The sequence below is a fragment of the Chironomus tepperi genome, unplaced genomic scaffold, assembly GCF_022539635.2.
Source record: "Chironomus tepperi strain 1889 unplaced genomic scaffold, CSIRO-AGI_Ctep_v1 contig_85, whole genome shotgun sequence".
Lineage (NCBI taxonomy): Eukaryota > Metazoa > Arthropoda > Insecta > Diptera > Chironomidae > Chironomus > Chironomus tepperi.
This window is the reverse complement of record NW_027226207.1, coordinates 8,680,189-8,741,136: the sequence shown is the minus strand read 5'-3', so window position 1 is coordinate 8,741,136 and position 60,948 is coordinate 8,680,189. Positions and strand designations below refer to the sequence as shown.

The window sequence follows — 60,948 nt, the reverse complement described above, 5'->3', positions numbered from 1 at the left end:
TCAAAAAATCCTTATTTGCAGCCAATTTCTTCATCCACATCTCGGGCACTTTTTCATATCCACCCTTTTATAATGCGATACAATGTTTATTTGTGTGTGTTTTCTTGTGTTTTTTCCATCTTTAATAGATTGCAATAAGTTTTTTATTTAAAAAGAGAGATGGACCTTAATGATTATCGATGGTTTTTCAATGCGAATAAATTGTGAAATATTTTTATGTTTATTATCATTGTTTTTTTATTTTTTGATGTAGTAAGAGGAACGAGATAGTTAAGATAGCAAAAATATGTGTTGAGTGAGTTTTGCCGGAATTTATATTAAAAAATATTTTAAAGGAGGTCGAAAAAATGAAAAATAAAAAAATTAAGGAATAAGTATTTATATATATATAAAAAAATCACTATGCAATGAAATGTTCACATTTTCTCCAACATTTTTTTTTTATTATTATTATTTATGCAGTCTAAGACCTTTATTTTGATAATAAAAATTATCTCCTAACATTTTTTTTTTTCTTTATTATTTATTTGCTTACTGTTTTTGCATTTTTCTTCACTTACATGGGACATCATCATTAATTTACTTTTTTTTTCATTATTTTTATTTATTATTATTTTTTTTTTCTCATTTCTCAGGAATAGAGTCCATTAATTAATTAGTTAATTAATCACCATTATTAACAGAAAAACGTAACTATTCATTTTTTTTTCTCATCCATTCTTCTTCTTTTAATTATTTATTTATATTTATAATATTTTTTTTTTTCTTTTTTTCTTTTAATTTATGATCGTAGGCTGATTGTAAGAACTTGTTTTTTTTTTTTTATTATTTTATTTCGTGACTGACAATTGAGTGATTGGAAAAATTTATGAGGAATTTGAGCCTTATTTGGGCAATAATTTATACAATTTTTTTATAGTAATTTTCATGAAGCTTCTGTCAAGCAGAGATGCAAAGCAGGCTCTTGTCACAGACAAAAACCGTACGATATCTTAATAATTTGTATGGTTTCTCTTTCAAAACCATACAAATTACCAACATATTACACAATTTTTGCCTATGACTGGTGCCTGTTTACAACTCTGCTTCTGTCAAGGATGTGGAACTGACCAATAACATTTTTCATCAATTGAATCAGTTGCACATCCTTGACTTCAGATCAGAGCTCGAAGTCGACTCCAATTTTAAATGGACTCCATTTCGATTCCCACACAAAATCCGAGTCGACGTCGTCCACTGCTTCAGATCTTACACTTCATATAGCTTCTTATTCGTTATAATTTTATGTTGTTGTAAAGCTGCAGGTCATAGATTTTGTTTCTACTGGATATTTTAATTAATTAGACACTCATTACACATTCTGGACATATGAATTTCCATATTTTGGCAGGTCTTATAAGTTGGTTTCTTACAAAATTTTCTTAAATAAATATAAAACATCCTTAATAATTTGAACTTATTTTGGGTCGTCTTCTTGTTGCTATCTTGTTAGTTTACTGTATTTCAGATCTAGTCCAATCAAGTGGGCAAATATACGTTATAACTAGTTGATGACAAGTTAATGTCCAGTCTAATGTATTTTTGTCTACTCCTATAGGAGTCGACTAGACTTTTGTATGCAGTCGAATCGACCTTTTGATACAAAACTCGAATCGACTTCAAGCTCTCATTCAAACTAAGTTAGCAACAAGAAGACCATCCTCAAAGTTAATAAGATGTACACATTGAGAAACTCAACCAGATTTATAGGATTAAAGCATGATGATCATTTTAATATTTATCGAACTTCACGGAAATCGATAAAAATTAATTTGTTTTTATTCTATTAAGTCTTGATTAATGCTTAGTACTCAGACATTCAGGGTGGTGTGTGTCCATAGACCCTAACTGGCAATGATACCGCATTTAATGGTATATCTGTAATATGAATGCATACTCTTTGCCTGTTAAGGAGAGGTTCTCAGTCAGGGTAGTTTTGGGGATTGAAGCTTCTATGTCAGAACTTGAAGTTGAGCAAGGAACCAACTTCGAGCTTAGATCTGATTCTATCTCACAAAATATATAATAATAAGCTTTTGAACTTTAATGAATGAAAAATCAATATTAATTCAGAATTTGATGAGAATTAAAACAGAAAAAGCTTGAATACATACCAGAACTTATTATTTTTATGGTACATTTACTAAACACACTTGATAAACTAATTATTAGGATAATTTTTTTTGGACTGATTCACTCTTAAAATTGCCATTTGAACTCGTTTTTTTTGCAAATCTTGATATTCGAGTTAATTGTATTTTCTAGGATAAATTTCACAAAAATATTGAATTTTCTTGAAAAATCTTCGACCATCTAGATTACTATTTCTTTCTGCTTATGAGGCATGACAATCTTGAATAATTTTCTACAGCACAATAAGTCATTAATCTTGACAAAAACAAATATTTCTTCATCTTCAGATCATCCCTAGTCTCAATCTCTGTAAAACAAAACAAAAAAAAAAAAAAAAAATAGGAAGTAAAATGAAGCATGAACAAAAAACAAAGACCCAACAATATATCCTCAGAAATTTTCAACACTCAATTATCAATCAATTATTTAGCGTTATAGTTTCTTTGTTGTTGTTGTAAGTGTGTATTTTTTTTTTCATAAATTTTATCTTTTATGTGGACAAAAAAAAGGATTTTTTTGATGATAATGAACGTAAAAAATTAAGAATTAATCGATTAATCTTTGTAGTTTGCTGTTTTGAAATGGCCAAAGGATATTTTTTTTAACATTTTTTTTTTTTGTATTAAGGATTTGAAGATTTGTGTGAGATTGTTGGACATTTTGTGTTAATTTGTTGGATATTCCTAGCAGGCAAATGGACTAAAAATAAAATAAATTAATTCATTCTCTTCTAAAACAGCTCTTTAATTCATGATCTATGGACTTCCTTAGACTTATTTCGATTCAAAAAACATAACAATTCAATTCATACTTTAAAAATGAAATCTCAGGTTGATGATTTCGTATTTCAGTCAGTTTTAATAATTCTAAATTCGGTAGGTAGCATCGAGGATCGAAATAAGTCATGCTTGGCTATTTCTATTTGATGTTTAAGCCAGACCAAATTGTTTATAATCTAACTAGGATAAATAACGATCATAAAATATTTGAAAATAAATCTCAAAATCAAACAAAGTGGTTTGAAAACCATACAAAGTGTTTTAAAAGTCCACAAATTAGTCTTAAAACCATACAATTCCTAAAAACAGATCAAGAGTATTCGAAAAGGAATTGTATGGTTTTGAAGCACAAATTTGGACAAATTCTCAAAAATATTGAAATTTGCATGGTTTTTATGTTCTTAAGTAATAAAATTGCCGAATTTGTGATGATTTAGTATAAAAATAAAGAATTTGTAAGGTTTTTAATGAAATAATTCAAAACAAATATCAACAAATTTTATATTTAGAGCAATTTTTGGAGGATTTATGATGTGAAAATTACTAGACGTGAACAAATGTTCCCCTCAATCTCACACACACACCTTCCATCCCATAAATTTGATAATATTAAAAACTAGAATTATTATTTTTTTTTTTCGATTTTACTCGTCTGTTGTTTAATTCATTTTTTTGGGAGTTTCTCTATTCATTTTTTTTATTAATGTTAATATATATTCTCTTTAATATTTTTACATTAAAATGAAAATCATACTTCTTTGAATTAGTTTTTAATCTTATTTTTTTCCAATTTCATTATAATAGTTTTTTTTCTCATTTACTCATCTTGTTTATTATGCAGTTGCAATTACAAATTTGAAATAAGCAATATTTTTCTCATTTTTTTTTTAATCATTTTTTGTTTATACAACTTTGAAATTATATATTTTATAAAAAAAAATTTCATTTCATCGTCTACTTGCAAAAAAAAAGGAGAAGAAAAATTCGTTTTTAAAAAAACAAAAATAAAAAGTATTCTAAACATTTTTTTTCTATTGCGTAAAAGTGGCTGCTTTTAGATTTAAGGGAGAATAATTAAAAAGTCATTTTTAAAAATTAAAGGTGAAAAAAAAAAATTATCATCACAAAGAAGTCGTAAATAAAAATTAAGAAGAGAAAAAAAAGCCATTTTTTCCGTGTATAAGCTTTTAAAGGATTTCTAATGATAAACATCATGTACAAAATATATGTAACAAAAAAAGAGAAGTAGTATTTTTTAAGTTTTCTTATATTTTTTTTTTTCTTTTGTTATCTCTTAAAAATTGTCCCAAAGAAAAAGAATGAAATATTCTATGGTAGTTGAAAGAAAAACTTTTTTTAACCGTCATGCTGGTATGCTTTTTTTTGTGTATTTTTTTTTGTATGCAATTATTATTTTTTTTTTAAAAGAATCAACAACATTCAATTTTGTTAGTTTTACTCTTACCATTAGAATTATTACATCACTTGGACATGGAACCACCAGCAGCACTTATTGACAATGAATTCATTTGCGTACTTATAGCTGAAGCTGAATGGCTTGCTGATGATGCAGCTGGGTTGTTCTGATTATTTGTTGCAGTGCTGTTCAATTGATTGCTACCAACATCACCTGATGTTGTTGACGATGGTATTGTTGGTAATGTACCTATCGTTCCATGTTTATCACCTTTTTGAATCTCATCAGCTAATTCATGAAGACGTTTCCATAATTCTTCACGTTCTCGTTCGCGCTTTTTCTCTCTATAATTACATCATAAAAAAAATGAAGAAATTTTCATATTAATTTCCTGCTTTTTCAAACAAATAATAATGTAGAGCGGATGATTATAGTGCAGTTTCTGCTGTAAACAATTGCTCAATTGAAAAAACCGACAATAAATTGATTATTGATTAAAATTTTTCAAAAAATTTAAATTAACGGTTTTTTAGCATTGCCAACACTCGCGAGAGTCATTCAATCATAAATTGAACATTCAATTTATCATTGTTTTCACAAAAATTGCACTTGTAACTGCACCAACTCTTATCATACAAAAAAAAATCCCCAATACACATACTTTTGTCTTTCAGCTTTATAACTTGCTGTCAATTCGTCAAATAATTTCGAATTCATTTCCATAAATGTTTTCAGAACGTTGTAAACTAGTGCAACAATTGTCTGATTCCAGTGCTCCTTGCTAATACGATACAAAGCTGGAAACATTATCGGCATTATAACAGCATTGTTATCCTCAATTAATGACATTGCATATTCATTATTCCAAAAATACAATGCACGTTCAGCCACCTAAAGGGAAAATAATGAAAAGAATATAAATAGAATTAAAAAAAAGATATGTATTAATAATTAAATTCAATTATAAAGTTGAAATATGACGATGAGAATGAAATTAGTATGAAAACTTTTTTTTTAACAATCCAATGCCTTGCTTCCTTTACATCAATGAGGGTGCCGGAGTTTACATTTGTTGTTAAAAAATTCATTTCCATTTTAAATTAAGAAAAAAAAAATACAAATGTGAGCGATTATGATGAATGAATGAACTTAACAGTGTTACATCATGTTTTCTTCTTTGATAACGTCTATAAATAGCATAAGCAAATAGCTTCTATTGCTATAAACAAAAAAAATCAAAGCAAGATAACGTACACGAATATGCGTAAAATCGACTATCAATCGCGATAAATAGTATAAATTAGTGTTGAACGCATGGCAAGGACGAACATTACCATAAAATTAGATAAATAGCTCAATTCTAGCTTTTACATTAGTTGTTTGGGGTCGATAGTAAAACAAATCAACCCCTTTACACTACCGAATCGTAAAAAAAACATTCCGATAGCCACTGGAGGACACGAAAGAAAAGTACAAAACAAAACGAGGACATTTTATATTAAATTGAGTCGTACGCTGTGCACCACTTTATGTAATTTCTCACATAAAGAAATGTAATTGCTTCGTGTAATACAATGTAACTTGTCATAAATTAAGAAAGCACCGCATCACGTACAAAAGACTCCAATTAAATTGAGCAAGAACGTCAGCACGTAGATGGAGGTCTTTGAATGAAATTTAACAGGAATCGTATGAAGCATACCAATGTCTTTATTATTTTTATACACGTCTATTTATGTCTAAGATTCTAGGCAATCAAAAAAATTGTGTCTGATTTCTTATAGGCATTTCCTGTGAGGTTTTAAGCATGTCTGCTTTTGATTAATCGACTAAAAAATTTAATAATTCAAGTAGAAGATTTTTGCTAATTAAAATTCATGTGTAGACTATGTTGAGGATTAAAAGGATTCGTGTGAAACTAATTAAGATGCTATTTTAGGCATTGAGGAGAGAAACTTTTTTTGTTTTGTGAATTGATGTCTCAAGAAGAAATGAAATATATAGGAACAGCCTCAATTCAATCCTTTTTCGAAGATTAATCCAATCCTATTATTGAATATTTAAAGAAGATAATCCAATAATCGTCAATTTATCATTGTCAACATCATGAATACCTTAGAATGTCATTTTGTACTTCTATAATTCCATTTAATCCAATTTAAATGGAGAGTTTGGGTTTTTAAATCTTAGGATTTATTTTTAATCCATGGATTAATTTTAGTTTGAATTATTTTAATTCTAAAATTAAGCCCTGATGTAATCAGAAGAACTAATCACATAGCTATTTCAGCCTATCCAGGCAGGGATTGAAACTCTATCGACATACTTGAGCAAAGTATCAATCCCTATTTGACTACATGACTTAGACAGCTAATACTCATAGAATATACTGCAATAAATCTATAAGCAGACTAGAATCGATCTTTGGCTGTTGAGTCTTTTCTCGAATGCCTTGTAAGCTTCACAGCCCCTGTGATTAGCTGAATGATCTCAATAAATCACACATTACAAGCTCGATGATTTCATTACAAAATGTATGAAATATTAATTTGAAAAATCTCATCGATAATTGATCAACACGAGCCTCCATATCGGAAAGACCCAAAAACAAAAACAGTTGTTGACCTTTTAATTTAGTCAATTTAAACATAGTCAGACATAATTTATTTGAGAAATAAATGTAATAAGAATGCGTATGCTATTAATAATAAATAAAATTGAGAGAAATGAAAATATAATAAAAACATAGGCAAATGGCCAAAGTGGAAGCGCATTATGTAAAGGAAAATAAAATAAAATCAAAGAATGTGTGATGCAGCAGTCATTTAAAAGTTTAAATTAATTGATGACATACCTGAAAATGAGGGCTTGAAACACACTTGGCAATTTGCTTAAAAAGGGGCTCCATAATTTTCACGAATTGAGGTGGTTCAATCACATCCAATATTTCTTCAATTTCGCCCAAGAACATCGCCTCTTTTTGGGAACATGTTTTTGGCCAGTATTTAAGTAATCCTCTAACGACCGGCTCCGTGAGAGATGCATCCTTCTCAAGAAATTGGACAACGCAATATGCCAACTGAGCATGATACAGCGATAAACATTTCACCTTATGCAATGGCAATAAAACTTTTACTAAAAATTGTTTATGTTCAGCTTTAAGTGGCAATGCAAAACCGTTGATAATGCTGCAAAAAAAAAGTAAAATATATAATAATAAAGTTATGAAAATAAATATATATATATGAGAAATAAGAAGTCGAGTGAGGCATTTATCCCCTATAAAATTGTATAAATCATATGTAGCATAAACGATAATCCTCCATGTCATTATAAAACGTTCAAATATGCACGTACCTTCCCAATATTTCCAGCAATTCTCCTACTCCATTAAAATGCTCTGTTTCGTATATGAAACGTAAGAAAATATTATTAATTTGTTTCCGTATAAAGGCGCGAAGGCCCAAAAATTTTCCATATATACGATGAAGCACTGTTTTTAAGAAATCGCGCTCTCTTGGATCCTCTGAGTCAAATAGTTCAAGCAACTAAAAAATGTAAAAGAATTTTTTTTTTCCAAAATCAATAAAAATGTCATTTCTTCTTATTCACTTTTAGTCTTTGTTGTTTCAAGTAATGGACTAAAGGTAATTGTTGGGACGTTCCTTAGTGACGTTTACTCTTCATCCTTAACTTCTCAAACGATAAAAATGTCTTCATAAATAGGAATTTCTCCATCATTTGTGTTTTACAATTTAACGGCTTTTTGAAAATCAAATGTTTTACCGAGGAAGTAGACGTCACTAGCAAACAATCCCCCGAAGAAAATATCGCATGCACAAACCTGCAGAACAAATTTTTGGTCAATAACTTTCTTTCCAATTGTAGCCTGAAAGTCCGACGATTCAAGGAAGCGTAAAAATACTTCATATACTAATTGTAGATGCGGCCATGATGCTTCCAACGTTGGATCATCTTCTTCAGGATCGAAATCTGGATTTTCGCTTGGTGGCAATGTGCGAAACAGATTTACAGAAATCTAAAAGTATAATTTTAGGCAATTAGAGAGCTGTTAATGGACATTTTGTCTGCCAAAACTATCAATGCCAATAAGATTTTTGGCAGGTAAATTGGCATTGACCGTTCTAAAACGGAGACTTTAAAATCAACAGGACACATACCATTCTTATAATCTCTGGATATACTGCTTCGGTAAGGACACCACGTCCATGCGTTATATAAGCAGATAGATCGTTAAGTGCAGCACGTTTTATTTCTTTCCCCTTCAAATCCGAAACTGGATCCATAAAATCAAATGAAACGCAACATTGTCTCAATTTTCGTATGAATAGTTCTTCTTGTTCCATACTCGATAGGTCAACTAAAAAAAAAAAAATAAAAACAGTAAAGTAAAGTGGGAAAAAATATTATAATGTAGACCGTAAAATTTATTCAGCAATAATATCAGTCAGGCACAACACAAAAAAAGAAGGCACCGATTGATAAGATTATGCTTATTAATGAATTTTGGTTCCTTACCCTTAAGCGGCGGTAATTGTTGTAGTTCTACATCTTGAGAATTTCGATATCTTGATGAGCCCTGAGACTTGCGACTTTTCTTTTTTAAAGAACGCTTCGCAAACGGATCTATTCTATCCACAAATGTACCCGACGACATGTTTATTTTTCCTTTATTTTTGTTTTATTAGTATTTATATTGTATTTTTTTTTTTTATTTTTTAGTATTTTTTTCCTATATGCACTGAATTATACTGGACGTAATTGAATAATAATTATGAGTGATGTAGCTGCTATTCTCCTATATATATGTATGCTTCAATTCCACCAAAAACGATAAATCTGCAATGAAAAATAGAGGATAAATTGTTATTTTGTGATTAATAGGGAAAAAAAAGTTCAACAAACATGAAAAGTTGAAGATTATTGATTGAATTTAGCGCATTTATGGCAATAAAGGATTGCTTGTTATTGCTCACTGGATCTTTATTGATCCAGTCAAATGATATTATGTAAAACTGTCTAAGAAAATTTACTATTTTGTGATGCAATTTTGTGTTTCATGGAGTTTTTCTGGACTGTCGTGTCTATAGTATTGTGGAATCGAGCCATGTGTAGGTGTAAAATGATCTGTCATTTTTAAGTATAAATTAAATTAATTAGAAGCTAAATTAAGCTAATTAATTTAAATATTTGATAGATATAAATAACGATCTTTTCGAAATTGAATTTTAACGGTCATTTAAAATTTGAAATATCAAGAAACCTTACAAATGAAATAATGAAAACCGTACAAAGGCAGAAATTGTAAGATTTCAGAAAGGAGAAGCTAAGCTAGGGAGAATCCTGTAAAGACAAGAAACATGCACACCTTAAGTATACTAGATTTGCATGTTCGTGAGCGTAGCTCTTAGCATACTCTGCTCTTGAGAGCACGGTCTGTGGCTGCTAAAAACTAGTTTGCGTCAAGTTCAGAAGACGAGTCATCTCAAGCCAAATTTTCCATACAAAATTTGAATCTCCTTCGAGCTCAAATTCGAGTCAACTTCAGAAGAGTGTCCTCATTTTGATAACAATTCACACAATATCCAGCACACAGCACTGACCTTGCACAGGTATCTTTTGTATTTAACTAGTCACGTCCGTCATTCTCATACAACCCCAATATTTATTTATTTATTTATTTATTATGACGAGATCCTCATAGCAAAAAATAGATTAGAATAAATCCACACTGTCAAGTGCACAAAACAATCATCAAAACAAAACAAAAAAATCCTAAAGCCAAAAGAAATAGTAAACAACTCTAACACAAAAAAGTAACAATCTAGCCAGTCAGAAATGACAAGTTTCTACACCTGGGACGAAAATAATTTTTTTTGTCAAGTGACAAAAATAGAAATTCTTGATCGTCTTTGTCTTAACAAAAAAAAAAAAAAAAAGTGACAGAAAATTCTATACAAATGATGACGCTAATGAATAAGTCTTGGATACATTTTCGAGAATATTACTTAAATGTTCATGTCTATTAACTGCTTTAAATGAAGATCATTTATGAAAATGAGTTCAACGGGATCAGAAAATGATTAATTTTTGCAGAGCTGCTGTATACAAATAATTGGCATGTGGACGTATTGTCATGTACTTAAATTAGTTATAAATTAGTAAAATGAGCTTAGAAGTGCTAAATCCTTTAATACAATAGAATGAATCAATTCCCAGCATCAATAATGGACACAATTAGTTCATTCATCTACTGACCCACTGTGAATCATATGGAGTTAGTGCAAAGTGATGGAACAAATTTTTAATACTCTATTCCAGACTATTACAGTCACTTGTATTAACCTCCTTTTATCGTTCAGTCTCAAAGCATAAATTCAATTAAATTTGTGTTTAATACTGTTTTGTTCGACTCAATCAAGGCTTTTCGCTTATGGTAGCTCGCAAATTACTGAAGGGAGCATAAGGCTCAGAAGTTTGGAGCTAAGAGTCTACCTCGAATATCGCACTGCGTTCACTATGGCACCATTAGATAGAATAAAGATTAGCTGTCAAAAAACGGCAATGAGCCCTAATGCGCTCCAGCCAAGGAAGTAAGTAAGGAAATAAAGATTAGACCGTCAAAGACGAAAAGGCACTACATTGAAAAGTCGCCGGATCAATTTAGTATCACATTTGGAATTGTTAATTGACAAGAGGTAGGCAGCGATAGATCCAGCTTCAGGCGCTAACAGAGGGAAGACAGGAGTCACAGTTGATCTGTACGGCCAGCGGATTCAGTCAGGAAACGCGAACTTGCATTTCGTACAATTTAGTTGCTCATTCCTGCATCTTTCCTTATATTTCGTCCAAAGCTGGTTTCTCTAGAAGACTTAATGGTCAACCTTGACTTTAACAAAAGAATCCAGAATAAACCTAAAATTATATCAAGTTCAGGTAAGAAACTTTCAAGCTCAAATCTAAATTTTTGTGGATAGTCAACAATTGCATATAAATCAGCTCATCTTAGAGCTACGTGCTAGCATTAAGTTCCTAGTAAAATGTCATTCCCAGCTTTCAGAACATAAGAAGAACTTTCACAATCATTCTTTCCTAAATTCCCGATTCAGATTTCCCTTCATGACATCAAAGTCACTCATTTAATTTTCATGACAGCAATCCTCAGTGTCTTATTCACTATTTTTATTTCATTTTCTTTGAATCATAAAAAGTGATAAAGATTTATAATGATTTTTCGAGGTCAAAATTGTTTTAAGCGACTGAAGATGATGTTCGTGTTAAAAGCTGTTGACCATGAGATGGACATTACCTAATAAATTTTTTTGGGAGAGCCTTGAGCATTTTGTAAAGTTTGTTGACTTCACACTGATAAAAATTGAGAGGAGAATCAAACTGGATCATTTTGTTGTTTGGTGCTGATTGAGGAAGTCTTGAGGAAATTGATTGATTTTCCAAGGAGATTTTTTTGAATCAAAGGGTTGAGAATTAGGTAATGTAAGAAGATTCTCTTTAAGGAATTTCATCATGTGAGTTGCGTCAGTTTGGAGATTTTATAAGGAAAATTGATGAGAATGCAGGTAGTGGTCTGGAATAGTCAATGTGAATTTGTGTTATTCATGTTCAACTAAGTTACATCAAGGTTGTACGCAATGCCTTGAAGAATTGAGCCAAAAGGTTCAGAAATAGCAATTCTTAGTGAATTTCCAGTCTGGTCATAATGAATTCAGCCCAGAACACAGTTTGGGAACAAGAAAATCAGATTTTTGAGTGAAATTTGTCGAGTTGCACAATTCGTGTCTTACTGTTAATACGTCAATTTAGAGGTTCCCTAACGAACAAGGTGTTGTGTTCGAATTTACAGAAATAAAGATAGATCAAGGTACATTTAACCAGGAACAGAAACTTTTTCAACCGCTTTATTAACTAACGATTCACAGTGGATCAATAGGAACTAATCATCGAGGAGCAATACAAAACGCTATGTCGACTCGATTTCGAGAATCACAGTCAATGTATAAATATGACTATTTGATTTTATTGAATTTTATGAGGTTCTAAGTGCTGTCTAACTTCCTTTTAAGCCAATACACTGCAAAAGAGCAGTGCTTCAGCTCGTTTAAACTATCATCATCATCATCATCATTTTTATTGTCATTCCATTCACTATTCTACATATCTCATATCAATAATAGTCAGACTATAACTTTCTATACTATCTATTTTCACTAATGTATGCAGATAAATGCGCTAATAAAAAGGTTCACAAAACGGTAAAAAAAATATGAAAATTTTCCGGTAAATCCGGCACTAGATATATAGATTTATGATTTACATCGAACTGATAATCTAATGATAAAGGTGAGCACAATGTGATAAATAGTGTTGTTAACATTAGTGTTTTATGTCACTACAAATTGATAATTTTTTTTTTCTTTTTTTTGAGTGAGAAAAACAAGAAGAATGAAAAAAAAATTTAGGAGGAGATGAAATCAGAGAGAAATTTTACCCATTGATTGTTTTTGTCATGTTTCACTCACTCACTCACTTTCAGATACTTATTTTATGTCGGAAAATTTTTTATTTCTTTTTCTTTTGAATTAAACACTGAGGAAAATTTTCGTAGATTTTTTTTTTATTTTAAATTTATCACTTGGATTGTTATTGTAGATATTATGAAATAAAAAACTATCAGACCCCCGCTTTTTTCCCTATTCATCCTCATATTGATTTTCTTCTGCGATTTTTCTTCTTTCAAAAAAAAAATTTTTTTTTATTCCTTCACTCTCTCAAAAGTGCGCTTTTCTTCTTCTTATCACACACGAAAATAATATACAATAATATTATATATGTATACACATGATTTCAGTTTTCTTTTCATTAACAAAGACCTTCCACTGAGAGATTTCAGAGAGAATAAAAAAATAAAAAAATTAAATATCTTTTTTTTGTTGAGATATCAGAAATGCTCCACAAAAACACGACTATACCCAATAACTCGATAATTGATTTTTTTTTTTCTTCTGCATATTGAATTTTAAAAATAAAGCAAAAAAAGACTACGAAAGATTCACCAGCCGCGATAATAGCGAATTATATCCAGCCACACTAAAATATACATAGTTGTAAATTGTTTAAATAGAGAGTAGATATAGATATATATTTTATTTAGTATTAAAAAAAAAATCCATCGCCGTCTTCTTCTTGCTTTCATTCATACGACAAAACTTCATACAACATGTTCTCAACAAGAGAAGAGAATCAAAATGGCTGGCTCAAAAAAAAATATATATATATATATATAATATATACGTACGGGGAGGAAATACGATGAAAAAAAAAAAATAGGCAAAATTTCTCCATAAATAAAAAAAAAATTCCATCACATTGAATGATTATTGAATTTAAATATTACATTCACTAATTGCTTAATTCAATTCATCATGTACTTTTGTAGTCGTACTCAAATGACCAAGCTTAATTGTCGAATTATCTCTCACTTTTTTTTTTCGATTTGTTTATTTTTAATAAACTATTTTTCTTCCTCTTTTGAACTTTTCTTTCATTTCATTTTTCTTTTTTCGCGAACTTATTTTTAGAATCCCATGTATGACCATCAAGTAAAAGTAGTGACAAGACAGTCAAGTCAGCGATGAAAAAAAAAAAAAAACAAAAATTAGATAATGATTGCCAATGTCACTAGACTTATTAATTTCTTTATCTTGCGTAAGATTTGTCAGTTTTTCCGAGTTCCTGGCTCGAGTCACTTCCAATACCTGACATACATACAAAAAAAAATTTAATTAAAACTGGAATTGACGTAAATAAAATTATTATTATTTTTTTTTATATAAATAAGTCAGAGACTAAGTTAATGAGAGTAAATATATGCGGCATTTCTAGAGAGTGAAGCTACTCACTCGTGGACCAAACAAGTGACATTAGACATTGCTTAATCAATTGAATGAATGTACGAAAAGAATTTTTTTGTGTTGGGAAATATGAACAAAAAAAAAAATTGCACTGTATCTTGTACAATTGGGAAAGGAAAAATTCATTTTTCATTTGTACTGAGAAAGAAAAGGCTGAGGCTATATTGCGCATCGCGACAGTAACGACGACATGAGCGCAACATGCATACAACATTTTTTATGAAATATCCAACGCAAAAAACTCACCGAAAATTTAGTGATAATCCTTATTATGGGCTCACAAATGTCACTTAACTTAGATATTGGTGGGATTTATAAGAAAATTATTTATTCCAAACTGTTGTTAATGATGGAATTTTTAGTCTAAATCCACGAACTACAATTTTTTCATGTCACACGATTACTCTTTCAGTCCCACATATTTTTTGACACTTATACTTTATATGCTTGATACTCTAAATTTGGCTCTTTTTTATACTTTTATATACTTTACTTCACACTTATTCAACTTCACTCTTGTCATTTACCATTTCTATACAGTTATTTATTATAATTACAAAATTTTTTAATAAAAATGCCTTAATAAAGTTGAAAATTTTCTTATATCGTTCTGAATACACTCTAGATTTTTTATTTCAACTAAACGCACTCCAATTATTCAATCCCTATATTGACCGTTACTTCTTGCACACTTTTCTGTATTTATAGATTGCTCTAATTCACTCAATTTTAATTAATTAAACTTTTTAATTTGCTTTCATGCTCGTCTATTGTGTTGCTTGAAAAGCGCGGTAAAATTCAAATTCATAAAATACGTTAAATTTTATATCATTTTAGTCAACAGTTCAAGACTGTATTCGAGGCTGTTTAAGCACTCATTTATCTCATTTACTTTTCTTTTGTTAATTAACTATTGACACTTTTTGTTCTACATGATAATATATTGCTCTCTGTTAAAAAAAATTATATTCTCATACCTTACAATGTATTGCTCGTTGCTAACAACTTGATAGATGATGTTATTAACAGATTTATAACTTGAAGTTCTTGGACATGATTCATGAGGGTTTTGAGATGTTTGATTTTATTGATTAAATGTCTTTGGTTTGCTGATTTTTAGAGATTTTCTTTATTTTTTTCAGGTTTTGAAGTCAATCCAGAAAAGTTGGTTTAATTGGTTTTTCCCAAGTTTTTCCAATACTGTTAATTGATTGAATATTTTCAAAAAATTTCAATGATAATACGATTATTTTTAATGATTTCAGTAATTGTGAAATATTGTTTCACATCAGGGAATTTGACTTACATACATGCTTATGGATCATCTACTAGAGTGAATGGTGGAGCATTGGAATACATTGTGCAAGATATATTTATTTAATCCCAAATTCCTGTAGCTGTGATTATATTTTATCTTATCCATCCATAGGATTATAATTTCCTGTATCATTACGTGCTTAAAAGTGACATTCCTCAACTTTCATTCCCAACAAGCTCTCAACCGCTTCAATACAGCTAGAATTCCTTAAATACTGTCTATCTGCATTGAGTGGACTTAGTGAAAATTCAAAATATATTCAAATTGTCCGTTAAACTCACAACTCTCTCTCAATATCCAATAAAATCAACAGAAAAGAGAACAAAGAAAATACAGCACAGGAGAAATAGATTTATAATTAACTCAATGTTTATTTTGTACTCACAAAAAAAGAACTAAGGAATAGCACAAAAAAAATGTTATGTTAATTAAATTAGTTTAATAAAAATCACAATATTTTCCTTTTTTTACAATTTTTTATGCTTTTAATTTAAGTTATTTCAAAATGAAGCCTTTCAGCTCCATCGCGCACATGCCAATTGATTCATCATTTACTTTCTGCTTAGCTTCTAATAATGTCACAGTTGAACGATAAATTTCTCTCGAATCCTCATTCTCATCAAGTCCCAAAAGTCTTTTAAGATTTAATTGATTTCCGCTAATTGATGAATCGACACAATTATCAAAATTTGTTCGGTGTATAACTAAGCCTATTGAATTTGTTCGTATATGAGGTAAAGATCTCAATGTGACTATCTCATATCCTTCATGGTCCTCGTGATCTGTTCCGAAACTGTGTTTTAATCCATTCCAATCATTTTCGGTAAATATGAGCTTTTCGAATGGATGCAGAAGCTTCTTTTGTTCCATATAAGCATTTGGTGTCAAATATCCAGCTGGATATCTTTCGTCCATTTTTTTGCATGATTCGCGGGTTTCTAAGACTAATTTGAAGATGTTAAGTGTTGGTCGGTTGTCTAGAACTCCTTGGCCGAGACCTGAAATCAAATAGAATTATTAATTTGTTCAAAATGTTTGAAAGCCATATAATTTTTAATTTTAAAACCTTACAAATGCTTTTAAATTTGCAAAAACCATACAAATTCAAACATTATTTGAAAATAATTTGGCCGTTATTTTTTGAAATTTATTTGACAGTTAAAAACTCACCTCGTTCATCATCCTGATTTAATCGCCTATCTTGCATAATTTCAATTTCTCCAGGACTCAAAGAAGATCCACCGAGTGGTGTAGACGTGAACAATGATAAACGAAGTGAATCATCTTCAATAAAAATGCCACCAGAAATCGGATAATAATTGCCTTGAAGTGGCAACTTCTTGAATATTTCCCTCTTGACATACTGCATACCATTCAAGTCAGAGTAAAATACATTTCCATTCTTAATATTCGTACTCAATCGCATGACAATTTCCGTATTACTCATGTCACCAATGTCAACCATATTTCTTATCTCCAAAGCATCGTTGCCGCCTCTTAAAATGCTCTCATGGATTACGAATGGTAAGCCTACAGCCACAGATGATTCTAATGGTCCATTTAAATAAACGACAATTGGAGGCTCATATGGCATTTTTTGTGCAGTTCCTTCAGGTAAGAAGAGATAAGCACCACTTCGTTGTCCATGTGACATTCGCGTACCATACTTCATAAATTCTAAATGAACTGGAACGACCGGTGATTTACTGTCTAATGATAATGATTTTAATATTCCAAGTTTATTGAACGATGCACCGGCTGAATTTTCATTAATTCTCATTGATATTTCTCTTGGTTCCTCAAACTTGACATTGTCAGGATATTCAGGTAAATTAACATCGAAATGAGAATCACTGAATATTGTAATTTTTGTAAATGATGTTGATGGACAGTCTTGTTTATTATTCTTAGCATTTAATTTATATACTGATAATCCAAGTGCTGGAATGCTTGCTGTAAACATTAATCGATATTTGGTCGTTGAGAATTGTGGTTGTTGTGGACCGTAAATTCCTTTGTGCCAGCTAAATGATGGTGCAATTTGAGCATCAACTGAATTACCATCAGAATCAGTTACACAAACGTATGGCTTAGCTACATAAAATTCTACAATTTCATTACGTGCGTATGTTTGCGAATTATGTATGACGACGTATTTAAATGGTATCTCATCTCCAATTATAATGACTGACCTTGATGAGTCATCGCTCGTAGCTGGTCTTGAATCGTCAACATTAAAGTATGTAAATGAATAATCAGGATGATAAATGTTGGGTTCCGTTAAAAGCTTATAAACAGCTTGCTGAATAACAAATTTACTGTTCTTAATACCCTCAACCATCATTTTATCATAATCACGCATCACGTAATCCTTTGCAGTTCCAGACACGCCGTCATGATGTTGGAAAATTGACAACGATCGTCTTGCACTCTCTAAGCGCTTTTCAAAACCTGTATTTGACTCCCACGATGTCCATGCATGTAACATTTCAGCTGTTCGCAAATAGTTCATTAATATGCGATCCATTCGCTTATAATATGGACGAGATGTGAAATAGCCAGACCTGTAATTATTATTCATTATATTAATTTCTATATATAGAATAAATTGCATTATTATCGCACCAAAAGTGATCGTCTCTATCAGCATACGTGAAGAAATCACCACTAAGACTTGGAAATTTCGACACACCCTTTTCATTATGCACTGAATCGAAGTACTCTTGTAATGTAGCAAACTTTGCCTCAATGTTAAAACTCGGCTCATTATTAATGTATTCGAAAAGTTTTTCAAAATTTACACGCTGTGCTTCCCATTCCATTGACTGTGTATATCGAAAATCGTCTCCTAAAGGAATCAATACTGAACGAGTTTTGTACAGAACTGATTTCTTTCTCCATTGATCGACTATCATTTCTGCTCGTTTTGCTACATTTTCGTCGTTTATTGCTACCGGTGGAACCTAAAATTGATTATATGACATTAATCGGAGCGTAATTAATTATTAAACGCTGAATATGACTACAGAGAATTGACATTTTCAGACTTAATAATATAACGGTCAAAGGAAATTTAAATTTAGACAACAATTTCTTGTAAAAAACTCAAATTTGATTTAACCGTTAAAAATCTACTGAATCTAAGTAGGCAGCAGGCCAGCAGAGCATTACATACCTTCCATGGACAACTCAATCCATATCCAGGCAATCTCTTAAAATCAAATTGACAGCAAACTTTCGGATCAGGTCCACAAGTATGAGGAACATCATACGAATAGAACGGCATCATATGCGTGAATAACTCAGTTGATCCTTTTGTGTCCCAGGTTTGTCTCCACTTGAATTCAAGTTGTTGTTTTTGTGCCAAGTATTTCTTCACAGAATAATGAGTCCTTTGAATCAACAAATTTTCAAAGCCAGCTTCCTTGAGTATGTAAGGAAATACAGATGAGTGTCCAAATGGATCTATCGCCCATGATGACTTTATATTGCTTATATTGAAATTTTTCTTCAGCCATAACTGACCCTCAGTCAATGACATCAAAACCGAGTACCAATGTGATGTAGCTTCGTCAGGCATGACCTAAAATTACAGCATTGTAAGTGCTTCTTGTGAAAATTGTTGTTGAATAGCTTACCCATCCTCCCGTGACGAACTCAAGTTGCTTTCGCTTTATTAATCTGCAAAGAAATGATGGAAAGGAATTTAGAATATCTGTAGTCGATGTAGATCCAGTGTTGATGTTCTGGATTATATTGTTTACAATTTTTAAGATCCAGTAAGCATTTATGAGTGAAATTCAGCAATGTTTTCATTCATAAAGATCCAGTTACTCACCTTTGAACAGTTTTCTTTGATTCCGGCGATGATAAGCTGTCGTACCATTTAGAAAAGTATACAATCTCCGCCCAGATGAACTTCATATTCTCATTTTCGTCCAAATGTCTCAACATATTTGAAAATATATGCTTAGTTTGCCTCTCGTAGTACTCATCAAAGGTATTAATCCATCCTGGATCATTGTGACTATGTGGAACAACAAATACTTTGAGTTTATGATTTCTATTCCACTGATGGATGTCATATTCGATATTAAACCCTGCAATGAGTAATAGAAAAGTAAATAATCTGTTTTATCAAAATAATATAGTATGTGGCACAAGCAGTGACAATTTTAGTCATTTTTTCAATAATTACAATGGCGGAACGAAGCTATCTTCCGGTAAAACAGATTGAACTGTCCAAAAAATGGTGAAAATTACCTTGTTTCCATGCACCGCCGTCAACATTGTCGAATGGTATCTCACGATAAGCTTCCAGCATCTGGATGTCGGGTTTAGGAATCTCATCGGTTCCTATATTGCACGACAATTCAACATCATTGCTATTTTCAGGTAGAATTTGATCATTAATCAAATCTTTCTTCTCTAAATCTCGGTCATTTGAGTCTTGTGGTATTATGTTCTCATTAATATCAATTATATTCTCAACCTGCTTGTTCTGATCACTATCAAATATTTGATGACGCGGTGTCTTTATTCGATTTTCATTCTTTTTCGATTGTCCAAAATAAAAGAGATCCTTTTTGTCAGTAGGAACATTTGAATTAAGGTAAAAATAGATGACGACAAAGAATACACCAGTAAATGTGAATAGTAAGAACTTTTTCTTAATTCTCATCATATTTTTTTAATTGCAACACTTAATCTCCTTGCCGATTAATTAATACACTGACGTGTGTATTATCAATTCATAATAATAAAATACTTTCTCAGTTTTGTTTCAATGTAAACATAAAAATTGGTGACTGATTATTGATGGAATGATTTGTTATGGAATTTGAACTATTAATCCCTCGATGATCCACGTGGTTGAGCTTTCATGAACATGCTGTCAAAATTTAACGGATTATTTAAAATTCAAAAATATTTTTTCAAAATTTAAATTTTTGTGGCAATTTTTGATTAAAAAGTCTATTTATCTTACTATTTTGAGCTTCTTTTCACTTAGGTCATATTTATCGCACGTTCTACAATAGTTTCACATATCCTGCAGCTTAAAATGATAGGGATTGATAAGAAAAATTCCAATGAAATAAATTCCAAATAAATTTGAACCGCCCAATGTTTACACTCGAAAACTGCGGGAAGTAAAAAAATCTGTTTATCTCAAATATCACAGAAATCATTGCATTTCTAAGGAGCTATTAAATTCTATTCAGTCCATAATTTATTTTTGCACTACAATCAGTATGAAAGACAACTTTAAAGGTGTGTTTTAATTCATAATTCATGAAAAATCGAAAAAAATCATTAATTGACCAAGCGAATTTCAAAATTTCAAAAATCTCAATGATGTGTAAAGTCATTCAAATTTTGCAAAACAGTTGAAAAATATCAATCAATTCATCTCAATAATTCACTCAAATCACGATGACAACTCATTATTTCCAGCAGAATCATCTTAAATTAATTTTTTTAACAATTTTTAATGTAACTTATAAGCTTACTTTAACAAAAGTTGTCAAATCATAACGTACAAAAATAAGTTACACATCAACGATATGTAAAAGTTAGATCATAAATATATTTTCCGTCATGTGAAGGATTGTCTGTCGATTTTAAGTCTGCAAAATTATAATTAAAGATACCTTTTAACAAGAGTTCTAGGACAATTTTAAACATGATCCATTACAAACAATAACTCAAGTAATATTTAATTTGATCCTTTTGACCAAACCTGATGGTCCTGGATATTACTGGATCTTTCTTTTATTGTTTACAATGGTTCTGCATGTTAATGGATCTTATTCGAAATATCTAGAATGATTCTACGTATTACTTTTTAATAAACTTGATGATCCTGGATGTTACTGGATTTAGTATCATGCTTAACGGGGAACTATACTAGTATAAATAATAAAAAGAGAAATATTTTATTTAAAAATTTAAAATTTCCTCAACATGTCACGAATGAGCGAGGAGGAGATTGCAAAAGCAATTAGTTTAGAAGAAGCAGCATTAGATGAGTTTAAATTACGTAAAGGATCGCTCCCAAATCAACCAAATTATAGTAAAACATCGATAAATGGTAAAACAAAATTTTCAAATTAATGATTAATCAACAAGTTATGAGAAACTTATCATTCCAGACAATAAACTGCGAAATTCTCTTCATTCTTCGTCTTCTTCGTCGAGTTTATCAAATATTGAGCGTAAAATTGATGAGCTGGATTTGATATCATTCGCAAATGATGACCAGACGAAAGTCGTTAAAAAGAAGGAAGATGATCCATATAATAAATTAATAGGGCCCATTCTTGAGCTAAATTCAAATAGAAATCAAATTGTTCCATACACTATTGCAAATCAACAGGCATCGTCGCAATCATTTCCAAGCTTATACAGCCTTAGTAATACAGCAAACAATCAATATTATAGTCAACAAATGTATTTCAATCCATCAAGCTATCAACAAAGACTAGGATTTGAGAGATTTTCACCACAGCCACATTATTCACCCTATAATAATACAGCTTATTCAGGAATCAATCAACAGCAATCTTATGGACTTTATGCACATTCACCGAATCAATATGGATGGGTAAGACCACAAATTAATGCGCCAGTACCTTCAACAAGCACTGCTTTACCACCACCCACAACTATTCAACAATCATTTCATACTGTAAAGAGTGAGAATTCATTAATAAGAGTGTCAGATCCAGCAAAAACATCTACGACGCAAAACCTTGGTACTCAAAGTATTGCTGGAAGTAGTCAGTCATTAAATAGTTCACAAATTAGTCAAAATGTAGCATTAAAAAGGACATCAAAGAATGAAAATTTAATTAATTTAGACGACGCAGATGATTCCATGTTCAATATCCTCGATGCATTTGATCCATTATCATCAAAAAACGAGGAAGCAAGCAATGCATATTACACAGATCAAGATCCATTCGATTATATCTACAATGGCGGCACACAATATTCAGATCCATTGTATGAAGCAGTCGTAAGAAGTGATCGGTCAGTAACGTCACCAAAAAATCAATCAACACAAGACATTTCATCAGAATATTACAGTACTGGATCAATTAAGGAAGACAAATATACACAAGACGAACCGCCGCCACTTCCGCCAAGGAACTCCTCTCATTCCAATAATCAACATGAAACGATAAATAGTCAACAATTTTATACAAATAATCAATACTCTAAAAAGCTATATGAGAATATTGTAGAGCGCAGGAAGTATGACAAAGACTCGATGGCATTTTATAAGATGGTTAAGGATTTAAGGTCAAAATATAATTATAATGATAGTGCATCTAATGTTGGTCATGTTGTTGCTGCAGCACTCGACAGTAAATATCTAAATGTATCAATTATTAAAATTTTAGTATATCCATCATTCGAATGCTTTAATTTACCAAATAATTATCTGCAAAATTATAAAATCAAGTCAAATACAGAAAATTATCAAAAGCTTGATACTTATTTAGATCCAGTGGCATTTACATGTGATATAGACTCGACAATTTCACATGTTATCATGCAAGTGTTGACAAATCTTGAAAATGAATTGAGCGGAAGTGCTGAAAGTTATGCTCTCAAAACAATTGGATCACAGGAATGGCTATCGCCGTTTTCATGCTTGTCACAATTGGAATACATTCACAATAGTATTAAGTTAGAAAAGGATGTCCAACTTGGACTATTTCCTAAAAAGGATGAATATATGAAGGTCATTGCGAGGACACATCAAGATGATTGTCGAGATGCGCAGCTTAAAATTGAAAATATTCTACCAAAAGATCCAGTCACGTCAATAAGTTATGAGTCATTAATTATATTACTTGAGACATTAGAAATGGAAATTGATAAACTGGAATCAGCAAGCACGTCGCAAATATATTCATCGTTTAATGCTTCGGGAGTTATTCAAGCTGTTAAGGCAATTTGTGCATTGCTTGGCGCTATTGATACTTTTGAGCTGTATTCAGCCATTAATAAGTTGAAAAACACGTGCGATGAGCAATTAAGAAACATGCATGTAAGTTTATTGCATTTATCATATATCACTGACTAAGCTTTTTCATTTATACCATTTAGCAACAACCATCATTTACTCGCACAACATTTCAAGTTGATTCTGAGAAAGGAAATTATTCGCATGTGACATTGAAGCCTCGAAGCATTAGTGAAGAGATTAAGCGACTTTGTGATGATATTAGAGATTCTGTACAGCATTTATTAGAAGTTTATTCGCAAGCATTCCAAGTTAATTTTTCAGTCAATCGACCACAGTGGGAGTCACGTAAGTCATTTACTGCTGCTTATGATTTCTAACGGAATTTCTAAATTTGAATTTCTAACGGATAAATTATTTTTGAAAATTCGTTCAGTAATCCAAAGTTCATTTCATATCAGTTCATTTTGAATTTATGAAAATCGTTAAAATTTCAAACATCTTTAATTAATTTTAATATCTTTTATCTTATTTTAGCCATAAAAAGCATTGCAAATGTATCCCAAAATGTCATGCTTAATGTAATGGCACTTCATCGACCTCCAACACATTGGAAATATGATGAATATAAGCTAGCAAGTCAAATATATCATGGAACAAGGGGTGTCAGCGAGCCGCGAATTACGCCTTGTTCCAATAGTCTTTGTGGATTCTTCCCTCGCCTTACATTTGATAGTTGGTTGATATTTGATGATGTTCCAGTTTGTTCCTTACCGCGTGAATCAAGAATTGTCTTTGTGCTTTATGGATGTTTAAAACAACCTGTTGATGGACAAGCCACGAATGATACAAGTCAGAATAACCATCAGGAAGGTGAAATGTTGCAGGAAGAACTGGGATGGACATCAATACAATTTTTTGATTATGAGAAGCAAATGATTCAAGGAACTTACTTCCTCTCATTTTGGCCACCAACAAATGAAAAATATTTATGTCCATCGCCACAACGTGGAACACATCCACAAGGAGATTATTGTCCAATTTTAAGCATTGAAATTCCAATTTTTGACGGATGTTTAGTCTTTCCCGATATTGTGATTAATGCTAATTTACCAAAACTCGATTACGAGTGCTTGGATAGGAACTTACAAGATGAATTAGTTGATACAGTCAATCAAGGAGTTCTCTTCAATCAAATTGATAAACGAGAAGTTTTATGGGAAAAGAGGCATTATCTACACAAATTTCCAAAAGCACTGCCAAAAATATTAAATACAGCACATAGTTGGGATTATGCATCATTGTCAGATTTACATGCACTAGTTAAGGAATGGAGTCCATTAACGCCATTGGAAGCAATTGAATTACTTTTACCGAAATTCCCTGATTTATTTGTGAGGGAACAAGCTGTCAAGTGGATATCCAAAATGGATGAAGATGAACTTGTTGACTTTTTGCCGCAATTATTACAAGCATTGAAATTTGATTGCTATGAATCATCACCGCTAGCTTGTTTCTTACTTGGAAGATCATTGGATTCACCACGAGTTGCTCACTTCCTCTATTGGCTTTTGATTCAAAATTTGCCTGGCGATTGTCCACAAAATACAATGGAAACGACTCAAATTTATGAGGATAATTATGTCCTATTGCAGTGTAGATTTCACAGACGTAATCAAATGATGTTAAGAGCACTGCTAGCTATTTGTGGTGAGAATCTTTGTAGTCGATTCCTATCACAGAATATTCTATGTAAGTCACTTGATGATGTAGCAAAAAGTGTCAAAACAGCAAAGGAATCACTAAGACTGCCAATTTTACGTCAAACAATTGAGAATGTTCATCAAATTTTAAGCGAGAATCCAACAAGTTTGCCACTATCGCCAGGACTAGAAGTAAAAGGAGTCGTCGCTAAGACATGCTCGTATTTTAATTCGAATACTTTGCCTTTAAAAATTAATTTTATGGGACCAGATGAGCTTATTATTCCTGCAATCTTTAAATGCGGTGATGATTTACAGCAAGACATGTTGACATTACAAATTGTCAGAATTATAGACAAGATGTGGCTTAAAGAAGGATTAGATCTTAAAATGGTTTCATTCCAATGTGTACCAACTGGATTTAAGAAAGGAATGATTGAGATGATTACAAATGCTGAGACATTACGTGAAATTCAAGTCAAATGTGGATTAACTGGATCTTTTAAGGATAAGCCGATTGCTGAATGGCTACAAAAGCAAAATCCCAATCAATTAGAGTATCAACGTGCTGTTGACAATTTTACATCATCATGTGCTGGATATAGTATTATTACATACATTCTTGGTATTTGTGATCGTCATAATGATAATATTATGCTTAAAACAAGTGGACACATCTTTCATATTGATTTTGGGAAGTTTCTTGGTGATGCACAAATGTTTGGAAACTTTAAACGTGATCGAACACCTTTTGTGCTTACTTCCGATATGGCCTATGTTATAAACGGCGGCGATAAACCATCATCTAAATTTCATAATTTTGTTGATCTATGCTGTAAAGCTTTTAATATTGTTAGAAAGCATGGAGATTTATTGTTACATATTTTTGCATTTATGGCATCGTCTGGAATTCCTGGTGTAACTAGTGATGCTGTTAATTATGTTAGAAATGCACTTATGCCTGGCGCGTCAAATCCCGAAGCTGCTTCAAATTTCGCTAAAATGATACATGTGTCGTTGAAGAGCTGGTTTACTCAATTTAACTTCTTCCTTCATAATTTGGCTCAGATGAGATTCACAAATCAGGGGGAAGGAAGTGAAGTTTTGAGCTTTGTGCCTAAGACATATAAGTGAGTATCTTTAGGGTTTTTCTTTTTTTTTTTGATGTTTAATTTATTTTATTGATTGATAAATTTTTATAGAGGTTCAAGGAAACCGCCATTCTGCAAAATAGCATGACAATTTTCACAAGATGTATTGAAATATGAAATTTAACGTCTTTTTAAAATTCAAATTTTAAACGTTTTTCAAAAATTTAAATTTTGCAAGAATCAAAGTTCAAAAATTTAACGAATTTCAAAAATTCAAATTTTAACGAGAATCAAAGTTCAAAGTTTTAACGAACATCAAAATTCACTTTTCAAATTACAATTTAACGGATTTCAAAGAAGTCCTAAAAAGCAAATAATTGAGTTTGTTTAAGGATCAAAACAGTTAAAATCATCCTCTCAATCCCATTCTCACGAGTCAATGAATATCACTACTGCTAATTACAAGAATAACTTACTCATCTGCAAAGAAAACATCTCATTAATTACCAAATTAGGATTTCACAGTCAATGAATTTAAAGGAACCTTTCCAATTTCAAGCGAAACCTCAAAATCTCTTTGATATTTAACTTTTAAACTTTATCAACATCACTAAGCACCCAAAATAATATTCAAATTCAATTCCAACATTAATGAATAAATTTTTATTTCCAGTGTCTCACAAGAAGGATCAATCGGCAATATAATTGTTCATGGATATCAGAAGCGATACAATTTGGAAAAATATTATACGTACATATTAATAGTCTCTCGTGAAAGTAATCCAGATCCTGTTTACTTGTTTCGTACCTACAAGGAGTTTTGTGAATTACATCAAAAATTGTGTTTGCTGTTTCCACTTGCGCGACTTCACAGGTATGAATTAAAATGTCAATTTTATCACGTTTCATATTTTAATCCAATTTTCTTTTTCTTCTTTGCAGCCTTCAGAGTGGAATTTCCGTTGGACGATCTAATATTAAAACAGTCGCTGAGCGACGTTTGCCTGAAGTCAAAAAGTTCATCTATTCTCTTCTACATTCATCAACTGAGATCTTAAATTCTGATTTAGTCATTACATTTTTCCATCCATTATTGCGGGATCAACAAGAAGCTGATATTCATGCCTTGAAAATGCGCGAAGATAAGAAATCACCGGAAAATAATATTTGTGGAGAAATTAAGTTCTCTATTCATTATCATCGCGATACGTTTATTGTTATGGTAGGTCATGGAGATGTTGAATGTGTGCGATAAGTCGGAACTGCAAAATTAATCACTTTTGAAATTAATCCGCCGGATTTAAAATTTAATCCATCGGATTAAAAATTAATTTTAATTTTATTGCTTTAATTTCATATTTCCCATCCACAGATTCATCACGCACGCAGCTTACCCATCACGACAAGTGGACAGGAACCAAACACATATGTCAAAAGCTATTTAATACCTGATAAATCAAAAATAACAAAACGAAAGACTCGTGTAGTAAAGAAGACATGCTATCCAAGTTTTATGGAAACATTAGAGTACCGAATGCCTATACAGATCATCAAGTTGAAGACATTACAAATTACAGTTTGGGGACATGATACATTACAAGAAAATGAATTTTTGGGTGGCGTGCAAATTCCATTAGTTGGACTGAATTTAAAGGAAGAGATTGTTGGATGGCATCAACTTGTTTATTTGCCTAGAACATAATTTATTAACAATTCTGCTAGTTATTTATACAGCCAAAAAAAAGCTTATTTTTTTTAATATATTTAAAAAGTATATATATTTCATGTGCTGTACATGAAAAAAACTTATTCCATTTATGTTTATTATTATTATTATTTTTTTTTTTTTCATAATAAGCTATACATTGACAACCAATAACAGCAATAAATTGAATATTCTGAGTATTATTATTACATGTAAATGCAATTTTGTTTTGTTTATAAAATACTAAGCTAGTGTTTCAATTCGTCATGTGTTTGTGGTGAGAGAAGCAGTACTGAATAATAAATATACTCAATTCCCTTTGTGCTCTTATGACTTCTATTATTAGTTCTCATTTGCCGGTGAAATAGTGCAGAAGGATTTTTAATATAATTCAGCGAAATTTTGTTTGGTAATTCTCAGATTATAATTAAGTGTGATAAAAATAGCCGATAAGTCTGGATGTGATTATGGAAATTTTATGTTTAATTGAATGAATTTCATAACTTTATGACTCATGGTTATGACTTGTGCTGTACTTTTTTTTGCTGATTAAGTGAGTTTGATCATTTATTGTACACAGATTTTTGATTAAATTTTGAAGTGCTAAGTGCAATTGAGTAGTAAAGTAAATGCAAATTTTTGTGATTCATTTCTGATAAGTCCAATATTGCGAAATTGTTAAGAAATGCGATACAATTGCGATTGCGGTTCAAAAATAAGGCAATTTTCTAGATTTTTCAATTTGAAATTAAATCTAGTACTTCAGATTTGGATAAATTTGAAGCCTTATGGACTCCAAACGAATTCGGCACCCAATTTGGTGTTAATAAGAGAGGTTAAAATTAATTTGTGTTTCTCGAGGATCATTTTCCAAATCTAGATTTAATGGTTACGTACTAGAATATCTCAAAAATTAATTACAAGCTGGTGTTTAATTTGCTAATTGATGATTCGCAGAGGCTTAATTTTATGGGTTTGGCTGAAACTCCTCAGTTTCAAACAAATTTCTTCGTTTTATCTGTATTTTGAAACACTAATTTGCATTATTTCGTTACTTTCGGTTCTTAGATTATTAAATCTAGTACATTTTCAATCAAATTTTACTAAAAATCTGTTACAAATCATTTAAAAAATCTAGTCAAATTATTTTTGAACTAAAATCTTTGAATCTTTTTTGACCGTTTTTAAGAAACTATTTTAATTTGAATCTAGAAATCTTTCGTTGCAAATCTGAGCTTCCATTATTGCACGCATGTTGAGAATATCATTGAATCCAGATAATCTATTATTTTTTGTACATATTTATTCAAAATCTAGTACTTAATTTTAGTGAAAAAAAATCGTTTCGTTTAAATTTTAAATTTCCGTTAAAAAAATCTATATCATTTTTCATCAAATTGTCTTCAATCTTTGAGACAAACGTCATAATACGATACGGTACTACATAAGCAAGGGTACCCGAAAACTTATGCATGCTCTTTGTATATTCGGGAATACACTCAATTCCAATTCTTCATCTTTTAATAATCCACAATAAATATTTCTTATTCAAAACTTTTTTTGCGCACCGGCAAAACAAAATCAGCTGACCTTGATAAACAAAACTAAAATTCTGGAAATCACTCAACATTCATTACTCACTAATTTTTTCAACTGCCCATTTCCAAGAAAATAAGCAACAGATAAGATAATGATTTCAAGTTTATCAGCAGGTTTTTTGTGAAGAAGAAAGTATCCCAAGTATTTCCTGCCACACGGATACAGAAATTTGACGACGTGAACTTCAATATTAAGTCGCCATTAATGAAATCTTAAACCAGAATTAAGAATAAGATCTTTTTATGCGCAGCATAACAGCAACTTTGTTTATTTTATTTTCGAGGAAGTTAAAGTGCTACAATGTAATTAAAAGACAGTTTTTGGATCAACAAATGCGATTGAAAGCTAAACAATGATTGTTTATTGATAATCTAGCTCAGATACAGCATAAAATTACAATGTAGTCAATTGTCATATTCAGACAGATTCAATTCATGGAGCGACTTGTTGATCGGATGATATTTATTGAGAGAGATGAGCAAAAAGTTCAAATTGGTTTTCAGGATCTCCTCACTGGGTTAAAATAAATCGTGAGATTAAAAATTGGGTTTAAAATAAATCCTAGGATTTAACTTAATATCGTAAATTTTACTACCAAATTTTGATAATTTCACATCTATTGTTGTTATTATTGTCATTGTTAATGTTATAAGAGCTCTGATAAGAAAACCAGTCATCAATGACGATCATTATGAACCCCAAAACCTCCATATGATGTCACAAATTCATTTTCAGCAACTTATTATTATTAGCTGTATTTGATGCAGTTTGAGGCTCTAGAATTTCTTATACGATTTACATCACTTGCCATTGACTTCCAATAAGAACATTCACTTCGAATATCCAGTTTAACTAACACCGATTCCTGAAGATCATCCAAAACTGGATCTTTCATTTAATCTCTCAATTTAATCAGTTTTACGATCCATATCTATCAGCTCACTCTCTTAAGATAACCGAAATTTGTCTAATAAGTGCTGCATTAGCTTATAAGAACGATAATTATTCCAATCACATCATAACTTGCCAAAAAATCACATTTTACTACTAATGAGTTTTGTATTGCTTTTAAAAATAATTTTTATTGCAAATACAGCCAAAAAACATTGTTATCTTATATGTATATTTAGTAATGCAGAGAGCGAAAAATTCATTCAGTTTATTTTTGACTGCTGCACGAATAGGTTTGAGGTGATAGAAGTAAATACAGAAAAAAAAGAATTGGTAAGAAAAAGAAGATTCTTGTATTTGAGTCATACGTAAAAGATATCGGGGAATCCGAGAATAACAAATAATGTTATAGGTGTTATTTCGTGAATAATGAAATAAATTGAGTGCTGAGTGACTAATTTGGGGATTTATGCATTGGCAAATTTATTTTACCGGCTTTCAAATTTCTTAACGACTTCCGGTAATTTAAAATTTTAACGGTCATTTAAAATTTAAATTTCAATCACGTGGCTTTTTTTTTGTTGTTTATTGTTTGATTAATTTCATTCAAAATTATTAAAAATCAAGGTAATAATAGTTAGTTATAGCATAGAACAATCTTTAGTTGAATGCTTAAAGCACATAAAACTTATATAATAACATCCAGTATAAAATTTCTGTTTAATTTGTAGAAAAAGACGTCAAAATTGAATTTTCGTAAGAATATTAATTAAAGTCCAATGGAGAAGAAGCCAAAACCAAAATATGTTGTAGATTTCAACAAAAGTAAGTGATATCCACTAATTCAAGCCAGAGATATAGATGTTCTTATTAATTTCCAGAGTTAAAATTATTTTACGTAAAAACCATACATTTTGTGGACGAACAGGAAGTGGATATTGACGATCCAAAATACTTTATACCGGTCACTAGCTATTTCAACTACAATAAGGATCGCATAGAGTTTATGTTAAAAATACACTATGCAAAAATTAAGCATTTAAAAATTGGAAAGAAGTCTGTTGTCTACAAGCTAGGGAATCTGCAGCCAGTCAACATTCCTATAATATTGAGCGAAAAGATAAATGATAGTGGAAATGAAATGTGCACTATTAATATTCATGGAAACTTCAAGGATCGCTTATTGCATTTATTCCAATTTTATCAAAAGGAATTTACACTGACAATATTTTACACAACAGAAGACAATAAGAAGTATGCATCATCATTCTCTGTGTCGTTGCCGAAAATTGATGATCAGCATGATTGGGATCCAAAGAAGAAATTCATTCCAGTCTTTAATCCTGAAGACATTGGTGGATTTGAACTAAAAAAGGCATTTGATAAGCAATTTAATCCATATTATCTTAAGACACAAGAGGAACTGGAAGTAGTGAATGCTTTATTAAACTACAAGGAAGCTCATTTCGATGATCGATTTGAGAATTATGATTTTCTTTCAATGTTTCAATATATGGTCGCAATTGAGGATTTAGACAGTTCTAAACAAATGAAGGAATACAGTTTGGACTTTGCAAGTGTCTATAAGTACAATTTATGTCCAGTGCTGCTGCAAAATAGTGTAAAACAGCATTTAAGGCATTTGATGTGTGATGAAAAGCTGAGGGATTATGTTCGGAATATTTATATCATTCAGGCTAGAAAGAAGCTTCCTGTTGATGTCATGGAGTTTGAATTTGTCTATGTGAGTATTTAATCGTTATTTTTTCAAATTTCGAAAAATTGAACTCTTTTGATCTTTGTACTTCAATTATTTTTTGACCGTTATTCTAATTATTTTTTTATTTTCTAATTATTTCCCAGATATTCGATCAGAGCGATTACCAACAATATCATGATGATCTCGAAGAGCTTGCCTTTCAAAGAAAAGTCGGTAAAATCGTCCATATTTTTGGTGATGTCATTTTATTCTTACTTCCACGACAAAAAGGGAAAAGGCAAAATGCACACCTCGAAGAAGACCGTCCATATCACATTGAATTCGTGCCTAATCGAGTATCTATTCGCATAGTTCAAAGAGCTTTAGAGGACATGAAGAAAATGGATATGTGTTCCTACTTACAGAATTTTGAAATGTTGAAGATGAATAGACTTCACGAGACCTATTTAGATGATTTGGAATGGTTCAACAAGGAACTAGCTGATAATGATGAACAACAAATGGCTGTCGAAAATATCGTAAATTGTACAAGCTTTCCGTCTCCATTTGTAATTTTTGGAGGTCCAGGAACTGGCAAAAGCTCTACAATTGTCGAAGCAATTTCTCAAATTGTGAAACTAAAGCCAAAAAGTCATGTTCTTATTGCTGCAAGCTCCAATTCGACATGTGATGATATTGGCAATCGATTATTAAAGTATATATCGATCAACAAAATCCTTCGCTTATATTCAACATCATTTGATTTAAAGCCTGAAAAGATTGACAGTATGCTGCAAAAAGTTTCTAATTTTCGTAAGCGCAACAACTGCACATGCCAAAAAAGAAGCTGTCCAGTACAAAATGCTCACGATGATCCGTCCTATGAAGAATTTCATACAGCACGAGTTGTTATTGTGACTTTGGTAACTGCTGGTCGAATTATAAGCTCTGAAGTGGGTGCTGGTCACTTTGATTATATTTTTATTGGTAAGTAATTAACAGCAGAAGTTTAAAATTAAATTTTAATTTAATTAAAATTTTACAGACGAAGCAGGAAGTGTTAGTGAACCTGAAGCATACATTCCATTGTCTGGCTTAGGCCTGTCAAAGAAAGGCGTTCATGCACAAATTGTGTTATCAGGAGATCATAAGCAGCTTGGTCCGATTGTTAAAAATGCTTTTGCAAAGAGACTAGGATTAGAGGTGACCAAATAGAAACTTAATGCTGAAAAGATAAATTCAAAATTCTAACGGTTTTTTGAATTTCAAATTTTCTGTTCAGTCATTCAATTTCGTCTCATTTCAGTTCATTTGAATTTTTCAAATGTTCGTTATTTTTAATTAATCCTTTATTTTAATTCACAGACGTCTCTTATGGAACGTTTAATGGATACAGATGAAAAGTACCAGAAATTTGAGACGGAATATGATTATAATTATGTCATTCAATTGAAACAGAACTACAGAAATCATCCAGCAATTATGCGCTTTTCTAATGAAAATTTCTACGATTCACAACTGGTTTCTGTCTGTTCTGATGAAATCAAGAATTATGCATTAGATCCTGAATTATTGCTATTCAATCCAACATTCCCAATAATATTCCATACAACTAGAGCATTTTCTGAGGAAGTTGGTACAAGTTTAAAGAATGAAGGCGAACTGATCATTCTGTCATATTATATCCAAGTACTTTTAAACAGAGGTTTAGGAAAGAATAAAGTACAGCAAACTGACATTGGAATTATCTCACCATATCGTGGACAGCGTGATAGAATGCTGGAAGTTTTTGGTGATTCTTATCCAAATATTGAAATCGGCACAGTCGACTCATTTCAAGGTCGTGAAAAGAAAATTATATTTCTAAGCTGTGTACGTTCAGGTACAAATCATGTTGGATTTTTGAGAAATGAAAAGCGTTTAAATGTTGCATTGACACGTGCACAATCGTTATTAATTATCATTGGAAATGCAGCGACACTCCAAAAGTGCAGCATTTGGAATAAATTCATTACTTACTGTTATGAAAATAAGGCAACAGTTGGAGACATTTTTTCAGTTAATCATGAAGGTATTGGAAATGATGCTATGGCTGGTACTGAGGAATTACCTGAAAATGGTACTGATGACGAATATGATGGATGATAAGGATCAGATGAATGAGAAATATACTGATAAGTTTTGTATTTTTAAAAATTAAGCTTCCTTTAGCGGTTATTTGAGATTTTAATGCTGAACTCTCAAAGTTCAAAAATTCAAATATCAGAAAAACGTTAATTTTTCATTGAATTCTTAACAGTTTTTGAGATTTTGAAATTTTGAACCTTGTTTGCTCGAATTTTGAATCATAAATGACCAGTATTAATTTGTGTATGATTTATAATTGCTTTGATGAGCAGCTTTAGTTGTAACACAGTATCAAATACACAAAAGTGCTTTCTGGTTTTAAACCTCAACACTTTTCACTGTCTTAAATATTATATAAGTGTCAAAGACCTTAAACATGTCCTGGAACAAGTACAATTGACTAATTTCTACTTTTGTACCTATTAGAATTAGACTGTTAATTAAAGATTACAATAAAAATAAATAAATCAAAGCATACTTTGAAATTACTCGAAATATTGATATTGCAGGAATTAAAGTGTAATTTTACCGAAATTCAAAAATCTGAAAATAACAACAATTTAGATTTTGAATTGAAAGCACTTGATCTTATTTTCGGATTTTAAGTGAATTTCAAAATCTTTTGTGAATTAAGATTTCTAGGCTTAATTAAAGCATAAAAGATTGAAAAGACAAATCTATTTTTATAAAATTTTTCTTTGATTATATTCAAAAGTTCAAAATTTAAGAAATTTAAGGAATATTATTATAATATTGTATAATTAAGTGATTTATTCAATTTTAGCACAATGCATAAGAAGACAACTAATACATCAGGTGTTGTGGATTTCAACCAACGTGAGTATATAATTTTAATCAACAGAACTTAAAGAAAATCATTAAAAATTATAAATTTCAGAACTAAAGTTAATTAACCTTAAAACATCACAAATTGTGGGAAAACAAAAAAGAGAAATAAAGAATCCAAAGCTATTCCTTCCCGTCAGCTGTAATTTCAACTTCAATGAGGATCGCATTGAGTTTATGCTGGATATTCATAATGATGAACTTAGGGAAATAAAAATTCAGAAACCTACAGTACATTTCAAGTTCTCTAAACTTGATCCAGTCAGCATTCCTATAATTTCAAGACAACAAAAGACCAAAGGCCGTATTTGTACAATTATTATTCATGCTTGCTTTAAGGATCGCGTACTTCATTTATTCGAAGCAGATCAAAAGGAATTTCTATTGACTGTTTTCTATACAACTAAGGATAACAAGAAGTTTGCATCAGCATTCTCTGTATCATTGCCTAAAATTGATAATCAAAATGAAAAACCTACAGTAACAAAGTTCATCGATGATCACAATCCCGAGGATCTTAAATGTGGAATAGAATTGAAAAAGCTATTTAAAAAAGATTTCATGTCCTGTAAAGGAATGGATAAGAAGGAACAAGATATGCTTCAACAACTAAAGAAATATGAAGCTGCAACAATGTCAGATAGATTCAATAAGTTTAATTTCCTTGATATGTTTCAAAATATGGTCGCAATTGAAGACCTTGAATGTATTAAGCAGGCTCACAGTTACAGCTTGGATTGTGCAAAAATTTATAAATACAACAAGTGTCCAAATGAACTGAAAACTATATTAAAGAAGGAACTGGGAAATAAACTAGATGATGTGGATTATATTAGAAAGATTTACATCATTCAGGCAACAAAGAAGCTTCCAGTTGATGCTTCAGAGTTTTGTGGTGTCTTTGTAAGTATTTACGCCTGTAATTAAGATTCTTATACTAATTATACATAATTTTTCCAGTTCCATGATCAGTTTGATTACAAATTATACCAAAATGACTGCAAAAAGTTGTTTGACTCAAGAATGGACGGCAAGATCGAACATTTATTTAATGACATAATCGTAGTCAGAATTTTCTTCTCAAAGCGATCAAAACGGCAGTCAAGCATAAGTGAACATAAATCTTATCACATTGAATTCATTCCAAATAGAGTTTCAATTCGGACAGCACAACGAGCCTTAGAGGATATGAAAAATATGAACATGAAGTCATACTTACAGAAATTTGAGACAAAAAAAAATGTCACGAAAAGTGGCTCCAAAGAGACATTTGAGAAGTTGAAATGGTTCAGTCCAACAATTGAGTCTAATAAGGAACAGATGATTGCTGTTAAGAATATCGTCAATTGTACAAGCTTCCCGTCTCCATTTATTATTTTTGGAGGTCCTGGAACTGGCAAAAGCACAACAATCGTCGAATCGATTGCTCAAATTGTCAAAATGAAGCCTGACAGTCATGTGCTTTTTACATCAAGTTCTAATTCAACATGTGATGATATTGGCAATCGATTATTGAAGTATATCTCGATCAACAAGATCCTTCGTATATACTCGCCGTCATTTGACCAAAAACTTGAGAAAATTGATAAGCTTCTTCGTGATGTTTCAAACTTCCGTAAACTTGGAAATAGTAAAGGATGTTCAAGCAAAGATCCTTCATACAAAGAATTTATGACAGCCCGAGTTATTATTGTTACTATAGTTAGTGCTGGACGAATTATTAATGCTGGATATCCTGCTGATCACTTTGATTACATCTTTATTGGTGAGTTACTCCTGAAAATTAATTTAATCTTGTTGGATTTAATTTAATCCAGTTGGATTTATTTAATCCGATATTCATTTTCATTGCAGATGAAGCTGGATTTGTCAGTGAACCTGAATCCTACATTCCATTGTCTGGTTTAGGAATGTCAAAGGAAGGTGTTCATGCACAAATTGTTCTTGCTGGTGATCATAAGCAACTCAGACCAGTTGTAACAAATTTATTTGCAAGAGATATGGGATTGGAAGTAAGGATGATCAATTGGATGATCAATATCAGCTATATTAATTCTGTTTTTGTATTCCACAGACATCTCTTATGGAACGATTAATGGACAACGATGAGAAATATAAACGTTCCTTATTTGGATATAACCAAAACTTTGTTGTACAATTAAAGCAGAACTATCGAAATCATCCAGCAATTATGCATTTCTCAAATGAAAATTTTTATGATTCTCAGTTAGTCTCAATGCGTACTGATAGAATGAAGCATATGCTGATAAATAATGAAGAATTCCCAATTATTTTTCATTCAAATAAGTCATCATCGAAAGAAGTTGGAACAAGTTTGAAGAATGAAGGTGAATTGGTCATTTTGGAGGTCTATATTGATGTCCTGTTGAAGAAATCAAGTGATAAAAATCGTGTTGAGCAGACAGATATTGGAATTATATCACCTTATAGTGCACAGCGCGATAGACTGAATGAGAAGTTCAGGAAAAAATATCCAAAAGTTGAAATTGGTACAGTTGACTCATTTCAAGGTCGTGAAAAGAAGATCATTTTTGTCAGCTGTGTCCGTTCAGGAACAAATCATGTCGGATTTTTGAGTAATGAAAAGCGTTTAAATGTTGCATTAACTCGTGCTCAATCGATGCTTGTCGTTATTGGAAATGTAATGACATTGCAGCAATCAGACATTTGGGACAAATTCATAGCTTATTGTCATGAAAATAATGCAACAGTTGGTGATTTAAAGTATTATCGACCTAAAAAGACTGATGTTAAAGATAATGATATATCTACAGACGATATTATTGAAATGTTAAAAAATTTGAAACTTAATTAGAGTCAGTGGATCTCACGTGATAGTATTTGTGCCTTTAAACGTCAAATTTTCAATTATTTCTATTTATTTTTTTAACGGATATTCAAAACTCATATTTACACGTCATTTAAAGTTCAAATTTTGACCTCGGAAGTTCAATTTTTCAAATATTAAAAAGTCGTTATTTATTTTTTTAACTCTAAAGTTTATATGCTGTTAAAATTGTACGTCCTTATCGTTTAATATTCTGAATATCTTTTTTTATACACATATTATAAGTGCTAAGTGCTATAATCAAAAAATATTGTATTATTTAGTTAAGAATCTGATTCTTTATAATATTGCTATATTGTCTGTATTGATACATTCAAAGCATGTTCTTCCTTAAATTGTACTGAATCTAAAGGATGTTCCATAATTATAAGTTAAGGGATCTAAATGTCACTCAATCATTTAGAAATTGTTATAAAATTGTCGAAACATTTACCTTCCCTTAATTCCATCGCTATTTTTGATACGGAAATAAAGTAAATACCAAACGGAATATCTCATGATTTTACTTCCTTTCCCTTTTTTTTAATTAGAGTATAAAACTGTGTCAAATAAATATTTTTTGGGCCTTTCCCATCACTTACTTTTCCCCCACATCAATTGACTTTGTCAACACTTCTTTTATTGGATTTCTTATATCAGTTTTTGGACACAATGAAAATTAATTTTCTCCCCTTCAAAATATGGCTAGCAGACATAATGGACATTGTTGGATACGAGAAAAATTGACAATAATTAAAAAAGGTGAATGAACTTCACATTGGCTTCTATTAGTTCTGTTAATACTTGTTGCGATTTTTATTCATGATATATCTAATACATTGTTTAATACTTTATTATTATTCCTTATTGTCAGTTACTTAATGAAGGTTTATGAACGTTGATATGTACGTCGCGGACCAAAGATTAATCGATGATTATGAATTACGTTTAATGACTCCCGTAGTCGTTGTTGGACTGTTATCAAGAAAAGTGACTTTTCTTCCTCATTTTTAAAGGAGTTTGGCTGGAAATAAAAAAAATTATTCTTTTATTTTGACTGGATGTTAATAAAATCTCTAAAATCTTACCTTGCTAATGTAATCATCAAGCTTACGATGAAAATGAAGACATTCTTCCAATGTTTTATGCAAATTTTGGTCGAGAGACACTGCAGTTTGATGAGCCGACTCCTGAATCTTTTTCATCGAGATTAACAGCTCTGTAAAGTCGCTATCCACGATTCCAGGCACTAAAAGGTACAATATATATTATTAAAATGTTTTAAATTATGCGATTGTCTTGATACTCACTCGAAAATAGCTTAATTAATTATTTTATAAGGAACGATAATTTTATTGTAAACACGAGTTTTTGTTATTACCTGAATAGAGCCTATTAAGCATTTAACGATAATTTCAGATTCAAAATTTACAAAACCTCACAAATACGTAAAATCCAAAAACCTTTCAAATTCTCTACAAAAAATTGTAGGGTTTCTTACAGAAGAAAATCTTGAGCGGACAGCATTGAAGAAGATCTTGTTAGCAGGTTAAAATTAAATAAAATTTAATTAAATACAGAAAATTGTATTGTGAGTATTAAAAATAACTGAATATAAACACAAGATTAATTGAAATTAATAATTTTATAGGTCTTAAACTAATTTTTATATAGAATATCAAAAATTGCAATTAGAAAAGTAAATTAAAGTAGCATTTTAATAAAGAGTAATAGCTAGGACTTTAGCATCAATAATATCGTAGAAAGATATTAATTTATACTAATTGGTAAGTTGAAATTGTTCATATTTTTCCTTCACTGGATCTTACATGAATTGTTTGGACTCATGTGGTTATAAAGTATTCTTTTATATTTTCAGATTGATAAAAAACCTCTAAAACTTAAATTCATAACAAGATCGACTATTTTTTTTACACCAAACAACAATTTAAATTAACCATTAAGTCAGCATGACGTCAAGTATGCCTACGAAACAAACGAGCATCAATGACCTGCCACCTGAGATGCTACTAAACATTTTTGATTATTTGGACTCTAATTCACTCATAAATTCGATAATAACCCAAAAAAAGTAAGTTAATTTAGAATTATATGCTTAATACTTAATACTAATCCTTTATACTTAAAATGTGCTTATAGATGGATGAATTTAATCTTAAATTCAAAAAGTAATTTGTTTAATGAAACAGTTTTGATAAATCCAGGAAACATAGACAATGTAATTAGAATTGATAAAATTTTCAAGAATTTAACGATAGAAGTACCTGAGATGGAACCTGGTCCACATGTGACTTATTATATAAAACTTATGAACTTCTTGAGTGGATTAAGAAAAAAGATCACAACTTTTAAATTATTATTTATGGAACCTAGGATGCTCGTTAGACTTTGTGCGAACATGGAGAGTTTGACACATTTAACGATTGAAGCAACTAAATCGTTAGATGATCCACTTACAGACAAAATGGATGCTAATAAATATCAGATTTACTTACCAAATCTCAAAAGTTTGGTAGTCCATAACGCAACGCGAGCACTGAGATTTATCGATGAAAATCACAAATTGGAATACTTAAAAGTTGTCGAGCTTCAAAATCGTCAAACAAGTCGCGATATCAATGGCTTCCTAATGTTTTGTACAAAGATACGAAAAATGGAAATTGTTTCAAATATTCCATATTTCCATAATCCTGACGACTTTTTTTTCCCATTGTCGTCACTTCGTATTTCACTTAATGGTCAACAGCTGCCATGCGCAAGATCTGTAAAATTGTTAATGAAACATCAAATTAGAACATTAAAAGAAATATCGTGTGAAGGATTTGGAACAGAACGTATCATTAGATATATCCTAAGAAAAGTGCCTGTAAGTTCATTAGATATCGATATATCAACATCAAGAGACTTTGTGGAATTCAGACAGGTCAATCATTCAATTAAAAAATTGAAAATTAAAGCAAGTAGTGTTAGCATAAATAATTTAATTCATATTCTTTTAAAGTGCAAAGAAATTGAAGATCTTAGCATACAAATTAATAACACATTTTTGTTCGCTACATGGCTTGGCATAGTATCAAGAATGAGCCATCTTCGATCATTGCACATTGATTCATTGCTTGAAGTTAGATTGGCACCGCATATCATCCTTGATGGTATCGAAACTTTAACAGTTACAAAGCTTGGAAGTGATCTACAAGTTCATGCATGGCTTCAATTAGCCAGTAGATGTCCAAATGCTAAGAAAATTGTTGTCACAAATTGGGGTTCAAGATTTGTTCCAAACTTTAATCCAAATGAAACAACAACAACAAAGGTGTTGTTAAAGAAGGCTTATCTTCGATATTTATTCACATCCTTGCCACATCTTGAGGAACTTGAAATACGAGGGAAATTTCCAATATCTGTTAATTTTGCAAATAATTTTGTTGATCTTTTAAATTTGACTAATTTAAAGAAATTTTCATTTGAACCGGATCCGGATATGATTAATCAGTTGGATGAAAGTTTGAAAAAGTTTCATGACACCAGATTGAAAGTTTGTGTTCTTAAAACCGATATTAAGAAAGAAGAACATCATATAGATTATATCCGTAATAAAGTAATTAACCCTCGTATTTATCCTCGTCTAAACGCTGACTATCCACGATATTTTGAAGATGATATTGAATTTTAATTATATTAATACCTGCCAATCTCTTCTTTTTATTGTGTGTTATAAGCAACATCCAGCTACTGAAATTTTAAATTTTTTCTAACGCTTTCTTTCCTTTAATAATTACAATTATTATTTTGCTCAAAGCTATGTACATCATCTCTTATAGATGTAGTTGCTGCTTAAAAGAAAGCAATTGATGTATTCAGTAAGCTTCATTATTATGATTTAAGTGAGTTGCTTTATATCTACATTAAATGGCCAATTCGATTGATTGTTGCCGCCAGGTATATTATAATTTATGGCCTTGTCAGCACATTAGTATACTTAAGTGATAAAATGATTAAATATGACAGTTAATGTAAATTGAGTAACTTTAAATAAGTAATGTAATTTTAAATTGTAACAATTTTAATCAATTATTTTGTAAAAATGTATGAAATACTTTGACTTCATTCATTTAGTCTTAAATGCCCACCGTAAATATGTCATATTGAATTTTAATAATCCTCTTAACTGTTTTCAACTATAACCATTATGTATGATTTGTTTTACTTATAACTATAATTTTTAAATATTGTCTGTAATTTTAAATTAATATTAAGAATGGAAAAAAATTAAGTCCATTAATTAAATCTTAAGATTAAAAATGTATCCTTATATTAAGCATGTATCCCAATTTTAAAAATGTATCCTTAAAATTTAAGAGAAAAAAGAAGAAGAAAAAATAAAGATAAATATCCCAAATTCAGTCCAACGAGCCATCGTCCTAGTTAATATCCACTATAAAGTCCAATAAATACAATGGCAATTATCATTTTCATTCACTGACTGATTAATCTCATTTCTATTGAACAGAAACAATGTGCTGCGAGTGAAATTTGTTTTCAATTTTACGTGTTCACGTTTCGAGCGTGTTGCTGCATGCAAATGTGATGGACATAAAACTAAAATTTATCATTCTCAACCCCTTTAAAGTATTTAAATAAATTGCAAAATAAAACGGGAGTTTTTTAATCCATTAATATTGTGTGTGACATACATCAAGTTACTAGTTATTTGATTGCTATCAGATACAGTGGAAAATGTAATTCAGTTTTACCGAGTGATGTATGATTAAGATGAGAATTGAATTGGTCAATCAACATTTGAAATTGTTCAAAAGGAGATCTAGTTCAAAATTCAAGGGAACCTGCTCGAGACAACTTTAGAAATTTCCGATGCACAATGTGTTGTTCCGCAAAAGAAGTAAATTTGACCGTTATTTTTAGAAATTCAAAATTGAACCTCAAAGTTCAAATTCAATTGAACCGTTAAATTTTGAAAAAATTAAATTAGAATTCAAAAATTGAACCTGAAAATTCAAAATTTTGACTACCGTTTTTTTAAAAGTTCAATATTTGAACCAGAGAATTCAAAATTTTGATTACCGTTATTTTTGCAAAGTTCAATAATTGAACCTGAAAATTCAAAAAATTAAAAGCCGTTACATTTAAAATGTTTAAAAAACTGCAGAATTTTTCTCAAAACCAGCAAAGTAACATGGTCATTCGGGGTTTGTAGCATACCGTTGATGATTCTAATTGACATGTTGTCGCCTCTCAATCCAGTGTCAGTGAATAAATTAGATTAAAAGATTTTAATACATTCAAATTACTTTCCTGAATATTCATTCAATTTAACATATTTCATATTCACACCAATTCTTTTTTTTTTGCTGCTGCATACTGTCTAAACACATTTCCGTTGATTTGCATAAAATTTCATTAAAAGTGTCCTCAACTTTATTTATTCGGATCCCTTTTTTTCCTTAAATTGTGTGTTATTCATATGCAAATGACACTCATGATGACCATTAACAAAAATAAATGTTGAAAAAAATTGGAATTTCTTTTGAAGATTAAAGTAATCGTCGCATTTTATGCTATTGCGTAATTTTTTATAGACACTTGAGTCTAGGGACAAAAAATGTTAATCTGTTATTGAATAGAATAATAAACCTTTCATAATTTTTAAACCTTTTAGACATTCGAATTGGAATATTTTGTTATGGAACTGGATAAGTGGATTTATATAGAATTTTTTAAGATCAAACGCAATAACTTCTTGTTGTTGACGCAGGAATTATATGGGGTTAAATCATATATGATGTCTTATGAATCTATTTAGACAGTAAAATACTGAGCTAAACAAGATCAACAAAGCAACCTTCTTTGAACTATTCGAACTTTCCAGGTCTTCTCGATCTCTGATTTCACATGCTTCTAGCCCAAATCCAGAAAACTAAAACTCAACAAATCACACTTCAACTCCTATAGATTTGCAAATTTTATCACAAAACCCCGATAAGATAATAACAAAACAATAAGCTTTATAGGAAGTCCGGTTCTTAATAAAAAGAGCTAAATTTCTCCGAACAGATATCATTATCAAATGACAAACATTTATAATTACTTCAATTATACTTTTGTTATCTAAAGCAATTAAGATTCAATCTATAAATTTTATTTCCCTTTATGATAAAAAAGTATTTTTTGGTAATATTGATTTATTTCCTTTTAGTCTATACGCAAAATGCGATTATTTGCTCATCATTTGTTGTTTCTTTTGTTAGAGAATTGGAAATTTTGGAATCCCCCTGATTTTATAATCCAAATTGAGTATTTGAGTTGATTGAAAAAGAGCAGCAGTTTTATTTAGTTTTTGTTGCTATTGCTAGGTGAAACAATCTATGAAGAAGGAATTCTCAGAACAGAGAGGAACAAGTTCCAAATTAAAAATAGGAAATTTCTACTAAATTCTAGGAACTTGTCATTTGAATAATAACTAGATTTACTAATCCTTATTGGGGATTTGAATTAAGAATTTAAATTTCTAAGATGTTTATTCTTCGAAGTTCAAAAACAGACTGAAATTTTGTATGGAAGGGGTATTCAACTATGTACCAATATATATTATTTAAATTTCTAATGAACGTTATGACACTTTATTTAGATAGCTGTTTTCGCATCAACGCAAATCCACCTCACATGGACACATCTAACAACACAACAGCATCTAACCCTCAAAAATCTGCACAAAAAAATAAATTTCAAAAATAAATAAAAACTTCACTTATTCAATGTTAGCCTCCCGTGTGGCATGAAAGTAGATTATGTTGAGGGGTTGATTGTTGTTCAATTGCAATGAAAATTGTTCAACCCTTCCACATAGATATTAAAATTCTCAACAAAAAGCAAAATTCCATTTGAAATGTTGCCCTGCAATTACTTATATGCTGTAAAAAGTAAGCAAGAACAGTCAAAAAGTCACAAGAGAGGGAAAAAGATGAATTTCTTGAATGCTCAATTTTAATTTTACATTTTGTGACATGATAATGGATGGTGTATAGAGACAACATGCAATTTATGTTCATTATTGTTGATGATACTGTCGTCTGTTGTGTCATGTATGTCCTTACATCATCTGTGAATCTGCTGTAAAATCCCGCTGAGATTCTCATTATTAAATTACACAAAAACATGCAAATTCATATTTTACAATCAGCACAGCCACAAAAGCAGAGCAACAACAATTGTTGTTAGAATTCCTTTGAGACACTTCCGATTTTCATTCCTTAAAAAAGTTCCCCACTTTTTTTTTGCAATTAAGCTGTTATTTTAATGCACTTTATGGATAACGATGTTAATTTTGACTGTGTCGACTGCCAGGCACATTCTCATTCTCAAATAACACAGATTTTTACTTTGATGGTGCCTATGAAGCTGTTTACTTAATAAATTTATGCCCTAAAAGCATTTTCTTTCTTTTTATTCTGTAAATTATCAAAGAGAAATGCTTTTGTGGTTACAATGGAAATGCTTAATGGCTATTATGAGATTTACAATTAGAGATAAGGAAGTTCTTCTGATTTACGTTTAAAAATTTAATTTGTGGATCTTATTAGAATTTTAATATGAGATGCAGAGTTGCAAATATCGTACGTAATGACAGGCACCTGTGACATGCAAAAACCGTACAAATTCCTGATAATTTGTATGGTTTTGGCGGGTTTTGGCCTGTCACAAGTGCTTGCTTTGCAATTCTGGTGACAAGAAATGACACAGACAGCCAAATAACTTATGGAAATAAGTTTTCATTAGAGACTGAATAACACATCGATCTAAAATCCAAGCCGACGTGATTTTGACGACAAATCAAACCGCAAGCGGCATCAAATCAGAGTGACAGAGTGGGCTAAGTTTACATTCGACACAATGGTTGGTCGGGTTGGTCTCGTGTCAGATTTTGGATCGATTAATCGATTTGTGTTATTGGGTAGAATTAGAGTCGGAAATAGATAAGGCTATATTCAGCGATATAGCTACCTTTAGTAGTTATCTATGAGAAGTCATCCCGAGCGACACATTGCAACGTACCGCGTTTATTGTCATACGAAGATGTAGCAATGTCAAAGCGAACACGGTGTGCTGTTCGAAGATGGATCATAACTGCTCTGAGTGGCTAGAGAAGCAATAAATAGAGTTGCTTTGTATTGTATACTCAGGGCAACACTCCCGATCGACACACGTTCTCCATGACAGCCAGTTGACGGCCACATGGTATTCATGTGGATTCTCATTGCAGTTAATATGAAAATTGTCTCTTGGATCCCCATGGCAACCAGTTGGCAGCCATGAAAATTTTGTGCAGATCGGGTCTAGTTCAAAGGTCAGTAATTATCATGTAAAGCAAGTCTTATGTAAATTGAGCAATGTCCAGCAAGATTACTTCTACTTAACCTGTACCAAGCATGTTTACATCTTTTGCCGTACATATTAATTGTGTTCCATGACCTTCAACATACCGATCATTCCACTTCAAATTCTCTTAATTACTGAGTATTTTTAACTATTACCTATTTTTAAAACTTGAATAATTAATTCAATTGACAGAACGCACATGTGCTTCACTCATTCGTATCTGCTGCTATTATTACTTTGTTATTCATTTCAAAGATATTTGAATTATCAAGTGTGGCTTTAAAATTTAAAGAATAAGAAAAAAAGTACAAATATATTGAGTGTATCCAAAAGTATTGAACTGAACAGGCTTAAGATCATTAACATAATCCAAATAATTATACAGCATATAAAGTATAAATGGTAATGTATGTACATAGCATGGGGCTACTAATTATGAGGCTATTCAGATGTTTATGTACTCAATATAGAAGCATTGAATTGTTAAGTGTATTGGAACCAAACACAAGAAGAGGTAGATACAGAGTTGGAGCACACGCACCTGGGATAGACAAAAACCTTACAATTTCTTGATCATTTGTATGGTTTTGTAAGAAAAAAACCATATAAATTATCAAGAATTTGTACGGTTTTTGTCAGTCACAGGTACCTGTATTGCAACTCTGGATAGATAATTAGTGAAAAGAAGAGAATCTTGAATCAACTAAATCCAGCAATTACTGGCATGACGTCATTTTTGAGACATGACGTATTATCACAATTATCCCTAATACTGACGTAGTTTGGAGCTTTCAATGTCTTTTCTCTTCTTGCTTATATTCCTACCGTATTCGCGTGCCAATCAATTGCCATACAATCCTGAATACTTCCGCTAGACTTGCTATGATAACGGTGTGAATCTACCTGCTTTAATCTTGTTTTTATTAATTATTATCATTAACAGTTTTATTAGCAGATTTAGTAAAAGTTAAGAAGAGAAGGATAATTAATAGCATGGACCTTATACTCAAATATTTTGATGAAAATAAGTAATTTTATTTTTGACAGTCCTCGTGTTAGTGAGGGACTTGAGCGCATTTTTGCCTAGAGATCAGTATATGATCAACAAATATCAATGTAAGCAGTTCAATGAACACACTTAGTTGTCTATAATTCATGTTTCTATAAGATATTAGTCATTTATCCTGATTTTTGGACGCATTTTCATCTTGAAAAGTAACGGTCAATTTTATTTTGAAAATTAACGGTTAAATAAAATTCAATTTTTTAGTGAAAGAAAAATTTTCAAGTGAATCTGTAAGCAGAAAAATTATTAATTAAGGCATTAAGCGATAGTTTCAAGTTACCAAAACAAGTGATAAATCAATAGCTCACTCCAATGGAATCAATGCTTCAAATCAAAGCACTCTACGATGTCTGGTTGCTGAGATGACGCATTTCAGCCAACTACTCAGCTAGTTGTTCAAAATGTAATTTTAATTTTCGTGTTTCTTTTTCAATAATTCGCTAAAAAAAATATTTTCAAGTATCCAACTTGTAGTTTTCTGTTTGTGCCACAGTCTTAATATATTCGTCGAATTTATAGGATATAAATCATGGACACAGAAATAAAAGATGTGATAGAAAAAAAATATGATATTAAATTTGTTAAGCCGATGCTATTGTTGGCTACATTTATTGCAACAGGAATATTAACAGGAATTTATTGTGTAATTTTTGAGCCCGTTAGTGGAAAGACTTATTTATGGAGTGAGTTAAAGGATTATCCTTAAAAATTAAGAATGTAAAATTTATTCTGGAATCTTCCAGCATTTGTACTATTTATACTTGGAGGACTTGGACTTGGACCTGGAGCACATCGTTACTTCTGTCATCGTTCCTATAAGACTAATCGTGTGATAAAAATTTTTATGATTTTTTGTCAGCAACTCTCAGGAGTGGTAAGTCAATAACAAGATTATTCTAGTCACTGGATTCGTTCCTGATGACAAAAAAGCACAATTCTAACTCATTTAATGCTTAATACTCTAGAAATCCGTCCATACATGGGTCAGAGTTCATCGTACACATCACAAGTTCTCGGACACAGACAGAGATCCAGTGAATATTAATCGTGGATTCTTTCATGCCGCTATTGGATGGTTTTTGATTGAACAAACACCTGAATGTGCTATAGAATTAGCCAAAATACATATGGATGATATTACATCGGACGACGACTTAAATTTCCAATACAAGTAAGAACTTTACATACCAAAACACTTACAATGTAGTAACAAGTATCAATTAATCATTATTTCAGACACTACTCAATTCTGTATGCGTTAATAACAATAATACTTCCAGTGATCATTCCATACTATTATTGGAATGAATCATTATTAGTTGGATTTGGATTGAACATGATTAGACATGGATTGAATATTTATCAACAAATTGTAGGAAATAGCTTCCTACATATGAATGGAAGAAAACCATATGACGGTTCATATACAGCTATTGACAATGACTTTTACAATATTGTCACACTTGGTGAAGGATATCACAATTTCCATCATGCATTTCCGTTCGATTATCGAGCTAATGAGCTTTTTGGACTTGCACACATCACATCATTATCGAACCTTTATATTAATGTATTAGCAGCATTCGGATTGGTGTATGACAGGAAATTTGCATCACCACAAATGATAGCCAGGAGGGTAACAAGAACGGGTGATGGAAGTCATCCCTTATCAAAAAAATATTTGAATGATAGCAAGTCATGGGGTAACGGTGACATTGCTGTTGATTCGAATGATAATGAGTAACTATAGTATAAACAAAGTGCGTCATATTTGCAAATGTGCTAAAAATTAGCATAAAACTCCTTTCTAAGATTCATTTTTTTTGTTTGGGTTTTTTCAACTATTAGTTTAATGCAGTGGTGGACAACCTTTTATTATTCGCGGTCCATATTGGTGGTATGACTTGACCAAAACTGCATGCGGCATACGGTTCATGGGATTTCAAAACAATTTAGTGGGCCGCGGCACAAAAGTTGTCCAGCACTGATTTTTATGTTATTTTTTTTGATTTTATTAATTGAGGTACGAGAATGATTCGTAAAAAAAATATATAATAAAGTGCTGTAGGCTTCTCCTCCTTTAAACAATTCAGTGTCATTTGTGTACATACACTTGTCGATCGACTGTAACCTTGTGTATGAGGATACCGAAACTTGCTTTTTTTCGGGTTTTTTTTTTCTCTCTTTGTCTTGCCCAATTAATCATTAGTGTTTTCGGTGCTTGCATAAGAAGTTTCTAGAAGGAAGTAACATTTCATTTTTGAATTTGCTGTTATGTCTTTTTCCACCATAAAGTCAGTATTAGTTTATCTGTCATACAAGAAAGATATATGTTAAGAAATCAAGATGGAACCTAAAGATGTAACTGAAGAGAAATATGTAATAAAGTTTGTTTGGCCTATGGTGCTGCTTGCTTTATTCATTGCAATTGGAGTTCTAACTGGAATTTATTGTCTTTTATTTGAAAAAGTTCTTGGATACACTTATATATTTAGTAAGTTTGACTTAATTAAAGGATTAATGAGAGTATTAATTATTTTATTATATTTTCCAGCATTTACAGTCTTTATACTTGGAGGACTCGGACTGGGACCGGGAGCTCATCGCTACTTTTGCCACCGATCCTACAAAACTAATCGTGCTGTGAAATTGTTCATGATCGTTTGTCAGCAATTATCAGGAATCGTAAGATATGTTGCAATTATTTAATTACATTTAGTTTTAGGTTTAGATTAGTTGTGATTCATGGCTTCATTCCCAAGCGACACAAATGAAGAAAGCTGTGACATGGAACTTTAAGGTTCGGGTAAACCTCTTTTGTTAACACCAAATTGAAGTCGTCATTTTTGGTAGCCAATTGGGACTCAAACGGAGATGGCTTCCATCTACGACGGCCATTTCCATATGGCTACCAAAAATGGCGGCCTCCATTTAGTGAAAATAAAAGAATCTTAGCGGAACCTTAAAAGCTCTGAGATGCAGTCTACTAAATTTTTGTCGGCCTTAGATAGAACCTGAAGCAAGAATCCTTAGCAGACAATGAGCATACTCACCTAAATCAGAGGTGGATACACTGTAATGCCAAGCCTCGATCGGAGTTAGAAATGGCATACGAGTCATGGAATTTCCAAAGATTTTTGGCTGTACACAGGATGCCCACCACTGATCTAAATGAAGGCTCTTATGAGAATACTTAATAATTATGATTAAGCGTGCTTAATTTTGTGAGGATATTCATGATCATGATCCTTGTCTGTTCTGCAATATTGCAAAGAATTGAACGATTCTGAAGAATCAGGACATCAACGATCCATTTGATGATTTTACAATAACTGATCCAATGTGACCCGAGGACGATTAAATGTGCAACTCATAACAAGACATATTATTTGCTGACTAATCGTTGCCTGTTCCACTCGGGTTGAAATAATTCAAACTTAAATTTCTTTTTTTTGTTTCTTTAGAAATCCATCCACTCATGGGTCAGAGTTCATCGCGCCCATCACAAATTTGCTGATACAGACAAAGATCCAACCAGCATGAAGTATGGGTTATTCCATGCCGCTATTGGATGGTTTTTGATTAAACAAACACCTGAAGCACAACATGAATTGGATAGAATTTACATGGATGATGTAATTGCTGACAATGACTTGAATTTTCAATTGAAGTAAGAATTTTGTTTACAAGATTTATATACATGAAGTGACAATCAATTGTTCTTTCAGATACTACCCAATACTTTATACTGTAGTTACCATAGCTCTACCATCAATTGTTCCATACTACTTTTGGAATGAATCATTATTAGTTGGATTCGGAATGAATATGTTTAGATATGGACTGAATATTTATCAACAAATTGTAGGAAACAGCTTCCTGCACCTGAATGGGAGAAAGCCTTACGATGGGTCATATACAGCAATTGACAATGACTTTTACAATCTCGTTACACTTGGTGAAGGATATCACAACTTCCATCATGCATTTCCGTTCGATTATCGAGCTAATGAGCTGTTTGGACTTGCACACATCACATCATTATCAAACCTTTATATTAATGTATTAGCAGCACTAGGATTAGTCTATGACAGGAAATTTGCATCACCACAAATGATAGCTAGAAGGGTAACAAGGACGGGTGATGGAAGTCATCCTTTATCAAAAGCATATTTAAATGATAGCAAGTCATGGGGCAATGGGGAACCTGAAATGCATGCGGATGACGAATGAGGCTTAGAGAATATTCTGAACAAAAAAAAAAATATATCAAAATTTTAAGGAAGTAATCAAAATAAAATATATTACCTAATATGGGACAGACTAAGGATCATTGTGTAGATTACTTAGTTAGGTACTGCAACCATGTTCCTATATGGAGCTTAGGTTACAACAAAAGGCTTTACTTCAAACTCTGTTGCTGGCTCTGTCAAGTACTTTTCTGCGCCAAGAAGCTTTTGTCTGGATTAAAGCATCAAAATTACTTACTCAATGTAAACATAGAGCTTAGCCTATAGCAACAGATTCAAGCGGAGTGATTTAGTGCTTTAAATTATATAAATATTGTCATTGTGACTTTTGAGCCAAAATTTTGTCGACAAGTTGTGCTTTATTGGGTCCAAAGATCATTACTCATTCTAGAAAGTTGCCATTTTTGCAAATATCACTAGAACAGGATTTTAAAGATATTATGGAAACTACGTACGTCAGAACATACCTCAAAATATAACAATAAGAAATGTCAGAAGATATAGATATGGGTTCGACGTCCATAGAAACTTCATATTCATTGAATTACCAGAAATTATGAAATTACGAGAATCATCAAGTTCATCAAGGTCCATAAAAATAACCTTCCTCAAAATAACAAAATTCTGTTTACTATCTCATGTATGGAATTAAAGATTGACAACAATCTGATGATGCTGTTGCGTACGAACTTTCAAGGTTATTGTCAGTCTCATTTCTTCAATTACTTTTCCTGTATCTTTCGTCCGTACATATGTATTTTAATTGTTACTTTTTTGATATTTCGGTAAACTGTAAACAGGTAGACACGAAATCTCATTGATTTATTGCCATTAACATGTTGTTGAAATATCGCTAGAACTAATCTGCAATTGAAAAGTGGCAAAAATACTCAAAATTAATTGCTGAGTGGCTGTAAACATTTAAATATTTCAACAACAACTTCTTCTTTAAATTCCGAATGACTCAAAGTTCAAGTTACTCAGCTTGTAGTTGTCATTGGTCTACATTCGGCATCAAAGATGTAATAATTAGTTCTTATTGTCTGATATTAATCACGGCTTATATCAGCTTCTTTTGGTATTTCCATTTTGTCTCTGTTCTGTCTCCTTTTCTACCGTTATACGCCGTCCAATCAACACGAAGAAGACACCATGTCATGATGATTTGCTGTTTATCGTGTTGTGACGCATATGACAATACGTCGTGTTCGGGATATAATTTAAGAATTCATATTTAAATCTGTCAAGGTCATTTGAATGTCAACTCAATCTTAAAAATGTCATCGTCACATACAACTGCCTTAAATCTGATCAATTTAGTCAATAAAGTATTGTATATGGCATAGTACGCTATTAATACTCCGGTCATTACCTCATGTCATCACTTAACATTTTTTGTCAATTGATTTTCATCTTAAGTCAAGAGTCTTAACTTCTACAAATGATTTGTTTTGTACAAAACCCGAATAACACAAATCGGTGTTAATCCAGTGTTGTTCAAACTGTGTTCCGCGGTACACTGTCTTACGAACAAGGAGCCATGGCGCCCTGCGTTAATACCAAGGTTCCGCGGTGCAACTCCTTATCACCAAGGTTCCGGAGTGCACTGCTATACCACCAAGGTACCGCGGTGCACTGCCTTACCACGTGCCTTACCAACAAGGAGCCGCGATGCACTGGCTTACTACCAAGGTGCCGCGGTGCACTGCCGTACCATCAAGGTGGCGTGACGCACTCTCTTACCACTTGTTTATCATCATGGTGCCGCGACACAATAGTGTGCTACCATTTTTTCGGGAAATGTTATGAACTGCATGCCATCAAAGTGTGCCGCGGACCAAAAAAGTTTGGACAACTCTGGGTTAATTACCCTGAATTTACGTTATAAGCCAGTGGCTTATCGGAAGAAAAAAGTTTTCGAAATCGTAAAAAAAGGCTTAATAACGAGTAATGGCTTAGTAAAAAAATGTAAACAAATGAAGAAAAAATTACAAAAGTCCTCGTGTTATTGATCGAGGGACTTAAGCGCATTTTTGTCCCAGCGATCAGTAATTGATTAATAAGTCACTTCCAGACCTTAAAAACAAGATCCAGTAAGATTCTAGTCACTTCCTAGCCCACGAAATGAGATCCTGTAGGATCCAGTTCACTTCCAGACCTAAAACACAAGATCCAATGAGATCCAGGTCACTTGCAGAACTAAAACACAAGATCCAGTAAGATCCAATTCACTTTCAGACCTAAAACACAAGATCCAGTAAGATCCAGGTCACTTCCAGAACTAAAAACCAAGATCCAGTAAGATCCAGGTCACTTCCAGACCTAAAAACCAAGATCCAGTAAGATCCAGGTCACTTCTAGACCTAAAAACCAAGATCCAGTAAGATCCAGGTCACTTCCAGATCTTAAAAACAAGATCCATATAAAACTTCCACAAATTTAAGAACTTTATTTAACGAATTTTTCATAATTCAAACCTCATAACGGTCAAAAAAAATTCAAACATTGTTCAGTAAACACTGTGAAAACATCGACAAACATTGAAAAACACTGTAAAACAATGAAAAAACGTGTTGTTGTTTTTGTTGTTGTTGTATATGAAAATGAAAAAAAACTGTTAATTATAGTATTTATGCGTTGATTTGAAACTTCTAAATGACCGATAACCCAATAACTTGATAGAACGAAGCTATTAAAACAAACCAGAGCTCTCTACGATGTCTAGTTTTCGAGATCTCGCGTTCCAGCCGAACAGCCGAACAACCGAACAGCCGAACGAACGAACAAAGTGCATTATTAAGCTCCCTTTTGTAAACAAGTTTACAAAAATGCGCTAAAAACTAAAATTTGCATGAAATTCTTAAAAATTATTAATTTCTTCTTCCTCACAGATTGTTTATAATCGAATATGTCATTTGAAATCGGAAAATTTATTTTATCTAGTTTAATTAATGACTTTTTGGTAGTGGCTTATTAACGGATACAAAATTTTTCAAGAGTCAAATTTCTTTACAAAGCCAGTGGCTTGGTAACGGGTAGTGGCTTATAACGTAAATTCAGGGTAATCAAAAAATCCGCTCCCAAATCGGTGTGATTCTGGCACTAATCGGTAATAAATGCGAATGTTCACCTATATGAGCATACTAATGAATATTCTCAATCAATGCTCAATATGCTAATCATACTCCTGAGCTCGTTGTCTGTTCGGGTTACTAGGTGGCTTGGATGATTAGATAGTCCGGGTGACTTCTGGTTCGGGTTATTAGGTGCCAAATTCAAGTAATATCCAGCACCATGCCAGAGAAGTTGGCAGAAGTTATCGAAAGATAGAGCTGTCTACAGACGTTCTTTAAACGCGTGCCCCATCCAAGGAAGTAAGTAAGTAAGTGCCATGCCAGAGTTACGTCATCTTGCTGTCCAATTTTGAATAAATTAACTGACTTTTGCTATTCGGGCGCAAATCTGTTCAATATAAAGCACATGTGAATCTTACTCTCTTCTATAGGGGACATTCATGGACTATTGTCAAAGTATGTGTCGATGGATAACAAAGTATTTACATTCCATGTGGGATTGTAAAACACACAAGTTAAAATTGGTGTTAAAAAGCAGGGATAACAGCAAGGAACAAAACTTACTGTGCAATAATCAGAATTTTAAATGATTGATTGGAACAATAAGAAGGAATCCTCAGAACTCCCTCTGCGACATTCCTAACATCTATTATTGCTGTCGTCACGCCAAGATACACATATTGAACATTGGGATGGGATTTTTTTTGGGTATTTATGTTTTTATGGTGATTGTAATAATATGAAATGGCATTAATTTTGAAGACAGGAGTTACACTGCAGTTACTGTATGATAATAAGACACATACACGAAGATATATTTTTAAAAATGCAGGAGGGTGAACCCCTCCGAAATTGTTCCTTATTTGTGGAATTTCATTTATAAAACATTTCATCGAATTAAAATACACTGACTATATTGTTGGCTGTTACTGCTGAATTATTTAATGGATAAAAATTTTTTCTATTAAAATACTGCATGGAAAACCGTATTGTAATGCGATTTGAGTGAATGAGGATGAGGAACAAAAGGAGAAGAAAAGGGAAAAAAATTGCATTGAATTTTATTTTTTTAACAGACACGATTTGCTTAAGAGTTTTAGGAATAAGTGTTGGTGAATTTTGAGTTTAAGGGAACGCATTTGATGTAGATGTTAAGAACACAAACCTAAACCTTGTTTACGCAAGAAGGTGCACAGTAGACTAATAGAGCTGCTGCGATGTTCTCTAAGGCTCTGCTATGCCATCGTATTACCAGTAAGTCGCGAAGTTGCCCTGGCGGCACCATATTGGTGACGCTGTTTCATGGTTAGGCTTCGATTCCGGCTATGAAGTTAAGATCTAGTTTTAATTAGATCATTAGTCTATAGATTTGTTGTTGTGTGATTAACTTAGAACTAGATATGCTCCTTTGGCAGCACACTAATATACCATCGTAAATAGTTCAGGTTGCTCTGGAGTACTCAGATAAAATTCACTGCCTCGATCTCCTCGTATATATTCCCGATCGAGACCGAGAATTTAAAGGAACCCTTAGTCCAGTTGTGGATAACCTTTTATTATTCGCGGTACATTTTGGTGGTAAGTCTCGATCGATACCGCACACGGTATACGTTTCAAAGCATTTCTAAGGCATCTTTGAAGTTCCACAGCACACAGGTTGCCCACCATTACCTTAGTGTTTGTAAATAGACAAACCTCCTCAATTCCATGGCACGTAGTCACAATATTCATGCTAAATTATTCCTTTTCCTCTAATTTAACTTCATGCAACAAAAAAGAAACTCTTTTAACTAAATGAAAAAGCAATTCCCAAGAGAATTCTGATCTTTTGTATTATCTTCCACTTATTAAATAGCTCAGCTAGCTTAGATGCACTTTAAAAAAGTTTAATGTATTTTCATCTTTCACAGCAAAATTTTTCAATCAACTCAGAGAGGAACTAAGTATCTAATATTTAATGAGCAAAATTTAAGCCACAAACGAAACACGAAAACTTAATTCCTCATTTCATAAATTATCAAGTTTCAATAGCAAGGAAATTAATCAAATGGAGCGAAAATTTTCTCCTTTTTTTTAGTGTTCATGTGCTGCTTGCTGCTTCTGTTTCGTGAAGAAAACTTTCCCAAAGCAATAAATTTTCATTTCGTGTCACCTTTTTACATTCATTTACGCCATCCGCTTTACTTTTTTCGGCGTCATTAATTCGCAATAACCTTGGGAAGAAAAGTTTATGAATAGTTTAAAACTATTATGTGTGTGACAGTGATGGGTGATTGAAGGTTAGTGGAGGGATGGAGAATGGTATGAGAATGAAAATGTAAATTTATTGATTTTTAGATGGAGATTGTTCATTATTTTTGAACATTATTGTTTTCTGCACTATACTGGATCTAATTTTCAATTATTAATTGCAAAAGTTAAAATTCTAGGTCAATATGCTAGGTTAGGTTATCTCGAGGAGTGCACCAATATGATGCAAACTTACTTGCTGCATTTACAAGGGATGCAGAACTCGAAGACGACTTAGGAACCTAACAGGCAAAAAGACCACTTTTAGGTACCGTAGTGATATTTGTGTTCCAAGAAAACCTTTGTCTTCCTTACAATTTGAGCTCTGTCAGAGCATCGACTCAACTGCATTTGATTTTGATTTTCAAAATTATTTGTAAATGTCAAATCAATTAGTGTCGGTTTTCAATCAAGCTGGCTTGAAGTCATTTCGTAAAAACTGAGTCGATTTCGAAGTGTGATATGAAAGTCTGAGCAGCACAATGCGCCAAAATGAATCAAAATGAATTAAAATTCAACTCATTCGCCGTCACGACGCCGATGAACAGTTTTGAAACTGACCGTTAATATAGCTACTATCAGTACAATAGTAAGCACGATGTGCTGCAGGAAGATTATATAGCCTTTTTTACAATTTACCATTAACAGTTGAAAAATCAAAGAGGAACCAATTTTTAAGTCAGATTCCTCATCATATTCAAGTCATTGTTTCCTATTATTCGTCAGCCAAATCCTTGTCATATTGACTGCAATTCTATACAATGATTGAGAGATCAGTCTTTGGTGGGAATCGAACTCATTTCCTTGTAGTTGCAGTCGATTGCAGATATCCGTCCTGTTGCTTAAGCACTCAGCCACAAAAACCTTAATTTCGCACTGACAGATTCGCCTATATATGGCTTGACACTCCAGATTCCACTCTGTTTAGACACCACATTATCTTAGTGCTGATTGCACCTTTGCTTCCATTTTTCTAAAATTCTATTAATTTCACCATTGTTCTCTAATTTTCATCAGCTCATCACGATTTTATCTAGCAAACGTAAACTTCCCAACATCCCCAAACTCCTCAAGTTTCTCATAATTCAAGGAAAACTTCTTGCACAAAAAGCTATTAAAGCGATTCACCTCTAGATAGTTTTAATCAACCCAAATCCACAAAACATATCATAAAGACTACAAAAGTTGCATGATTGTAATCTTTAACGTACATTATAATGGAATTTGTAAGCTATGGCTTTATGGATTGAAATTAAATAAAGTGCTAGAGCTTAATCGGATAGTAAATTTTCATTGTATAGAAAACAGATTGCAATAAAGTTTAATGCATATTCATTCGGTGCATAATCATTGGTGTTTCTGTGGATGAGGAAAGTAGAGCAAATATGTGTAGAGATGGGTAAAGGATAAACTTCTAAGCGGTTCGTGGTTTTAATAATATTTGGAATTATTGGTTGTTGGATAGCATAGGAATGAATAAATGTTTGAATAGTGGTCAATGACCGTTGGTCATGCAATGTTTATTAAATGTTTTTATTTCAAGGATTTTGATTGGATCAAGTAATTTGTTTGATAAATAGAGTCTAGAGATATAAAGGCTTAAATTTATTAAAAACCGGATTCTTTTGTATTCTTTATGTCGTTCTGATGATGAATTTTTTGCTTGCAATACAGCTAGCGTGATCATTTAGCTGAGTAGTGCGCAACCTGGAGGCCATGGATCACAATTGAACTGATCGACAAGCGAAGTAAGGAAGTTTGCAACTTGTGTGCCTCAAACATATTAAGCTACACAAATGAAGAAGGCTTCTCCACGGAGTTTTTAAGGCATCGGTAAGCCTATTTAAATAATACCAAATAGAAGTCGCCTCCGTTTAGCTCCCTTAAGGCTGGCGGAGCCATTTTCGGGCATTTTACAGCAGATGAGGTGTGCCGTGACACAAACAGGTTGCCTATCACTGTTTTAGCTCCATCCACCTGTCAATTACTCAAATTCTATCCAGACTGCAGCAAAAAAATCTTTTCATATGAATCAAATTGGCATAAAGCAATGTCTGTTCAAAGGTAGATTCTAGAAGTGTTTCAGTGATTGACAAGTGTCTGTCATTAACGCTGTTTTGTTTTCTGAATAATAAAAATCATCAAGTGTGACACCAAGTCGTTGCAATGTTGTTGTTAGGCAATATATTTGGTTTTTTGCTTCCCGGGAAGTTTATTTTGACTAAGGTTGATTCCAAATGTTAGCAATTTCAAATTTAACCATGTCTCCGTCACATTGCAACGGGAGAGTCTAAGATTACATAATTCACTGGCCGTACAGATGAATTGTTGTGATCCATGGCTTCTGATGAATTTAAATTGACTAGTCAGCTGGTTACTGGATTGCATTCCAGTAATGGCCTTTCAACGGTATATCCTTTAGAGGTGCAGTAGTTAGAGGGATCCAGAAAGTGTGCATGGCATTTTGTCGTATAGTCTAATGACTCCGATGGCTCAGTGGTAGGAGCATGCGATCAAAAATCGTAGAACGTGTATTCGTTCGAATCCCAGATTCAGATCCTCCAGATGGCAATTCTGAAATGGAAATTCAATGATAACTTTCTTAAGCTAATCTAGCGACCATGAACCCAAAAATTATTGTAAGTGATTCAACTAGAAATTCCAGCCATAATTCATTATCAGTACCCAAAACCAATCTTCAATTCCCCCATGGTAGTTTAAGCATAAATGGAAATATAGCTTTAATAGTTTCAATTCTCATGCTCATAACTATCACATCATAAAAAAATTGAAAAGAAAATGGAATAAAAAGGATGTAGATGTACACATTGTATAAGGAGACAAGGACTTATCAAATGGATCCCATGAGAAATATAATGCGGATGATGTCATGTATCTTGAATATGTTTTATGCGATTGTAAAATACAAAATTTGAAGTCGGTGTGTCTATCGAAGCGTGAAAAAATAGATTTTCATTCCTTTCTTTCCTTCGTCACATAAAAAATTTTTCAATTTCCTCTCAAGTTTCCTCCTTTTTTCCAACTTAATGTGTAGCAACAACAATATCATTGATATGGCATCAACATCAGGAATGGAACATAACAATAAAGATCAAAATCGCTCTTCATCATCTTTCATTTCATTCAACTTGAAATTCTTTTTTACTTCTTCTTCTTTTTGCTTCCTTTCAAGTCGGAAGACTTGTAAGCTTTTTTTTCTGCTCTATTCTGTCGAACAACTCTTTGTGCTTTGGTGAGGAAGGAGAAGTTAATTAAGGGATGGATGATGTTCAAAGCGCTTTATTTGGATTTGTAAATTGGCTGAGATTTGAAGAAGCTTGCTGATATTAGACTTCCTGATATATTACTAGCCATCGATTGAGACTCACTGAAAATGGTAATTTGGATCTAGTTTTCTTGATTGGTACGAATTTTGACGAGAACTATCTGCACCCAATTAAATCTTATTGGAACTGATTCTAATATTGTCATCGCGGCGTAGCTAATTGGCAAATCTGATTGTTTTCAAAAAGTGGCGGCTACTTGGTTCCAAGTATACTGCTGCCTCGCCGTGCTAGCAATATTTTAAAATGTGCCAGTCGGAAGGGTTGTCTTCTTGGTTTTATTGGCAATATTTGAATGATTGTCAATCTGTTGTTCCGAATAAGATGTTGAAGAATAAGTTCTGTGAAGCAGTAGGTTAACCCGAATTGAGTGATCACTTATTGGATCCA

The 60,948-nt window shown here is 31.9% G+C and overlaps 7 protein-coding genes across 11 annotated transcripts; 5 read left to right on the top strand and 2 right to left on the bottom strand.

The window, feature by feature from the left end:
* Positions 1-415: 415 nt before the first annotated feature.
* On the bottom strand, positions 416-14,956 carry wdb (serine/threonine-protein phosphatase regulatory subunit widerborst). Its single transcript, XM_070634938.1, has 8 exons — positions 14,565-14,956; positions 8,908-9,228; positions 8,550-8,749; positions 8,213-8,407; positions 7,726-7,916; positions 7,223-7,556; positions 5,030-5,259; positions 416-4,712 (listed from the first exon to the last, which is right to left on the bottom strand). The coding sequence occupies exons 2-8, from the start codon at positions 9,044-9,046 to the stop codon at positions 4,433-4,435; spliced, it is 1,569 nt and encodes a 522-aa protein (XP_070491039.1). The 5' UTR covers positions 9,047-9,228; positions 14,565-14,956; the 3' UTR covers positions 416-4,432.
* A 1,097-nt stretch (positions 14,957-16,053) lies between these two features.
* Positions 16,054-20,768, bottom strand: alpha-Man-IIa (alpha-mannosidase 2). Its single transcript, XM_070634642.1, has 8 exons — positions 20,624-20,768; positions 19,900-20,527; positions 19,475-19,736; positions 19,275-19,317; positions 18,812-19,219; positions 18,262-18,599; positions 16,807-18,200; positions 16,054-16,634 (listed from the first exon to the last, which is right to left on the bottom strand). Exons 2-8 carry the CDS (start codon positions 20,318-20,320, stop codon positions 16,132-16,134), a joined length of 3,369 nt encoding a protein of 1,122 aa, XP_070490743.1. The 5' UTR covers positions 20,321-20,527; positions 20,624-20,768; the 3' UTR covers positions 16,054-16,131.
* A 788-nt stretch (positions 20,769-21,556) lies between these two features.
* Positions 21,557-28,440, top strand: Pi3K68D (phosphatidylinositol-4-phosphate 3-kinase catalytic subunit Pi3K68D). 2 transcript variants are annotated; one of them, XM_070634447.1, is made up of 7 exons: positions 21,557-21,727; positions 21,789-23,695; positions 23,755-23,959; positions 24,149-26,444; positions 27,079-27,279; positions 27,348-27,627; positions 27,778-28,440. In XM_070634447.1, exons 1-7 carry the CDS (start codon positions 21,601-21,603, stop codon positions 28,105-28,107), a joined length of 5,346 nt encoding a protein of 1,781 aa, XP_070490548.1. In that variant the 5' UTR covers positions 21,557-21,600; the 3' UTR covers positions 28,108-28,440. The 2 variants fall into 2 exon arrangements, with proteins under 2 accessions (XP_070490548.1, XP_070490549.1); XM_070634448.1 differs by lacking the exons at positions 27,079-27,279; positions 27,348-27,627; positions 27,778-28,440 and adding an exon at positions 26,517-27,072.
* Positions 28,441-29,415: 975 nt separating this feature from the next.
* On the top strand, positions 29,416-38,260 carry LOC139086541 (uncharacterized). Its single transcript, XM_070635007.1, has 12 exons — positions 29,416-30,933; positions 31,332-31,425; positions 31,482-32,344; positions 32,464-33,286; positions 33,345-33,502; positions 33,665-34,442; positions 34,900-34,945; positions 35,211-35,263; positions 35,325-36,175; positions 36,233-37,037; positions 37,127-37,284; positions 37,347-38,260. The coding sequence occupies exons 2-12, from the start codon at positions 31,380-31,382 to the stop codon at positions 38,106-38,108; spliced, it is 5,343 nt and encodes a 1,780-aa protein (XP_070491108.1). The 5' UTR covers positions 29,416-30,933; positions 31,332-31,379; the 3' UTR covers positions 38,109-38,260.
* Positions 38,261-38,364: 104 nt separating this feature from the next.
* Positions 38,365-42,222, top strand: LOC139086123 (uncharacterized). Of its 3 annotated transcripts, none has more exons than XM_070634451.1 (4): positions 38,365-39,376; positions 39,540-39,907; positions 40,000-40,212; positions 40,281-42,222. In XM_070634451.1, the coding sequence occupies exons 3-4, from the start codon at positions 40,091-40,093 to the stop codon at positions 41,812-41,814; spliced, it is 1,656 nt and encodes a 551-aa protein (XP_070490552.1). In that variant the 5' UTR covers positions 38,365-39,376; positions 39,540-39,907; positions 40,000-40,090; the 3' UTR covers positions 41,815-42,222. The 3 variants fall into 3 exon arrangements, with proteins under 3 accessions (XP_070490552.1, XP_070490551.1, XP_070490550.1); XM_070634450.1 differs by having other exon boundaries at positions 38,365-39,711; positions 39,772-39,907; XM_070634449.1 differs by having other exon boundaries at positions 38,365-39,907.
* A 4,629-nt stretch (positions 42,223-46,851) lies between these two features.
* LOC139086124 (delta(9)-fatty-acid desaturase fat-6-like) lies at positions 46,852-50,047 on the top strand. 2 transcript variants are annotated; one of them, XM_070634453.1, is made up of 5 exons: positions 46,852-48,004; positions 48,062-48,284; positions 48,345-48,475; positions 48,567-48,772; positions 48,838-50,047. In XM_070634453.1, exons 2-5 carry the CDS (start codon positions 48,131-48,133, stop codon positions 49,343-49,345), a joined length of 999 nt encoding a protein of 332 aa, XP_070490554.1. In that variant the 5' UTR covers positions 46,852-48,004; positions 48,062-48,130; the 3' UTR covers positions 49,346-50,047. The 2 variants fall into 2 exon arrangements, with proteins under 2 accessions (XP_070490554.1, XP_070490553.1); XM_070634452.1 differs by having other exon boundaries at positions 46,852-48,284.
* Positions 49,948-51,928, top strand: LOC139086125 (delta(9)-fatty-acid desaturase fat-6-like). The gene is made up of 4 exons (XM_070634454.1): positions 49,948-50,095; positions 50,156-50,286; positions 51,066-51,271; positions 51,330-51,928. The coding sequence occupies exons 1-4, from the start codon at positions 49,948-49,950 to the stop codon at positions 51,832-51,834; spliced, it is 990 nt and encodes a 329-aa protein (XP_070490555.1). The 3' UTR covers positions 51,835-51,928.
* The last annotated feature ends 9,020 nt before the right edge of the window (positions 51,929-60,948 follow it).

What these genes read in the sequence shown, in the direction of transcription:
- wdb (XM_070634938.1), bottom strand. Translation starts at nt 9,046, where the DNA reads ATGTCGTCGGGTACATTTGTGGATAGAATAGATCCGTTTGCGAAGCGT. An exon ending in ATCCAGAGATTATAAGAATG is followed by an intron (nt 8,408 to 8,549) that starts GTATGTGTCCTG and finishes TTATACTTTTAG; the next exon opens with ATTTCTGTAAATCTGTTTCG. An exon ending in TTGCTGGAAATATTGGGAAG is followed by an intron (nt 7,557 to 7,725) that starts GTACGTGCATAT and finishes TTTTTTTTGCAG; the next exon opens with CATTATCAACGGTTTTGCAT.
- alpha-Man-IIa (XM_070634642.1), bottom strand. Translation starts at nt 20,320, where the DNA reads ATGATGAGAATTAAGAAAAAGTTCTTACTATTCACATTTACTGGTGTA. An exon ending in AGTTCGTCACGGGAGGATGG is followed by an intron (nt 19,220 to 19,274) that starts GTAAGCTATTCA and finishes CTGTAATTTTAG; the next exon opens with GTCATGCCTGACGAAGCTAC. An exon ending in GATAGAGACGATCACTTTTG is followed by an intron (nt 18,201 to 18,261) that starts GTGCGATAATAA and finishes TAATAATTACAG; the next exon opens with GTCTGGCTATTTCACATCTC.
- Pi3K68D (XM_070634447.1), top strand. Translation starts at nt 21,601, where the DNA reads ATGTCACGAATGAGCGAGGAGGAGATTGCAAAAGCAATTAGTTTAGAA. An exon ending in TCGACCACAGTGGGAGTCAC is followed by an intron (nt 23,960 to 24,148) that starts GTAAGTCATTTA and finishes ATCTTATTTTAG; the next exon opens with CCATAAAAAGCATTGCAAAT. An exon ending in GCGATACGTTTATTGTTATG is followed by an intron (nt 27,628 to 27,777) that starts GTAGGTCATGGA and finishes TCCCATCCACAG; the next exon opens with ATTCATCACGCACGCAGCTT.
- LOC139086541 (XM_070635007.1), top strand. Translation starts at nt 31,380, where the DNA reads ATGGAGAAGAAGCCAAAACCAAAATATGTTGTAGATTTCAACAAAA. An exon ending in CAAAGAGACTAGGATTAGAG is followed by an intron (nt 33,503 to 33,664) that starts GTGACCAAATAG and finishes TTTAATTCACAG; the next exon opens with ACGTCTCTTATGGAACGTTT. An exon ending in CTTTGATTACATCTTTATTG is followed by an intron (nt 37,038 to 37,126) that starts GTGAGTTACTCC and finishes TTTTCATTGCAG; the next exon opens with ATGAAGCTGGATTTGTCAGT.
- LOC139086123 (XM_070634451.1), top strand. Translation starts at nt 40,091, where the DNA reads ATGACGTCAAGTATGCCTACGAAACAAACGAGCATCAATGACCTGCCA. An exon ending in TCGATAATAACCCAAAAAAA is followed by an intron (nt 40,213 to 40,280) that starts GTAAGTTAATTT and finishes ATGTGCTTATAG; the next exon opens with ATGGATGAATTTAATCTTAA.
- LOC139086124 (XM_070634453.1), top strand. Translation starts at nt 48,131, where the DNA reads ATGGACACAGAAATAAAAGATGTGATAGAAAAAAAATATGATATTAAA. An exon ending in TGGAAAGACTTATTTATGGA is followed by an intron (nt 48,285 to 48,344) that starts GTGAGTTAAAGG and finishes GGAATCTTCCAG; the next exon opens with CATTTGTACTATTTATACTT. An exon ending in GTCAGCAACTCTCAGGAGTG is followed by an intron (nt 48,476 to 48,566) that starts GTAAGTCAATAA and finishes TTAATACTCTAG; the next exon opens with AAATCCGTCCATACATGGGT.
- LOC139086125 (XM_070634454.1), top strand. Translation starts at nt 49,948, where the DNA reads ATGGAACCTAAAGATGTAACTGAAGAGAAATATGTAATAAAGTTTGTT. An exon ending in GTCAGCAATTATCAGGAATC is followed by an intron (nt 50,287 to 51,065) that starts GTAAGATATGTT and finishes TTGTTTCTTTAG; the next exon opens with AAATCCATCCACTCATGGGT. An exon ending in GACTTGAATTTTCAATTGAA is followed by an intron (nt 51,272 to 51,329) that starts GTAAGAATTTTG and finishes TTGTTCTTTCAG; the next exon opens with ATACTACCCAATACTTTATA.